The sequence below is a fragment of the Zeus faber genome (genome assembly GCF_960531495.2).
Source record: "Zeus faber genome assembly, chromosome: 10".
NCBI classification, from domain to species: domain Eukaryota; kingdom Metazoa; phylum Chordata; class Actinopteri; order Zeiformes; family Zeidae; genus Zeus; species Zeus faber.
This window is the reverse complement of record NC_137199.1, coordinates 25,343,711-25,415,799: the sequence shown is the minus strand read 5'-3', so window position 1 is coordinate 25,415,799 and position 72,089 is coordinate 25,343,711. Positions and strand designations below refer to the sequence as shown.

General features: G+C 46.6%; 3 protein-coding genes across 3 annotated transcripts in view; 2 read left to right on the top strand and 1 right to left on the bottom strand.

The window, feature by feature from the left end:
- ocrl (OCRL inositol polyphosphate-5-phosphatase) overlaps window positions 1-13,685 on the top strand; it is a 17,833-nt gene extending 4,148 nt beyond the window's left edge. The window contains exons 8-19 of the mRNA XM_080007980.1: window positions 65-246; window positions 1,063-1,174; window positions 2,066-2,175; window positions 3,093-3,228; window positions 3,311-3,421; window positions 3,544-3,709; window positions 3,986-4,221; window positions 8,408-8,527; window positions 9,004-9,088; window positions 9,374-9,501; window positions 10,868-10,979; window positions 11,498-13,685. Of these exons, the coding sequence (XP_079864106.1) occupies window positions 65-246; window positions 1,063-1,174; window positions 2,066-2,175; window positions 3,093-3,228; window positions 3,311-3,421; window positions 3,544-3,709; window positions 3,986-4,221; window positions 8,408-8,527; window positions 9,004-9,088; window positions 9,374-9,501; window positions 10,868-10,979; window positions 11,498-11,622 (1,623 nt within the window). The 3' untranslated portion in view covers window positions 11,623-13,685. The remainder of the gene's footprint in view (window positions 1-64; window positions 247-1,062; window positions 1,175-2,065; window positions 2,176-3,092; window positions 3,229-3,310; window positions 3,422-3,543; window positions 3,710-3,985; window positions 4,222-8,407; window positions 8,528-9,003; window positions 9,089-9,373; window positions 9,502-10,867; window positions 10,980-11,497) is intronic.
- Window positions 13,686-14,522: 837 nt separating this feature from the next.
- Window positions 14,523-17,021, top strand: vimr2 (vimentin-related 2; the record flags this gene model as incomplete). The annotated part of the gene is given in 4 exon segments (XM_080008228.1): window positions 14,523-14,533; window positions 14,618-14,670; window positions 14,673-14,755; window positions 16,929-17,021. Coding segments are annotated over 4 exon segments (240 nt in total).
- Window positions 17,022-44,940: 27,919 nt separating this feature from the next.
- On the bottom strand, window positions 44,941-66,909 carry apln (apelin). The gene is made up of 3 exons (XM_080007765.1): window positions 66,216-66,909; window positions 53,191-53,363; window positions 44,941-49,568 (listed from the first exon to the last, which is right to left on the bottom strand). The coding sequence occupies exons 1-2, from the start codon at window positions 66,280-66,282 to the stop codon at window positions 53,197-53,199; spliced, it is 234 nt and encodes a 77-aa protein (XP_079863891.1). The 5' UTR covers window positions 66,283-66,909; the 3' UTR covers window positions 44,941-49,568; window positions 53,191-53,196.
- Between the last annotated feature and the right edge of the window lie 5,180 nt (window positions 66,910-72,089).

Sequence of the window (72,089 nt, the reverse complement as noted above, 5' to 3'; positions counted from 1 at the left end):
GCCCTGATCATCATATGGGTGCTTGATTTAAGAAAAAAAAAAATGTTTGTTTTTTTTCTCCCAGGGCAACAAAGGAGGTGTAGCAGTGAGGTTTGTTTTCCACAACACTAGTTTCTGCTTCGTCAACTCTCACCTTGCGGCGCACGTGGAGGACTTTGAGCGCCGCAACCAGGACTACAAAGACATATGTGCCCGCATGACCTTCCACCTGCTGGACTACCCCCCACTCAACATCGTCAAACATGAGTGAGTCCATGATCTCAACAACAGGAAATTGTCTGCAACAATGACGAAAACTACTTCAAGGGAGGTTGCTTGACTCTGTCGCCATCACTAAACCAGTGACGAGGCAAAACAGAGGGAGTAGATATCGGAAGTTCTCCTTCGCAAATTGGCATTTTAGTTTTGTATTGCATAGATGCATCGTGCGTCATACAGAGCAATACAGAGGATTTCAAGCGGCACACTCTGAACCATAATGTTTAGTGAAGGCGCGGGTGGCGGTTTTGGAGCACCGGAGGGTGGATATTTCAATCGGCAGCTCGGGTGTGGCACCAAAATGAGGCACCGAAGTGTGGAAATCAATGTTGATATTTTGATTAAAAAAACAAAAAAACAAAAAAAAAAAACGACCGTAAATTATTATTTATTTTTTTTAAAGAACGAAGATGCTTAGGCCTGGCGAAGGGGTGAACTCAAACCCGGTAGGCCACCGGGCTTGCAATAAACTTGGGGAAACCCTGTCTATTATGTCTCCTCAATAATAATAATAATAATAACAACAATAATAATAAAATATGGTGAATACTGTTTTTTCCAAAGTCTGTTTGATACAAATGACAACTCAACCTAATTAAAAGCTATAGTTTATTTGTTAAACATACTTTTTTTAGAACATTCTGTATTCTTGTAAAGTTGTTAATATCCCTTTAAAAATTATTTTGAATAATCAATTTGTTTCTGGCTTACGGTTTCTCCTAATTACAGGCATGTCAAGTCAATTTAGCTTTTTATTGCTTATAAAGCTATTGAACAGCAAGGTATTACTATTCTGTCTTCCAGTGTTGTCATCTGGCTGGGGGATTTGAACTACAGACTCTTTGTGTACGATGCTGCTGAGGTCAAACAGCTCATAGCTCAGAATGAGCTGAAAAAGCTTCAGGAGTACGACCAGGTGAGGGAGTTCAGTGTGGGGCTTGAAGCCGCATGTGGTAGAATATTAACTTTCACTTGCTACTAGCATTGGAAGTGGCCATACCCAGCCCAGTGGAAATTATTAACACCAAATGACTTAGCAGATGCCAAGTAAAGTTGTCTGCTGAACGTCAAAGTTGACTGAACCAAGATATAAGTTACAAAATCGTGATGATTATCGGTGCTGTTTGACTGATGGAAAGGGTTGTTCCAGACATCAACAGTGTGAGTAACGGTCTGTTGAGGAACAGATGCATTTTGTAACCATAGCGACTTCCAACGGGCCAATTTATTTGTTAAACTTTAACATTCTCTGTTACGGAGAGTGTATTTTATAACAATATAGCACTGCAACCTGTCTGAGAATTAGCTGAAATTATAGAGTAACAACTTGAGCCATATTAATGCCCCAAATCACATCTTCTTAACTCTGTCCTCAGCAGCTTTCCACATTACTGACTCATTTAAAACATGACTTTTTAACAGGCAAAATTGCCCTTCTACCAGTACAAAAACACAACAGAGAAACCAATCTGTATTATTCCCTTTATGTCTACATGCATATGATTGGATGTGCCCTTGAGCATGGCATTAATGCTCCAACTCATTCGAGTCTGCTCAGTAACGCACAAGTTAGAGTCTGGTTGTGCTGAGGAACTCCCAGATATAACTTCTGTAAATCCATATTGAAAAAAGCAGAGTAGCGCTATTCTTGGCAGAGCCGTGTCACGCAGAGACCAAAAATAATGGGAAGCTGCTTTATAAACATGTATTATATAGATACTGTCTGACATCTGCTCTCCATATCCTTCACTTTTTATTTATTTTTAATCGTGACCACAAAATAAAGACAAAGAGGGTTTATTTGCAGCTCAACATCCAGAGGCAGACTAAGAGGGCCTTCACAGACTTCATGGAGGGAGATATCGACTTCATCCCAACCTATAAATACGATGCCAAAACAGATCGATGGGATTCCAGGTAAAGTAACGACTATTCACACAAATATTCACACAAATTATCTTCAGCCATGAATTGATATTTACTTGCTGTGCTTGATGCTGAGGTGATTCTCTCTTGGTGTCCATATTGAAGTTCTAGACGGAAGTGCTGAACGGAAGCATTTCCAAAAATAACCATGACCCAACTTAGGTCCTTAATGTCTTTTCAAATTACTTCAATTTAGTCTGACTAATGTTATGCCTTAAAGTCCCTTAACTCAGTTTGGACCGTGTGTGTGTGTGTGTGTGTGTGTGTGTGTGTGTGTGTGTGTGTGTGTGTGTGTGTGTGTGTGTGTGTGTGTGTGTGTGTGTGTGTGTGTGTGTGTGTGTGTGTGTGTGTGTGTGTGGTCTGCTGTAATAGGGCCTAATAAGTTTAACCAATGTAATGTTTAACCCGTGTAATTAACAGGCGGCTCGCTTGGTTCGCGCAGAGCTCGTAAAATAATTTATATTTTGAAGGCTGGTTATTAGTTTTTGTATGTTTTTTGTAACGTAGTACATTATAAACAATGTTAGTTGTAACATTCTTTCTCAGTCCTGGAACTCTAACCAATTTCTGATGCCCCAAAAACATATATTTAAGTAATTAAACTAATTACGTAAAGGTGTGGCGATAAGTCGAGTAATGGCTTGAACTGACGACTAATAGTCGACTCAGGAAATCTTTAGTCGGGGGCAGCCCTAATCCTTATATTTCCTTCTGTTAAAAGTTGTCAGGCTCTTATGCATCAGACTTAACATTTCTGATGTTATAAAACGCTAAGACTACTGCTGAACCTAAACTTGTCTTCCTGTTGGGGCCAAGGCCTATTCTAGATGAACCCACCTCACTTTATACTTACCTGTAGATGTAAATGTGTGATTGAGGATGCAGCATGTGTGTTTGCTGTCTTGCAGTGGGAAGTGCCGTGTGCCTGCGTGGTGTGACCGCATCCTGTGGAGGGGAAGCAACGTCAAGCAGCTCCACTATCGAAGTCACATGAAGCTGCAGACCAGTGACCACAAACCTGTCAGCTCCCTCTTCACCGTCGGGGTGAGCAGTGGCACAATCGCCCTATTGTAAATAAGGGTTAAAGGCACGGACATTGTTGTGTTTATGGGTTTGTCTGTGGCAGGTTAAGGTGGTGAACGATCAGCGGCATAAGAAGGTCTTCGAGGAGATTGTGCGCAAGATGGACAGGATGGAGAACGACTTCCTCCCGTCTCTCTCTCTCACCAGGACAGAGGTCAGAAGAAGACAGTGGTCTCTTTGGTCTCCTTAACCCTGTTCATAAACCTGGGGAAGTCTTATTGTTTTCCCGGTGACTGAACAGTGTTCATTTCTCTACTGCTCTCTTTTCTCTTGCAGTTTAAATTTGAGAATGTGAAGTTCCGCCAGCTTCAGAGGGAGCGTTTTGTGATAACAAATGATGGGCAGGTCCCCTGTCACTTTGCCTTCATCCCTAAACTCAACGACACGCAGTATTGCAAGAGTTGGCTCCGTGCTGAACCTAGCGATGGCTTCTTGGAGCCTAGTGAGTGTTTTGTTGCAACAGCCTGTTCCACTTATATACATTTTGAGTTGTGCAATGGTTAAATATCTTGTACCATCCGCCTTTCCTATTCGTGTACTGTATTTTGTGTGTGTATATTATTATTGAAGTCAATCAGTAAGCTTTTGCAAAGTCATCGTCAAAAAACGATGGGAAGTTTCTAGAAACATACACATTCAAGAACATAGACACATTCAAGAAACTGCTGATGGGGGCTCAACGTTGCTAAAAAGGCATTTTTTTAATCTCCTCTGGTAGGTGAGAATCTTGAGATCTACCTGGAGGTTTACGTCAGCAAAGACTCGGTCACGCTGTTGAACTCCGGGGAGGACTCCATGGAAGACATCCTGGTCCTCCACCTGGACCGGGGCAAGGACTTCTTCATCACCATCTCTGGCAACTACCTGCCCAGCTGCTTCGGCACCTCACTGGAGACGCTGTGCCGCATGAAGAAGCCCATCAGAGAGATCCCCATCACCAAGCTCATCGACCTGGTGAGAGAGGCTCACACACGTGATGGGAGTGCTGTGCTGTGAATAAAAATTATATAGATAGATAGATAGATAGATAGATAGATAGATAAAATACTGACTTGGTAATGGTGGAGACTTTTTGCTTGGCCTAGATTTTCTTAAAGGTGCCGTCTTATTCTATAGAGGGGTTTCCAAATGCTTTGTTGATTGTGTCCTCTAGTTCTGGGAAGAATGTGAAATTTGTTCCTCTCTGAGAAAAACAACAATATGTTGAATAGACTGCTGATGATATCAAATTATTAAAAAAAAAAAAATTGTGGAATTGGAAATGTATAGGACATTTTTTAAGGATGGGACTTTAAACTAGCACTCTTAATCATGGGAAGTAAAACCTGGAGCAGTAGTTCGGATTGGGATCTAACTGATCCTGAAACCTGAGGAGTTGACGTGATGAGACTTGCTCACCCTCTGGGTCAACTATATTTAGGAAGCGCATAAAATGCTTCAACCTATGTATGCCTTCCTGAAGAACGAACAGAGGAATGAGTAAGTGGCAGCAAATCTGTAGGAGCCACTCTCTGAAGGGTTGGGAAAACTGACTAAGGTCAGGCCAAACGCGCTCTGGCTTGTTTGGTATAAATAGATCCAGTCTCCATACTTCTCTGTCTGCTTCCATAGCTTCACTTGTGGCTTTCTATCTGTAACTCTGCTCTGAAATTGGGTGCTTTTCTTAAAGTGACAAACAATCTCATTCCTACCTTTACCATTCAATCACCCTGCTTGAATACTTAGTATTTTGCTTTTGTTTAACTTTTATTGTATTGCAAGCATGCCCTAATGTTATTACTCTTCAGATCTCCGTTTTCCTGCAGCCCTATCTTTTCTTATCTTCCATTCCTTGTTTTCCTCCATTGCCTCTCTCTTCCTCCATCATTACTTTCCAACGCTTCACTCTGGTTGCGGGCTGATTGGTGCTCAGGGAGAGGACAGCTATGCGGAGAAGGTAAAATGTCTACACTCAAGCCTGGTTTATGCTTCTGTGAAGATACACGTGAAGGTCTCTGCGGAACCTTCGCAGCGAAGGGTGTTTTGCGTTACCGTAGTTCGAAGAGGCTCGCAAAGGAGCACAACTCCCAAATCACAACAAAGAGTTGCACACTCCCGCACGCCAAACACGCTGATTGGTTTGAAATTGTTCAACTTCCTGTCGTGTGGCGGGTTCGAAAACGGAAAAGGAAATGGAGCAGATAGAAGCACGCCTTGTGGATGAGGTTTAAAAGCGAATTTATATTTGCATATCCATCAATTTGGTTTCCATTGATAATTGTTTTACGACATACTCATTAGATTAATTGTGCAAGGAATTTGTTACAAGTGTAAGGCTTTATTCATATTTGTTCTTCGTAAAAAGATAGAGAGAGACTATAAAGAGACTTTATATATAATCTTCACCTTTAAAGGTGACAACCCTAACCCACATACTGTGATATGTGCAACAACGCAACTGAGAGATTTTTACAAATGTGTGTTTGTATCACCCCTCGAATTATACCTGGTCCATTTATGACCAGATTGGACACCATTTCTGTTAACATTACAAACACAAATCTCATTTGACAGTAAGTCACCCTTACTGTGGGGCCATCTTCACACACATCACAAACAATCGTGAGGAAAAAATGGCTGCTGAATCCTCTGCTGCCTTTCCCAACTCGTCCACTTCTCGGCCAGTGAACCTAAGATGGCTGCATCGGTGCACATCTTCGGTGCCCAATGGAAACCTTTGAAATGGACCTTGGTTTGTCTTAATGTAGCGCTTTAATACATACACTACTCACAAAAGGTTAGGGATATTTGGCTTTCGGGTGAAATTTATGGAAAATGTAAAAAGTTCACGCTACAGTGATATTATATCATGAAAGTATGGCATTTAAGTAGAAGCATGCAATGGTGATTTCCTCATCTTAAACTATTTATTGAAACAAAAGCCAACAACAGTGGTGGGTATACCACAACAAAAAATGTCAATGTCTCAATAACTTGTCATGTGCCCTTGAGCATCAATTACAGCTTGACAACCACGTCTCATGCTGTTCACAAGTCGACTCATTGTCTGCTGAGGCCTGGCCCCCCACTCTTCTTGAAGGGCGGCCCTCAGGTCATTGAGGTTCTGGGGTACAGAGTTATGAGCCTCTACACGGCGACTCAGCTGATCCCATAGGTTTTCTATGGGATTCAGGTCTGGAGAAAGTGCAGGCCACTCCATTTGAGGTGCCCCAGTCTCCAGCAGCCGTTCCCTAATGATGCCACCTCCATGAGCTGGAGCATTGTCGTCCATGAAGATGAACTTAGGCCTGTTTTGTTCATGCAGGGGCACAATGACTGGATTAATGATGTTATTCAGGTAGAATGGGCTTGTCACTGTACCATTCACAAAGTGAAGGGCTGTTCTGTATTGACTAGACACACCTGCCCAAACTGTAACACCACCATCACCACCAAAGGCTCGTCTGGTGACAACAGTGGCTGATGCATAGCGCTCTCCTTGACGTCTCCAACATCGTTGGCGGCGTAAATGCTCCCTGGCCCGTGCAAGACGATGATGCCTGTGCCTGGTGGTGTGGTCAGGTACCCTTGCAGGTCGTCTAGCACGCAGACCACGCTGATGGAAGCGGTTTCAAATGGTCTGACGTGACACTTGGGTGCCTCTCACCTCCCCTAAATGTGCCTGGAGTTGAGTGGCATTCATCATCCGGTTCCGCAGGGCACTGTTCACAATGAAGGGCTCATCAGTGTGGGATGTGGCCAACGGATGTCCACTTCTATGCCTTTCTGTGACTCTTCCAGTCTCTCTATATCTCTGTTGCAACCTGCTGATGACACTCTGTGACACTCTAAGCTCAGTGGCCACTTCCCTCTGAGAACATCCTGTTTGAAGCCTCGTAATGGCGAGTTACTGTTGATCAGTTGTTAGGTGTCGTCTTGGTCTCATGATGTCAAAATGTGAACAGCATGATGAAGAGGACTGTTTAAATACCAATTCTAATTGAACCAGGAAATGTATTGGTCGATTCATGGATCAAACACCTGTTGTGAATTTTGCCGTTCAGCTCGTTGTTAGAGAACAGCAAGTTGTGCAAAAAGTACTGAAACATTGAACAGTTGGACATGTGCATTCAAAAGTTTAGAGAAGGTCAAATTAAGTTCACCTGTAAAGGTTATAGTGCATTTCAGGTTCATCCTGAAATATCACCCGAAAGCCGAATATCCCTAAGTTTTTGTGAGTAGTGTATGTAATGCACCAAATCCAATGTGTCTTTCCGAGAGGCTTCATTCCATCATAGTACAGAATGTATTTATCTTTTCTTCTTTTTTTGTTGTTATGCCCTTTTTGAAGAGTGACTTTGAATAGCCGCCCAAGCGCAGAATATCACCCTGGTCTTTTTCTTGTCCACTGGGCTGTGCAGGCTGTCAAGTCTTGCATTCAAGCCCACTTCGCTTTTGTCCCGCTTAGATATTTGGCTTCCATCCAGGGGTTATTTTCACACTGTTAAGGAAATTCTTCCGCAATGATCGGTGAGGTTAATCTGCCCGCTACATGAAGACAAAACTCATTTTTCCCTCAACACTCTTCTCTAGAGTTCCCAGGGAGACATAAAGAATGTCACGTGCAGCTCTGCTAAGTCTCACAATCCCAGAGTTAATCTAGGACCCGCTGCTCCAACTTTGCCACAAACTGATTCTGACACATACATTTATTGCTGGGAGTATATGGAAACTAATTATTATTGTGGTAATCAGAGACAATATTGAAATATATCCTAATATGCACTTATATATTCAAATGTGCATGCCAGAATGCAACCGAGGTTCATCCTATTCAATTGCATGATGGTATCAAATGGTCCACTCATATTTCTTGCAATCATTAATTTCAACCAAAACATTCTATATGCGCTACCAGTGAAAGGCTATGAATGATCATACATAATTTTCCCCATCTCTGTGTTTTAAAAAAATATATATAATAAAATGTAAATCCTGCGTTGATAAGATCTCACAATAATAGATAGCGCCCATGCATAAGCATTATGAATGTATACATTTTGCACCTGCACTTAATGAACAGGAATGGCGTTTGGTGTGTTGTTTATACTGAGGAATATTCCATCTTCCGTTCTAAAACAAGCTTGTTGTCTCCCATTAGGAGACATCCAAGATGAACTTCCTGATGGTGGACGGTGCTGGTACTGAAGAGAAGCCTCTGAAAATCCCCAAGGAGGTCTGGCTTCTGGTCAACCACCTCTTCACGCAGTCCTGTCAGCAGGTTAGACGGGTGTGGGTGGTTAAGGAAAGGATGCTCCGGTCCTGCATGTTAACTGTGTTAGCTCAATGTAAGGCTGCTGAGGGGATCAACTAGCCTAGCTCCTTGAAATAAGTTACTTTGTCATACATCTTAAGCCTTTATGACGAGTTAAAATGACAAAAAATACACATTCCACTGTTATAAAGTACACCTACTATAAATCTCAAATAGAGCATCGCTTTTGTAATTAAGAGGTGTGGGCCTAATTAAGAGTGAATTAAGCTTTTCTTTTGGGAGGTGTTGGGGTTCACTACAATATCTCACAGTTTTATGGTTATGGCAAAAATATCCAGAAAGGCGTTTTTGTTTTTTATTATTATTTATTTTATTTTATTTTATTAAAGTGAAGTGAAGTGATCTTGTGAAGTGAGCAGTGATGAACAATCAAGATATTCTGTACAGATGCTCCCTCTGATACAAAGATGCACTTCATTTAGGAGGACTTGTTCCAGACTCCGGGACTACAAGAGGAGCTGCAAAGTATTTTCGACTGCCTGGACACAAGCATTCCAGACTCCATACGTATCCTTGTTCACACAGGGCATCGTCATCGTCATCATCATCACCACCTGGGCACCACCTTTAGCACACATAGAAGGGCATTTAGCACACATAAATGAATACATACGGTGCTGGTGTGGTATCCACCCCATGAAACACAGAAGAGACCTGATATATGATTGATGTCGAAGTGAACCATGAAACAAACTCGCAGGTATATACGTATATACGACACACGCACGGCCTCGTAGCCAAAACGTAGGACCCCGCATTTTGCCCGGTCGTCGTCCTTGACTGCGCGCGCAGCTGGTTGTAACCACTCTGTGGCCGAGGCTCTGCTGATCTTCCTGGAGGCCTTGCCGGAGCCCGTGGTGTGCTACGAGCTCTACCAGCGCTGCTTGGAAAGCACCCATGACACCCGCCTCTGCAAACAGGTGCAGTGCTCCCGCTCATGCAACGCAAAGCCGTACGGAGAGTCCTAGGGTGCGCCGCGTGGTTCAGTTGCTCACTTATTTTTCCTTCGCAAAATTCCGTAGAAGCTCAAGAATTAACAGTTAAATGTTGGTTTAAAGGGGACCTATCATGGAAAACTGACTTTTTCAGTTCACACCAACTGTGAAATAAGACAACCCAGTCAAACCCTTTGTCAGAAAACGTGTTCAACAACCCGTTCAGATTTACGTCCCCTTCCTACGTCACTTGGGGCCTCGTTAGAATGAGACCGTATGGTAGCGCCAGGCCACTAGCGTTAAGTCCAAGCTAAGCTAAGCGTGGGACCTGCTCTGTTTTTGGCTGCACAGACCAGCACAAATCTTTTAAAAGAAAGAGGAATTCATGCCAACTGTTTGACAAAACTGCAGACGGGGGAAATGTAAGTATTTCAAAAAAATAATTGTGCTGTGTGTGTCTTGTGCTCTTTAGCACTAGCTAACCCTAATAGCTGAGGCATACCTGTCAATCCTCCTGTTTTACTCTGGATTCTCCTGTATTTTACCCTTCTCTGCCACTGTCCTCCCATTCAAATATTTTCCTGTAGAATGCCCGTATTTTTGACTTTTCTAAAAAATAAAAAGGGGGGGGTTGGTTGTACTATTAACGGTAGGCTGCTCTGTGCTGTTTCTTCGACCAAACCCAATAAAAACTGTGGTTTTCACTACATTTAAAGCGAAAGACACACTGAAACAGACTGAACAAGAGGGTTATAGAGGCATGTTAGAATGGCTAGAATGCATAATCTGTGGTTTTTCCAGCAAAAAAACTTCAAAGACATGCTTTGGGGACCCCGGAGACTTATATCAACTTGTTGAAAAGGAGCATAATATGGATCCTTTAAAGTCCCTGTGAAGTCAATTCCGAGATTTGTTTCTAAGCACATTCTAAGTTCATATGCTTTTTAGTCATACAAATATGGCAGGGTGGCCAACAACACATTTTTCTGTGGTGTGACAATCTCAGAACATCTTTATTGTTGCTTTACAGGGAGTGTACTGTACATTAAAACGGTTTTCTGAACTTCAGACTGTTATAATATAATGGAAGCATTATAATAAATGCTTCCACCTCCTTGTAGTAATATCCACATGACTGAGGATTGTTTCTGAATAAATGTCATGAAAAGCACCGATACTCATCCTCAAAACATCACAAATCCTCGATGTTGGGGTATTTACCAAATCTAGACGCTGTGCTTAGAAACCCAAGAGTAAGAAGTGCAACGTTTTAAAATGAATATTTTAGCCGCCTCAAAGCATTGCACCGTAGAGCCTCCTCAGCTTTGTCTCCGCTCTCTGTGATTGCCAGCTCATCTCCCAGTTGCCTCGCGCTCACCGCAATGTGTTCCGCTACCTGATGGCCTTCCTGCGGGAGCTGCTCAAGCATTGCCATCACAACAACTTGACCGTCAGCCTCATAGGTACACCTCAGCTCGTCTCATATCTAACGGAGATCACCGTCTCGTAACGACTGGGCCGGCCGCTGCATTTTGGCCCGTGGATATTTTTTGTCGGGCAGATAAAATCAAAAATCAAATAAATGAATTAACGTCTTAAATGATTTTGCTGCTCTTGCAGAGCCGACAGTAAAAAATATACAACTATTTCACCTCGGTGGTATTTCCTCATTTGTGAGGTGGTAATCATAGTAACTTCCTTATGATGTGAATGCAGCGTATGGGCACGGTCATCTCAGCGTCGGCCCTTGTCCGTAAGTTTTTGCGCTGCAGGAAGCTCTAACTTACAGCTTGGATCATATACGTGGCTTGAAAAGGTATGCTGACTTAACGAGAGACGGACAGAATGTGCAGGTTTATTTTGATCTGGATTTCACAAGTAGCTTTGAGAAATGTCCCGGTCGATGAGTGTTAAGAGTCCCATGTTTTTCCTTTAAATAAAAAAAAACAAAACTGTTCTGCTTTTCCCTTTTCATTTTCAGCGAACCTCTTTGCCAGCCTTCTCGTACGGCCCCCGCCCAACCTGGTTGCCAGGCAGACGCCCCAGGACCGGCAGAGGGCCATCGACTTCATCCTGGGCTTCCTCATGGGAAGCGACGAAGAGTAACCGAGGTCGCGGTTCACCGAGGAAAGTCAAATGGCATCGCCGGCTCCTTAAACTACACATTTACACACTTAGCTTTTGTCATTTTGTTGGGAACAAGTGGAGGTGTTTGGACCTCCAGTCGTCACTTCACAGCCTCATCTTTACCGGGAGTGTGGCGGCAGCAGAGAACGGCTTGAGCTGATGCCTTTGCACTTCCCGCTGACCAAACGGACCCTGTGCTTCGAGGTTGTAATGTCCCTCCTTTCAGCAAAACTTTTTTTTTTTTTTTTTTTTTTTTCCCCCCCTTTTCTTTTCGTGGATGCTCATGCCAAATGAACCCCCCCCCCCCCTAATGGTGAAGGACATGAATGTAAGAACGGATGAGCAAATGACTCCTTTACACGAGGGAAACCAAACGCGGAGGTAGTCACCTGGATCTCCCTTCCCAGGAAACAGAGGTTTGAAGTCAGCCTGGAGTTTTAACTGCATCATGGGAATAACAAAAAAACGGGATGTTTGACCGCGGCTGTCTCACAGAGTAGGATGAAGCGTCGGTAAAGATGACAATCGGAGCAGTCGCGCATTCGGGGCAATATAAACAGATGTGCAACAAGTGTGCATATCCACTGTGATTTAACTTATTTATTCTTTTCTCTTCAACAAGCTTTGCGTCACGTTTCCCCATCCCTCCCCCCGTCTTTTATTTGAAGAGGTTGTTTGAAATCCTATGGGTGTCATGTGTGTCTCAATGTTTTTTTTTTTTTTTTTTTTTTTTTTTGTTTTTTTTTATAGGTTGTATAAATATCAGAGTTGTGGACGTTTTCTATTACTCTGCGTAGCTACATCAAGTATTGCCCATAACTTGCTTAGAAGTTAAAAACCAAGTTTTCAACACACTAAACTTTTGAACTAACAGAGTAAAGAGTCCCCCCCGCCCTCGGTGTTTTTTTTATGTCTTAACTGGTTTATGTACAGTAGTGATCTCGTCCCTGATGTTAATGTTATTATTTTATTTTTTATTTTTTTAACGGTCTGCTGTTTGCTCTTACTGTGGTGGTGCACATTTACGTTTCAGTGTCGCTGTGTTTACGCATTATTTCCTTTCATTTGTTCTGCCCGTGTCTGAAGCCTGAATTTTGTATCAGTCGATTCCTTAAGTATTTTTGGGATGTGCTCTTAGACCTGCATATTTGTCAGGTTAAATTCACTAAATTAAATTATCAATAGACCCCTGTTGCGTCTGTTGTTTTAATTGACTGTTTTTTCCCCCCCAAATAGAATATAAGAGATTTGTATGCTCATTGTTTGACAAATTATCACCCAAATCTTTTTTTTTTTTTTTTTCTTCTCTCTACGATGCACCTATCAGTTCTTCAGCATATCAGTTAATCTTGGATCAAGGGGTTATTACTAATACTGGCACCCCAACAGTTTTACCTAAGACTATTCAGAATTGTTTCCCTACCCACAATAATTTCCTGCCATCCACCTATTTTTATTGTTTTAAAAGTGATTTTCTTCTCATACACTACTGAATTTCTGGCTCAGAAAATGGCTTCGCAGACAATCATGGATCAGTTAGGATGCGCCTGTAGGTTCTGAGTCGATCCATTCTTGTTGTGTTTCTTGTTTCATTACCAGCCACACACTGTTCAGCAGATGGACTATGCATGAATCTGTGTTTACTTTTAAGAGCTTGCTTTAATCGCTATGTTGGCCAGAGGGAATGGTTCCTTGTGACGTACGATTGTGCTACGTTCACACCAAGTATGCAAGACTGTTTCGTGACCTTCAGACATGTTAGGATAACTAGCCTCTTCTGATCAAGCATAATAACTTCTATCAGAATTGATGCTGATTCTAAATGTTGTGCAATGCCTCAGTACCAAATGTCGTGTTCATGTGGTGTTGTGTTTATACAGTATTTGGCTATTCGCTGCGCTTTCTGCCTTTAGCTTTCGTTTGAATAATTATGGTACGTTGGCAATGGAAAGAAATCGTACATCTTTTTCAACTTGTTTTCAGATTTTTGTTTTTGTTACTTCTAATTTATTTAACAGGAATAAAATCTATGTACAAATTCATTTTTGTGTCATGTCGTGTCACACTGATTTTATTGAACGGCTGTCCAGCCAGTTTGTAAGACGCGATGCTGATTTTTATTTTTAGATTTTGTTTGTGTAAAGAACAAAAAACACGACTACATTGTCGTCATAACAAACTTTGCATTCATATGTGAAATATTGCACCACTGATGTTGGCCCTATAGTAAGTCCGGTCAGCGGCCCATGAGATATCCCTCACATCGATGCAAAATTCCTCCGCCGACACCCCCCCATAAATATAAAAACCCAGATGCGGTAACCCGGACTGTGTCCCCGCTTGCATAGCCTGTAACTTAACGTGTAAGAGTCTGGAATAAATGGCAATGCTGAGGGTTTCTTCTCACCGCAAGTTGTTTGAGGAGCAGCGTTGGAGGTGAAATGGAGCGTCTGGTGTGCAGCTTGCAGAACATTACTGTGCCCCTGCAGGTCAGTGAGACTCTCTAGGCACAGGGAGATTTTAATTAAGTTATTTCAATCACTATGTGAAGTTAAAGGATACCATTTGCGACTAACTATGAACAAGTGTTGTGTGTGGTGGATCCAAAGATTTGAGATTTCAGTATTAATTCTTCATGTCTTTTTCGTCTGAGAGGAAAGTTTGATTATGACAAATGCCTTTTGTACTCATGGTAAAATATGACGTCGTGATCAGTGTTGTTCGTTTTCCTGGACATGAGAAGGGTTTGGCAATAATGTCCAGATGATCTGCTGGTGGTTGGTGATAGTCAAGAGATTGTACTTGCTCTTGATCTGGCTTAAACATGCACGCAATAGTGGGACTTTAGTGGGAAAATATGACATTTTATGCTGGTACGCATGGCTTCAAGGCGAGCCTTGAAGGTGGGTTAAATATCTCCCGTGGGTTCGGTGCATATGGAAGGTGCCCTTTGTTCATTGTCCCCTTTACACAGGAGTGCAGCGGTTCACGAGTGCGACCCTGACAAGTTAGACTTCTTGGCTGCCAAGGCAAGGAGGGTCTGAGCAGATTTGACCAAGACCGAACTGCCATCGCTTCCCTCAGTGATCGCCTGGTCAGACTCATTGAACTGGTGAGGCTTGAAAATGTTATGACTCATTTACCGCCACTGTTTGGCCATAGTGAATGATAAAGTACCTGCATACTTCTGTTCCCCTATTGTACTATATATTGAGACGGTGCCTGTACTATGTAGGCTCGTTATTTTGGAGAAGGAGAATGAATCTCTTCCTCTTTTTGGGTCTTGCAAACGGGTGTCTTACAACACCTCCACCACTGTGGTGTTAGGGTTAGGGTTAGGGTCTGACTGCGGCCTGGATGCTGTGGTGAAGAGACTGCGAGAGGAGTGGGTAAAGCGCTTTATCATGTGGAAATTCATTTTGTTGTGTCTGTTGTTTTTGCATATGTGCGTATGTGAAAATGTGTTGGTTGTTTGAATGAATGTGTATCTACATGAGCCATGTCGCCCGATGGTGGTCTTATAATTCCTACCGCAATCATTTACTATTTTTTTTTTTTTCTTCACGTGCATGAGTGCGCTCTAAGTGCATTCGCACCTGTGAGACGGATAAAATGTTTCTCCTTCGTAATAGCCTTTGTGCCCAATTTAGGAAAGATAGCACATTATGTCAGTACAGAATAATTGGAAAGGAAATCCTATTGGAGGCAATGTCAAATATCCATGAACACAACATTTTAGTTTCATCAATTACCAACCGGGGCCTGGCAAATACCTGATGGTGGTTGCTGAACTCTGCAGGAATCACTGACTGGGATGGTGATTATGTACTCCTAGCACTAGATGGCAGTGTGGTCATGCCTCTTCTCGCCGCAGTCGGGCCCTTCTTCACCGAACGTCTTCACTCACGCCAGCAATGGCTCTGCCTGGCTCTCTCTCTCTCTTTTTCTCCTCTCCAAGGGTGATTATCACCACTGTTCTCACTGTCTGGGTGGCCGACCATGGTGCAATCTCAGCTCTTGGCCTATAGTCCCAGGAAGCGCACCCACACATGGGCCAAAAACCCTGTTGAGTCCCGGCCAAGCCAAACGCGACAGGCGCTGTTTCAATCACTCCTCATCGTTTAACCCGGGCCTTAATTTCTCTCATGCAGATGTAACAACGGCGGTAATGCGGCCCCGTAACGTGCTGAGTTATGCGGTTCTGAACACAAAGCAGCTGGAGGGTGATGGGGCTTGGTGGGGGGAACAGGCAGGGAGGTAGACGAAAAAAGGGGGGAAAAAAGGAGACTGGAGCAGACTTGACATTACCCCAAAACCTCTGATTGAGGAGGCCTGCACTAACTCTGAATTGGGGCCTGAGGAACGGTAGGCTGGCCTCCGAGATCTGGTAAAAAGGAAAGCATGGTTATTGATTGTATTCCGGATCCCTCCGTCCGTGCAGTATATCTCCAGGTTGAACAGAGAGGGCACGCACTGGGCTTCCGACTCTGCAGATTGTTGTCTATTAGAAACCCCGACACTGAAGTGACGCTCCAGGGTTTTACCACTGAAGCCCTTTTTGGAATCGTCTAAACGCTGGCAAGCCGCTGTAACCGTGGCTTGCCAGCACCTCACCAGTTACTCAGGCACATCAAAATCGGTAGATGAGTTAAAGACCCTTTTCGGTGAGTGGAACGGTGGACAAGGATTTTGTTTCCGATCAGCACAAGCTCTTTGTGTTCTTCTTCCTCTGCAGCGGGGTGTCCATTTGCTGTTCAGTGACAACTGGGGATGGTGCTGCGATGGATATTGAGGGCAAAATGGAGGATGACACGGTACTTTTCAAGCCACGGTGTGCTGGAGTATCTACCTGCCTAGTATCTGAATGGTAAATGGGCTGCATTTTATATTGCGCTTTGCTGATCTTGCGACTACCCAAAGTGCTTTGCAGTACATGCCTCACATTCACCCATTCACACCTCGGTGGCTGCGGCAACCGCGCAGACCTGCTTAACGAGAGCAGTGAGGGGGTTCAGTGTCTTGCTCAAAGGCACTTCGACGTGTTGCCCGGAGGAGCCGGAGATCGAACCTGGAACCCTCTGATTGCTGGACGACCCGCTCTACCTCCTGCGCCACCTGCCTACTGTACCTATAACCACCTACCCATGGACCTGCCTACCTATCTACCCACCTACTGTCCCTACCTACTAATAGTTACAAATAGTTTTGCATGAAGGTTCTGTGACATATTAAATTGTGAAAATGGTTCAGATGCCTCAACAGTGCTTTTCTTCTTTATCATGTAGGACGTGGACACGGTGGCAGCCGAGTGTTTAGCCCAGCAAGTGGACATCTATGAAGAGCAACTGGCCGGCATGGAGGCAGAGCACAAGCAATGAAGGAGATGTAGGTGACGGCGGTCAAACTCATAATATGAGTTTCCGGATTGGACTAAATTATACTTGGCGTGGTCTGAGTTACTTTTTATAGCCGTGGCTGGAGGTGCGCGTACGTGACTCAATTCAGAAGCTTTTTCAGGTTCATGCAGTTGGGATCAATCAATTGTAAACACCCTAATCAAAGTGGTCCTTACAGGTGCAATATGCAGCAAAGTGTTTTTTATTTGGCTTTGTGTTAGCATAGGTGAAGAGGTTTTTGTCAAAGCAAACTCTCAAACATATGGCCAATAATTTTAATCAAACAGGGATGAACTTATGGCCTTAAAAAGGCCACAGCATTCAGCACTTTGGCCAGGCAGGGGTGCTCTGAATGCAACAGACAACTGTGTTGATCTATTTCATTTGTGTGATGGATTTATATAGGCTGAACTAAGACTTTCTTGCATGAAGGTCATACAGTACACACACACACACACACACACACACACACACACACACACACGCACACACACACACACACACACACACACACACACAGTATATATATAATTGATCCCTGCAGGGAAATTCAGGAATTCAGTTCTTTCAGTTCAGTCTATATAAATCCAACACACACATACACACACAGAAACGCAATCTCCGACTTGCCATTTTGCACACATAGGCACACACTAGCACCCCTCCAACCCTTCCACATCCACACGCCCCATTATATCCCCTATACCTCACCAGGGGATGACAGACGCATTCCAGTATCAGATCTAGGAGCAGGAGGCAGGGAGAGGCAACAGAGGCAGCAGCGACTCCATCACACTGTGTTTTTCTCTCTGAAGCCGGGCCGCCCGGCGTTTAACACACTCCCTCTGGGACACACTCGATAACTCACATTCCGGGAAACGCAGCTGAATACCAAATGAAAACAGAAGTCTCCCCCCATCCCACCGACCCCTTTGTTTTTTTTTGTTCATTAGCTGCTGCTAATATCGGCACTTTCAAACACCCTCCACCGCCACCACCCCTCCAGCACCGCCGTGATGAATCGGTCGCGATATCGTTATTCAGGTGGAGTGACCGGGGGGGGGGGATGAATGTGCGGCGGGCTGCCGCCGTCTCAAAACACTTCATTTTAATCTATTCAGAGACTTTTTTTTTTTTTTTTTTTTTTTAAACCAAGGCACAGGTATTAGAAGCTGTGGACGTACATGTGAAGGCAATACCATGTAACCACAGGAGTTTTGTATGCCTGCGGAAGGACACACATACTGTATGTGTGTGTCTTTCATGCAGTGTGTGTGTGTGTGCGTGCGTATCTGCAGGCGGTGAGCCGTCTGCTGGAGACCCCTGAGCTGGCTGCAGGAACGGTGGCAGCCATGGAGTTCTGCAGCCCCGACATCACCCGGGGCCCGCGTATCAAGCGGTGCTACTGCCAGCTGTCCACCGCCTGCAGGTACGGCAGCGTGTGCGCTGCTACACACAAACACATCTGACAGAGGCTTTCAAGTTCTTTACAGAGCTGCATGCAGCACGTGCGTGTAGCACGGGTGGTCCCTGCCAGAATCAAAACCTGTGTTTCTGTCGGCGTCACTGTAATTCCACAGGCATCAAACGAGCAGATAAATGTGCTTATGTTTCCTCTTTCTCTTTCTCACACATGCCATGGATGTACACACACACACACACACACACACTCACACACACACACACACACACCCTCCACCATCCAGGACGCAGCTGTCATTCTCGCCCTCCCGTTAAATTAGTTAACCCTTGTTTTCTTTTTTTTGTGCGGTCAAGCTGAGCCGCAGTGTAAACCTGAGCTTTCACACATCACAAAGGGACCATCCCAGTTGTTTTGCTTGCCTCTGAACACAACACCCGCGAAGAACCCGAGAGTCTGGGCACCGTCGCGGCCCAGAACAGGATGCCTTTGTCCATCTTGGTATCCCTGCATATATGTGTGTGTGTGTGTGTGTGTGTGTGTGTGTGTGTGTGCTCCGCTGGGGTCAGATTGCTGCGCGGGTGGGTTTGACCGCTTATGGGTCACGGATGTCTGCCCCCTCCAGAGGTCAGGGTTGTAATCAAACTGCTGGCTGACTTCCCAGACTTCTTAGCCGTACTTGTGGTGTGTGTGTGTGTGTGTGTGTGTGTGTGTGTGTGTGTGTGTGTGTGTCTGTGTGTGTGTGTGTCTGTGTGTGTCTGTGTGTATGTGTGTGTGTGTGGCCATGCAGGCCAGCATCCACAGGCTCAAAGGTATCGTATGTGTGTCTGCAAGTGTGTGTGTGTGTGTGTGTTATTTTGGGACCCAAATTTACCTCCACACGTTTTGACCACCCCCTCCCGAGTCTCTCCTGCGCCAGCTGGACACGGGGCTGTCTGTGCATGGCCTCCATTACAGAGTGCAATTGTCTCAAAGCTAAAATGATTGCTGTGGGCGAGTTGCACAGCAATGGTAATTGTTGGCTCGCGCCCACACACCTGTGCATCCTCGTGCCGCGAATTTGCTGTCTCATTTGTTCCCTCTAATCAGGAATATGTTGCGCTTCCATTCAGGTTTTTAGCATCGGCCTTCGCTCACAGAGGCTCTGATTGTTCTTTATGGCCCCGTTGAGGCAAAACTCCGCCGTTTGAATTGGACTTTTTCCCGCTCCGGGGTCAGTGAGAGTTTGTTATTGGAGCGAGCCCTCGCAAACCCTGTGACGTCCGGTGCGGCACGTCCGCTTCTTCTTCTTCTTCTTCTTCTCCTCCTCTGATCCCAGTCCGGGGAGGGAGGGCAAGCGGAGCGGTCCGAAGCGCCGGGGTCAACGGGCGAAAGAGCTCGCCCGAGACAGCGGACGGCGCCGAGCCGGAGGAACCGCTGAGCGGTCCCTGCGTTCGGTTCCGCTCTCTCGCCCGCCCGTCATTTAAAGCCCGTAAGTCACTTCTCTCCTCAACGCTTTCTTTCCACGTGAGATTCTCATGCTCAGGATGAAAAAAAAAACCTAAAAAAAACCCGTGGCAGGCTGCGTCTCAGCCGTCAGCTACTAAATCAGACCTAATGGCGAAAAATGAATGGTTTCCCACAGCGGGGCGAGGGAGTGGAGAGCAGCTGAGTGACAGTAAAGCAACAGAGTGTGGGAGATCCTGCTGACCGGAGTGTTTATCCTGCCGACACTACGGCGGGGAGACGTGAAGGGCTCTGCTTCGGCTCAAGCGGGATTTATTACCGTCGACGTCCTTCCTTATTAAGGACGGTCTTTCGCAGTGCCTACAGTGCTGAGCCGCCCGACCCCACCCCCACCACCCCCCACCCGGTCCGTCCGTCATAAAGTTCTTAAAACTTCACACACTCGCCTGTCTGGAGACTTCCTCCCACAAATGGAAGGGTGGAAATAAACCTTCATCGGGCCGCTTTCAAAAAACATCCATTTTTTTATCCCCCCTTCTGGGGTGGGGGGCGATCCATTGAAGGGAATAATGGCAGCGTGTCCGGTACAGGGAGCCAGAGATCATTCAGTAGGCAAACCATAAAACTGTCACTCATTTAATCACCGGCGTCTCCGGGCTACGGCAGCAACCGCCGCGCAGCTCAACTTCGGAACGCCAAGTATCCATCAGCGGTCCGGCCGCGGCCGACGCCGCGCCGCGTCCCTGGCGAGCGCGATGGCGTTGCCTCTCATTGCTGGGGTTTGTGGCGCTCCAGCTCCTTAAATGAACAGCGCCCAGGGTAACCACAGCAGAGCGCCCGAGACTCCAGCCCTCGTTCCCTAATATGCAGAACATGAGCTGAGCTCTGCTCACCTTGCTCCGACCGTGGGACAGAGCGGTTTCAGTCAGCTCTGCTCTCTCTCTCTCTCTCTCTCTCTCTCTCTCTCTCTCTCTCTCTCTCTCTCTCTCTCTCTACTGTATTTTGGTTTCTCACTGAGACACAACATTGCCAAACAAACAGATTGTGGTGAAATCAGCCCTGACGCAGGCATTGAGAGGGTCGAATGCCTCTTGCGTCTCTCTCTCTCTCGCTCTCTCTCTCTCTCTCTCTCTCTCTCTCACACACGCACGCGCATGCGCGCACACACACACACACACACACACACACACACACACACACACACACACACACACACACACACACACACACACACACACCACCGTCACAACAAACACAACCGACTGGGCCTCACTTCTCCTGCTCAGCCTAAAATGGGACTTTGTGGTGAGTAAGTGAGATGTCCAGGTTGAAAAGTCATAATGGGCTGTGTGAGCGGTGATGGAGGGTCTCTCAGCGTCTCTGGCCGAGCTGAAAGACAAGACTGGTTCCCCATCTGCCTCTGACAGCTAATTGTTGATCTTCTCTGATTGCCGTAATTACTCACAGCAAGGCTACGTGCCCCGACATCGGGGCAGGGATAAACCAGCATTAGTTTGTTTTTAGAGGTGGAATAATCGATGGTTTATCTATCAGGTTGGTCTGATTGGGGGTGGGGGTGCCTCGGTTTACTCTACAGTTGTTATGTGCTGCAAGGTGATCATACGGCTCGGAACCATCTTTCACAAAGCCGATGCTGGCCAGTGTCCAAGCCGCGCACAGAGCGCCGCGCCCTGTGTGCAGAGTGAAAAATGATTTTCCCGATAGAGCTATAATCACGTTATTAGCGCTCGTACATTTTTTTTCTACATCTATTTATACATCATCGTTGCAGCAGAGCAAGCAGACAAACCCAGATGTGCTTCTTCTCAGCAAGTTATCCCGAGGCCCGACAAGGTGGGAACTGTAATCCCTCTGGCCTGGTTCCACTCTGGGATGTTCTCCCACTTGGCCGCGCTCGCTATCCCAAAAACCGCACCGGTGGCGAGCAGTAGAGCTGGCTTGAATGCAGAGCGTGGTTTTCCCCGCGGGGATCAATAAAGTTAAAGTTGTATTCTTTTTCTTCTGGCTATTGTATTCCAAACTGAACCACCCCATTACAGTTTGTAGAGGACATGGTACGGCAAGGGTTAGGGTGAAGACCGGGCAGCAAATGGAGAACGCTGTATAGTGACCTTGGCTCCTCTTTGGTACAACAGCGGGATAGAGAGCATTACAAAATAATACGCCATGAGAAGACGCCGCGGGATGTGTACTGCAAAATCGTACGTAATATCACGCCGAGGAATTACGATGATTATTTCAGAGTGCGGCCTATTTCCAAACAGGAGATGGAGCTTGCTGAGCTTCATCAGTGCAATGAGGAGTTGGAGGACGACATTGAAATAGATAAAGAAACTCACCACGGTGAGATTACACACATTACACACACACACACACACACACACACACACACACACACACACACACACACACACACACACACACACACACACACACACACACACACACACACACACACACACACACACACACACACACACATTGCGGTAGAAGACAAACAGAAGAGAGGGAAACAGGAGGAGGGGGGCAAGATTAAAACCATACATCCTCTGAATCACTGGTCCATTGCTGCATACTATTAGGTGCTACCACAACAATCCCCCCAATCTCTCACCTGCAGGTCTGTACACATGCGTGCGTGTGTGTGTGTGTGTGTGTGTGTGTGTGTGTGTGTGTGTGTGTGTGTGTGTGTGTGTGTGTGTGTGTGTGTGTGTGTGTGTGTGTGTGTGTGTGTGTGTGTGTGTGTGTGTGTGCGCACGTGATAATACAAGTGCATCAGCCTGCGTGCACGGTGGAGCAGATGAGGCTCCGGGAGGCCGATGCTCCGAGCCCCAGCCATGGATCCGTGTGAAGACTACAGAGGATCGCTGCGGGGGAAGATGGTTTTGTTGAGGTGGAGATCGCTGCCGGCGGGTCCGATCTTTTATCTCTCAGAGATCAGTGAGGGACTCACATCACTATTTTTTGATAAAAACAACAGTTTGTGTCCTGCTGCCAAATGCCCACTGCTCTACTAAAGATTCCCTGTTTCACTTTTACAATCAAGCAATGGTAACTTTACATTTTATTGTTCCAATTAAACAAATGGTTTAAATCGGAATAAAATGTTGATAGAATATGACAGTAGTGTTTTTTAATTATGGACTTTGAACAGTTGAATAGTTTTCATAAACGCGCAAGTGGCCTTAAATGTTATTGGGGTTCATATAATCCCCGCCCCAATAACATACCGCTGCTCTCTTATCTTCCTCAAACATATATTAACAACATAATAACACTCACAGAAAACTCCAATTTGTCATTTGCGATATGTGTGGATAAAGATATTTTTAAGTCATCGCTGCTGCTGGTTGGGAGGTTTTACCGTCCCCTCGCAGGTTTGTAAAGCGATGCCCTTTGTCCATCGTAGCCCCGCGGGTTGGACATCCCCCCTGTCTAAAGCCGTGTCCCAGTGTTCCCCGTCTGACTGCGCCCCGACCCCTCGCAGAGTCTGCTGCGGTCCTCCACTGCGGAAGAGCCCCCCCCCAAACTACGCCTGATTAGAATGGGCGAAGAGGACCCCACACCGCCAGAGCGGCGCGCTGGAGCGCTGCCCGGCTCTTTGCAGCGCCGGCCTGTTAATGTCACACGCACTTGCATTAACAGATTTGCCACAGTTTTAAAACTCGCTTTTCGTCTGACGCTGACAGCGTCTCTGCTTCCTTTACTCACCGGGTGTTCTGGGTGTCGCGGTTTAAAGCTAGAATAAGAAATGAAAATGGCGGTTGTTTGTGCTGCGGAGAGCTGTCGATGGAGCAGAGTTCCTTGCCATGTGGCGCCTCATCCGCGGAACGTTCTCACCGCAGTTTGGGCCGACCCTCGGCACCATTGTCCCGAAATGATGAGTCAGTTGATGAGATTCAGTCTGCTTAAAAAAAAAATAAAAAATAAAGGTTAGGCAAAAAAAACAAAAAAAAGTGGTTTGGCTTCATGAAGACAGGAATAACATACAGAGAGGGGGTAATGCTGACCGCTGCAATGATCCAATTTCCCTCTACTTGATCTTATCAATCGCGTCCGAAGATATTTAGAAAAAAAGAACAGCAACGACCGGTGTTTCGAAATCAGTTGCACAAGAGTGCAATGGGTGTAAACGTGTGTTTTGCATGTGAATGTGTCCCTTGGCCTTTTCAATAAACATGGACGAGAAGAAAGAGTGAGTGAGTGTTTGTCTGCGATTCATCCAGTCCTCCGTCTCTTTCAGGGGTCTGGTGGAGGAGGAGGAGGAGGAGGCGAGGCTGTGCAGCCTGTGACGGGAGACTGGCTGGCTGAACCATTGGTAGACCCTCCCCCCCGCCCCATTCCACCACCCCACCACCTTCCACGGATTCAGAGCGGTTAAATAGAAATGACAAAAAAAGCGAAGCTAAATCAACTGCGGCACGAAGCGTCAAGCGCCGTGCAGCAATTTGAGCAGAAGTTAAATGATCACGACCGATCAGAGCTGTCTGGGGCGTCGGCGCGGGGGTCATTGATAACCGGTCCTGGCAGATGACCTCGCGGGGCCGCAAGAGGGATGGGACCGTCTCATCTCGGGCGACGGCGGCGCGGCATGTGGCGGATAGACGATAGAAGCGTGTGTCTGCGCTGCCTGTCGCCCGTTGTTGATAACGCCCAGAAATATTTTAATCCCCGTCGGCCTGAAACCCCATTGTACACCGTCAAACAGCAACGCGCATAGACACTCGCGCTCGCTTCGGCGGGTGTGCGGCTGCATACCAATCACCTCCGGTCCGTCTCCGTACCCCCCTCACCCGCCGTGCAAACACAGTACGATTACTCGCTCTTAACCCTTGACCTCTCTGTTGACACACCTAGGAGCAGCTCTCACTCTTCAATAAGACGGTCTTTAACCAAGCCAAGGCGGGTCACCGTCTAATAGCTTTTACATACCCCGAGTCATTTCCAAATGATTTCCCCAAACGGTTCGTGCTTGTATTTTGTGACATGGTTCATCAATATTACTAACATTATTTGCGTTGTTCCCTATGAGTGCAAGCGCCAAATTGCACCCTTCGAACTGACAAAACGTGCGGCATGCGTCACCTTCGACAGTTCTCCCGAATGTGTCCAGCGTTTCTTTCTGTATAATGTTTTCCATTGTTTTGGGCTCCGCGCTTTGGCCCTTACCGCGGAGACAAGACGATGATTAATGTGTCGCAGCCTTACCATTCATTCATCTTCATGCATAACCTCAGGAGCCGGCGTTCCCGGCGATTAGCGGTATCAAAGGCTTGTTAGCTCCGCCGTAAAGATGAAAAATGCCGCTAATAACAGATCAGATGAGATTAGCCGCAGTCAGTGAACCCCGTGGTGACGGCACGTTGGGTTCTCTTAATAGGTGAACGGAGGGAGGGGGTGGGGGGGTGGGGGGGTGTGAGGGGAAGGTCCCGGGCCCAGGCCCGCGGTGACTTGTTTAATTGTCTGGACGTGAAACATGGCCGGCCCTGGAGGAAAGCCGCCGCGCCTGTTTTCTCAGGGTCAGAGTGCTCCATCATGCCCTCAGACGACAGGGTGCATGAGACGCGTATCCCCACCCCCCCCGCGCCGCTTCCAGAGCTCCGTCTCATGTGCCGCCCGAATAAAGAGGAACCACCCAACTTACCTCCCGGGAGTGCTCCATCCTTGGCACTTTGTGGTTAATACTAAAATCTCTCTTTCCTCTCTAGGTCCCCCCGGGGGGGAAGGTCCAAGCTGTTGAAGTTTTCCTCTTTTCTCACCTTTGTGATCCCGAGATTGAATTTATGGGAGGACATTTTGTCCTGAGTTGGTGCATGAAAACAAAAAAAAAAATAATTCCCCCCCATAAGGCCTCCCCGCGCACACACACACACACACACACACACACACACACACACACACACACACACACACACACACACACACACACACACACACACACACACACACACACACAGATCACCCATTAACACGGCTTTGACAACTGGGAGAAATGCCTGTTAACCCGTCTGTGACATGGAGTGGCCGGGGGCAGGACTTGGCACATCTCGTCCTCCAAGCCGTACGATTTGATTTGGGGTGGGGGAGAGAGAGTTTCAAAGCTGAGTCATGGGTCAGTGGTCAGCGAGCGGCTTGGCCTTTTCATCCCTTTGGCCTCGCGAAGACGGGGGGAGCGGGGGGAAAAGCCAAAACACCAACAAAGAAAGGGAAATAAGTGATTCCTGTCGGTGGAAAACAAGTGAATAAGAGTATGGTTCCTTCGCCCGAAGGACTCCGTCTCGCCCGCGACGTCACCCTCTGTGACCGTGGGCGCGAGTTGGGGGGATGTTCCTTTTTTAGTTTTTGTGAAAAAGTTATATTGATTATGTCAATCTGGCAAGTTCATGCAACTCGTATTTAAGAGCAAGACAAAGTATAAAAAAAAAAAACATCTGACATCTACGTGTACCATGTTTCAATGAGACCGTTTTTGGGGGTAGTCGTCTTCCCTAAAATTCCTCCCTGCCTAAGTGTCCTATCCAGTGAGAGGGATCCAAACCGGGCGGCTGCTTTGCTTCGCCGCAAATTTGCTCTTGAGTCGCCCGCGCTGACATGAGCAATTTCACACGACCATAATGCCGTGTCCATAACATCCCGTTTCGCGCGGCGCAGGAATGCCTTCAACGTCCAGAGTGACGGGAACTCGGGTCGGGATTATGACATCCGATCCCGCCGCGTCGCTCAAACATATCCCCGATCTGCAGCGGAGGAATTTGATTAAGGCTTTGAGGTAATGGCAACCAGATCAGCTTGTATGACTCAACACGGCTCTCACCTACGCATAGGTATCCCCGAAATACCCTTATCCCTCCTGGATCACCCAGTCAAATAAACACTGTCGTCTGGGTGGAGAAAAGCAATTTTTTTTTCAAGGTTTCTTCAAGGCACGGTGCGAGTCCGAGGACCAAGCTGGTGTTTATAAAGCAAATAAATAAGAGAAAAGGGCGGGGTTGAATCAAGGAGGAAAATAAGAATTGTAAAAATATACAAAGCGGAGAGAGCTATTGAGAAAGTATTTCCTTAGCAAGAGGGGAACAAATAATAAATTACCGGGCCCCCTCTCCCCCGAGGCCGGGCTGGTAGGCCTGAGGGTAGAGGGAAGCGGGCATCCCTCTTTTTATAGGGGTCATGGACTTCCACTGTGGGAGGGACGGGGGCACGGCGGTGCGTGGGGGCTGCGAGTCCTGAGAAAAACCTCAACGTGCCGCCTTGTTTTCTTAAGAGGAATGCTTAAATACACACGCGCACACTTGTGCGCACACACACAAACAAACAGGCCCTTCACGCTCCGTTCCTATACCCGGCTATGGATGGTGGCGGTGTGACCACGTAACCCCGGGCTCCCCTATCGTGTCATCGCTGGAGGGTTTAACCCCCCTCATATCTGCAGTCCCATGCCGCGTTTATAACTAAGAGACTGCTGACAGCTGTGGCCCGCAGTTTACCTCACACTCACCGCACGTCCGTCATGTGGCAGGTGGCAAACACACCCCACATGCAAACTTCAAATATTTTGTCCATCAACTATTTTTTATTTTTTTTGGGTTCTACTTCTAATGCTGACTTTGCTCACGGTGAAGGGATGAAGCAAAAGCAGCCCGTTTGTTCCCCGTTAATTCCCTAAACTCCACACAGTCGGATAGTTTCGGGCTAAGTTGATAAAAGTCTGCCTTTTGTCCCTAAGTGTTCAATTAATCAACTTCAGGGAGCTCAATTGATGGAAGCGGATAAAAGTCTTGGCTACGGGCAACAGTGGGGGGAAAAACCAAAAAAAGAAAAGAGGCCAGGACTTGTATTGTGCAGCAGTGGCTTTCATCCCCATTAAAGGATGTCCGCGTCTTTTTAAGCATAGTGACTTTATCGTCGGCCTAGGGCTTACACAGATCCAGCCATTTGCGGTATTGGATTCTTGGCAGATGGCCTGCATGGATCAAGGCCACCCTTGCATTTAGGTGATCTTCACGTTTTTACTAAATGGCTTGCTCCCTTGCACTTACCCTCAGTGGCTAAGCTCCGTCTTTGTTGTACTGTAACGAAGGCCTATTTACATCACACTACACCATTTACATTTATGTTTCAGAACAGACTGCGTATTATTCATGCGCTGCCAAAGCCCTTTAACCTGACAGTGAAAATAATATATTTTGTACAGAGCTGAAATAGATAACAATAATAATGTATGTGACACAGACTTTATTTGATGATGTATATTATAGATACTGTATATTCATTCTATATGAACATTTACATTACATTTCGTCATTTAGCAGACGCTTTTATCCAAAGCGACTTACAATTATTCAAACACCGACGGACGCAGCCATCAGGAGCAATGAGGGGTTAAGTGTCTTGCTCAAGGACACTACAGCATGCTAGCAGGAGGAGCCTGGGATCGAACCAGCAACCAGCAACCTTTAGATTACTAGACGACCAGCTCTACCTCCTGAGCTACCGTCCCCAGACGGTATATGTATATGAACACACTGTATCCAGATACAGGGCACCATCAGAGCATAGCCTTTAGTGTAGCCTATAGACTTTACAACCATATAAATGGCAAAAATCAATTTCCAAAACCTCAACTACATTAGGTTTTGGGATTGCCTGTAAAATCTCACTGAGGTAAAGCAGATTTTTCTAATTCTTTATTTGTGTATCACTTCCTGACTTTTTTTTTTTTTTGCTCATAACAAATTTCACCTCTTGTGGCTCTGCAGACCCAGAGCCAGAGCACCAGTAGTCCAAACTATCATAATTTGGGCTCAGGGTAAGAAATCACACATGTCACAGTTTATGTCGGCAGCCGTAGCCTGGGGCGATGGCTGGTTTAGGGTTTGGAAACACACTACGAAATCATTTTCTTAGTGCGCCAGTCATTCATCTTGCCTGAAACATCCAGACACCTAGGCCTGCTTCCTGTCAACAGTGACATGGCAACCAGGTTACTTCGATTTTTTCAATTTTTTCCAGTTTTTGTTTTTACACGCAGCATCTCAATCTACATTCAACTGTTGTGTTAAACTGCTTGTTATTCAAATTAAGGACTCCTAGGTCTGGATTTGTAGACAAAGCCTGGGTCTTTGATTACTAGGATAACACCTTCCAGGGCTACAAAAAGGGACCTCAACATATGGGGCAAATTAAGATTACGTGGTGGCGATAAGAAGGTTATCCACCAATTCATCTCGGAATTCCCCTCATCCATTAATTAGGTTTGGGGGTCCGGCTCAAGTGCTGAAACTCCCCGTCGTACTCATCTGTGCTCCAGGTAGCTTCTTTGTTCGGCTTGTCTCCTGGAAGCCTCGGTAAGTGACCATAAAATGGGTGGTTGAGTGTTTAGCCACCAGTGGCCCCTGCAGAGCTGCTACAGGGCCGCACTGCCCTTGCGTCGTTTCACCTCGGAGGCCTACCAGAAGACCTGTCAGGCCCGGGATGTTTTACAGCTCAGCTTGCAGACAAAACACATCACCGCTGAGTTCCCCCAACAACATCTGCTGCCAATTTGGCTGAGGCATTCCTGCAAGTCGGTGCTGTTTAATATTCACAGGGGTAGGGATCTGCTGGGACAGGGGTGGATGGGGAGGGTGGGGGTGTAGGGGGGGGGGCTACCTTCTTTTACAATCCCTTGGTCCAGAGTCCAGACAAGGTGAAAAATGAGGGGTTAAGAAAGAGCGAGCCGGAGCCGCGGAGGGTTAACCAGGCTAATTTACAGGGATAATAATGGCGCTCATGCAAGGCCTTTGGGGAACGGCCGTGTGGACGGCGCTCCCGACGCTGCAAACCGCACAGGAAGTTTAGAACAAGGTGAATCAAAATGCATTTAATCATCAAACACGCAGTGAGGGGCGGGCGGCTGGGCCGGAGCCAGCAGCTCCCCTAAAGACGGTGGGTGAGGAGGTGAGGAGGTGGTGGGGGTGGGTGGGGGTGGTGGGGCTTGCTCCCCTCAAATGAAGAGCACATTTTGGGGCACACATTTCATCACGCCCGCTTCAACACGACATGTCAAAGGTGCGTGTTTACTCCCATGCTTCCCAAATGGTTTCAGCTCCGAAGTAACGGTATAATAATAAGTGTGAAAAACATTTAATTGTTTTCATGTGAGGGCCTCAAAATATGTTCTACCGTGCGACGGGTGGTAAAGCTGCATCGCAACTTTTATAGGAAAGGACCTATGCGGAGTGGGCGTACGATCCCCCTTTTATTAGCGTCCATCAAAGTGCTCTGTATGCTTCATACGCGAACATTTGCCATATGTGCTGCGTTATTAATCTGAGCACAAAATAATAAACCTGGTAATTGATTTACAAAAAAAAAAAAAAAAAGACCAACTCCCTAAACCATTTAACATGACCACACAACGTCCCTGGGAATTGTATTAGATATATCCCAGGACCAGCTAACAAAAAAAAAAAAAAGAATTGGGGGAAATTGGGTCATTACCTCCTTCGTGGTTCAAGTCCATTTATTTATGCTTACTCCTATGAGAAAGTGTATTTTTGTTGTGTATATTTTTCTTTTCTAACCTCAGCCTTGAATTTCAAACACAAGCAAATAATGCGGAGCAGCTGAATATCGAATTCATATCGTATTATCTTACGGAGGGTCCTTGTCTACTTTTATGGGAATATTTATCTTTCACTGTTGGCTGTAGTTACTCATATCTCTCAATTTTGCTTCTCAGTGCAGCGGGCGTTCATTTAAAAATACATTTCGACGTGGATTTATTGGAATGGCTGTTCTCATTCCTGAATGTACAGCTGCCCCGCGGAGAGCAAAGTCGGGGAGGTTTGACAAAATCGGGGCACTAGGATTCTCAGGGAAAGAAAGGGGACGACGATCGTGCGACACCTCCATCACTCCCTCACCGAAGGACCCACTTCGCCATGGCAACTGCAGAAACATTTATCTCCCTCGAACTCGCGGGGGGGGACTGCACGGTTCACGGTGCATCACAGGTAAAGAGAAGCGAGCGGCTGCACAGCTCACCTGGGCGGGCCGAGGGAGCCACACGTAACGGAGGGAGTATGAGATTGCGTCATTTACAGTGTGGGCGCCTCGTCTTGGACGGCACGCGTCGAAAGGCGGAGGTGCGACGGCGGGGGGGCGCTTTCCGAAAGCAGGGGAAATAGTGCTTTGTTCCAATGCTTTCGTACCTTTCAATCGGATTGACGGTACTTGAGATATTTTCAGCTTTTCACACATTGACATTAGACGGTTTAAGGATGAGTTTGACATGTCCTCGAAAAGGGAAACTGCGTTTAAGCGCGGTGAGAAGCTACAGTACAGCAGAGTGCTGAGTTTCTTAATGGTAAAGCGAAGAGGGTGGAATTTTTATTACGGAAAAATGCTCTGACATGGACGATCACAGAGAATGATCAGGGAGCTGCTGTATGAACAGCTGATTTCTATCTCAAATGAAGGTTTTGTTGTTTTTTTTTTATTCAAGGTCTAACCTTTGGTTGGTTATGTTTATTTATTTATTTATTTTTTGGTGACGTTAAATGTGGGGCAAGAGGGCTAAGGAATGCTTTACTCGTCTTGTTTTTCAAATCTCAAATGAAGGTTTGTTTATTTTGGGGTTCTTTTGTGTTCCGGGTACAGGTTTTTATGACTGAACAAATGAGTCGGGAGATAAGCTCAATTGAGAATCCAAACTTTGGCCCCCGAGAAAGAGGCGAGAAGAAAGAGGAAAGGGCTCGGGGAAAGGTCACGGGGTCGCCAGATTTTTACGCTGTGTATAGAAGGCACGTCCACGCTTTTCAACAAAAAGCGAATCAATCGGTTTCATGGGTTTTTCGATGAGATTGATGAATAAAGAAAACAATTAGAATAGGCGCTTCTCGCCCCTTAATAATGATTCGTTGCGGCACCCGGTGGAATGAGAGGGGGGAATACGGCAAAACGAAGGTCTGTGAAGACAAAGGTAAGAAGCCGAATTTGAACCTGCGATGACACGAGCATGTGACGCGAGCCCACGGCCGCCCGAGCCACGCAGGCACCTCCCCACATGATTCATCTCCTATACTCGCGGAAGAATGTGCCACTGAATTTCCCCGTCTCCACCGCCTAAGCCCTGTGTTTTCAGGCACACGTGCTTCGGGGATTTTCGTCGTGTCTGGCCTGGTTTTTACGGCGCGTCCCCCTGGAATGGGTTTACATTAACAATTTTCCCGGCTGTTGATAGCTCAGCAGAGGTCATGTTTATATGATTGGAGTAGTTGTTAGAGCAAAAGGCCCCACGAGGGCCACCTTTCCTGTGCTACGAGAACAGTCCTTCAGGCTCCTATTTATGGTGACATTTATCGATTCTGAATACTTTTTTGAAAAGGTATAATGAGGTTTTTATGAAAATAACACACATTTACAACCGGTTACGTTACGGTAATTTACGACAAGAAATTAATTGCACATGAAATTAATGTAAAATTAAAGTTTTGTTTTTTTTAATCTCCACGTTTCATGGACACGAGTTCATCCAAACCGTTCCAGTGTGATCGATGTCAGTGTGTGTACACTGAATACCCCACACTTTGTTTGTCTGAGCTGTGACTGGTGAGCAGAGGGCAGTTTGAGCCGGTGCCGTGTCCTTGGCTGTTTACTGTTGTATTTATTGTGTCAATACAATGATAGCTTCCATGCTGTTTTTGAAATGGTTCATTTCTTTTAAATCCCAACTTCATCCTACAGGGTAAGTTGATAAAATGGGCATACAATGAGGTCCTTGTGTGCATGAAAAGATGAAACAACACATTGAAAATGAAGTATTGCACGGTTAACAGTCTAGTTCATAATTTCCCTGCCTTTTAAGTAATTGATTCATACCCGATCATCAGAAATAGGACGATAGAACGATTGCTAAAGAACTAGCATGATCCCCTCCATGACAAGCGATCTCCTTCCCAAGTTATATCCTGGATGAGCTGCGGCGGGGAATGTGCCTCGGGGCCGAGACAGAGTCGTCGGACTTGGGAGGAACAGGAACTCCTGTCCGTGGCTCAGGCTCCCCCGAGGCTGCTGGAGGCCAAAGCTCCTGAAGGTCTCCCAGCGCGCGGCCTCCCCAGCACGTGGCCTCCCCACTGCAGCAGTCCAGCACACGGCTGTGTCCGCGTTGGCCGGAGAGTTTTAACACCAGGGCCCCCCGCAAGGAGACTCAGACCATCCCGCTCTTCCACGTACACGCCGCGCGCATCGGTGAGGGGATTTGAGGCCTACTGCCGCGTGGACCTGGCCTGGGAGCTAGGCTACCTGACCTTCCCCTCGACGGAAGGACCTGCCGCCGGCTGCCTCGCCCCGGGACAGGGCTTTGGCCTGGGGAAGAAACCCAACGCTCCCCACAAGCCGGCAGAAGCGCTGGCGGCGGTGGCCTAAAAGGCCTACTTGGCGTCGGGGCAGGCAGCTTACTCGGGGCAGGCGGCCTGCGCCATTAACGCACAGGCCCTGATCCAGCACTCAGGACAAACTGCTGGCAGAGTGTGCGACACCTACTCATGCAGGTATGCGGAACGATTTGGCACCCGCGCCCAGGCCTATGTACCTGAGTATGATAGAGCTGAGTGTGCAGGTGTTACAGAAAGTATCCAATAAGCATTTTTCCACACACGTCCACTGACATGTCTGGGACAGACACGCCGGTGGGGGGTACGTTATTACGTGAACCTCCCTCGGGTGATGGCCTTACTGTCGTGTGACGGTATACGGTCCCACGAGTAATAGATCACAGTCCCTGCAATAGGGAACATCTAGGTTGCGTAGGCAACCACGGTTCCCCGAGGAGGGAGATCTATTACTGCGCTGCGGTACGGTGCCCTTCCCGAGGCGCTCGGCAGCGAAAAGAGGAGGAAGCGGAAGTCGCGTTGCAACACTGCAACATATACACCACGGGGATGGGATGGAAGCCCGGCGTCGTCACTTCCTCTGTCTTTCAGGCGTGAATGCGGAGCATCTCGATTGGATTACGTGATCTATTACGAGTAATAGATCTGGTCCCTCCTCAGGGAGCCGTGGTTGCCTACGCAACCGAGGCGTTTCCCTCCTTCTAGCAATCTCAGTTAAAGTTTATTGTATCTACATACAATATTCCCTCTGTTTACCATCCCTGCATGTTAACCAGAGATGTCATCGGCACATACACACACACACACACACACACACACACACACACACACACACACACACACACACACACACACACAATGCATACACATACACTCTGCTTCTTTTCTTTTTGGGTATCCATCCAAACACAAAAGGACGGGGCAGACTGAGGCAACGTGTTTGATAAACAATTCAGAGAAAATAATTAGCCGATAAGACACCACTTTGATTTACCGCAGGGACTTAATTCCATCTATCGCCTGCAAACCCAGTCGCACATTTGCGAGCCTCCCATTACCATACGTTGAATTTTTAATCAATTATCGCGCCGAAGGAGAAAAGCGAAAATGCAGATTCGCTCCGGTGGGAATGTCGGGGCAAGGACATTTCACTTGTATTTGCATATGTCTCGCGCTGGCATCCCGGCGTACAGTTCTGGCACGTGCTCGCGTACAGTTCCCGAGCAACTGTTGACAAACCCCATCCAGAGCCGCCGGATGTTTCCGGCAGCCGCGCGATTCTGAGAGGGCTCTGGGTGTCGCTGATGCTGCCTGGTGGTGTGCCGGGCTTCACAGGGAAGTGCAGATGGGAGTACACACTCATCTCTCTGTGGGGGTTTTTTTGTGTGAGTGCGCGGTGGTGGGGATGCTGTGTCTCTGTGCTGCTCAACTGGCTGTGGGAACAGATAAGAAAGGAGAAAGAAAGAGGGAGAGCTCCTGGTCGCAACACACACACACACACACACACACACACACACACACACACACACACACACACACACACACATACACACACACACACACAAACGGTGCCCACGTTGGTGTGGCTTTCACATCTTTCAAAGTTAACCACAGTTAGTTTGTAGCAAAAATAACATTAAAACTTTCCCTAGCAACATATTCTGAATGAATGGTGTAGGAAAGAAATCCTTTAAAAAAAATAATTATTTAATTAAGAGCCCCATTTTTTGTTGTTATCTACCACTGAATTGACGTTTTGAGGGGCATCAAATGCATCTGCCAAAGCAGAGGAGCTTATTACCACGTCAAGATTAAATGGACAAATTGTACGAGGCAGACATCATCATCTATGTCATCCTGGTCAAGCATGCTATTTGATGCTTTTGCATGCTATTTGATACATACTATACATGCATACATACAATGCTCACACACTAACTTGGCGTACTAAATAGTATGCTAGTATGCCATTTCAGGTGGAGCGTGCTTCTCACAGCATTCAGACCTGCCACCTTGTATCTGGATCCAGATTGTGTCCGAGACATAGTGCAGTCACACCGGGCTCGGACATACCTCTAAATGCAGCTTCTTTCCCACTTGCACTGAAAGCCGTAAATCCACCGGCAATGTTCTGTGTTTCCGAGTCGGTCTCGAAGTAAATTCTGTAAATCTCCCCACTCTCAACCTAGTATAATTTACGGGAAAACGGGAGAATGGCTGTGAATGGAAGTGTGTGTGAAGGGAAGCAGTAACATTGCCTACGGGTGGAGCCCAATCCAAATAAAGTGCAAATAGTGGGTTTTTAAGAATATTTATTTTGTGCAAATATTTCAAAAGTTATTTGTTTTTGTGAAGAAAGAAAAAACATTCGGAAAAATGGAACTGAAAAAAACATTCAGAACTGTGGAGCTCGGCTGCAAAGACAAGAAACTGAAACACGCCCTAGACGTGTCTTTTAGAGTTAGGGGGGCAGTGCGGGGACATCGGGCACAAGTTTTTCACTTGCCCAACGGCTGGGCCAGAGAGGGAGTGAGCGGACAGGGAGAGGTAGAACAGGTGGAGAATGTTCCTTCTCCGGAGACAGAGAGTGTAGGACAGGCTGACAATGATCACAACTGATTTAATAACATTGGGTTAGGGCTATTGCATCCGGGCACATGGGCTCTGTCAGCGGAGGGAACCGAGACAGCCCGGGGGGGGGGAGCGAAGCGCGGGGTCTCAAAACGAAACCGATACTGTTGCCTAGTCACGCGTGATATTAGACACCCCTTCGTTACGTGATGTATCCGTAAATGTCATCTATGTGGGAACAGACTCCATACGGAACTTTTCCGTAAAGGAGCCATTGGTGTGGGGATGGTGTGGTTTGAGCAGCCACACCTGTCCTGGGTCTCGGTAATTGGGACCCAGGATCAGAGTGGCTGCGTACCTGTTGGTCGTTGGTTTGTGCGACGAGCAACAGGTGAAACCCCCATCCCCACACACACTCAGGAGAGGAGCCCTTGTCATCACACGTGCCCGTCTGCTCCTGGGCTTGTTCCACCTAGCCCACTCCCTACAATAAACTGGTGTGTCTCCACTTGGGTGGAGTGTGGTAGGGGAAACTGCCACCGAGGCCTACATGGGAATGACTACACCCCCCCCGTCAAACTCCATCATCGAGCCCAGAGTTCAGCTTACCTAAAGGTTTGCTCAGTGCGTTGTTTACCGCTCAGTTATGTTGTGTTACAATTTATCGATTTTGCTGTAAACCAACAATTAACACAGCCCTGTTGATGGGCTCATATCCAGACATTCCTGCTTCCTGGAACTCTCTCTCTCATCCATTAAATGTAATTTTGTCCATCAAATATGAGTCATTTCCCGGTGAGGATAAATGAGAAAGAAACAAACGATCTGCCTATTTCCAGTCTGGCTCATTTTGGGGACACCGATGGTCAGTCAGTTTAAACGGAGTTGTGTTTTCAGGCCACGTTTCCCGGTGTACATGCATATCACTCTGCCTCCCTCCAAATGTCATGTTCTTTCTTCTTGTTCTTTCTGTATGTTCAAATCACATCGTTTAGACGTTCGTCAGCCCAGCCCAGTCTCATGAGGTCAACGTCGAAATGTGAGGCTTCGATTATGGATTATTTCCATAATCCATAATGAGGAGGAAATGAGGAAATCACTGATGCCGCCACAGATGACCATCAAATCCTCGTCCTGGGAAATAACAGTTCTCCTCCAAATGAAAGCAATATGTTTTGCTTCTCCAGAAGAGCCAGGGACCTTCACTCCGAATCCACAATATTAGTCAGTATCTTGAGAGGAATATACTGTATGTTATTATTTGAATCTTTTATTTGCCAATCAAAATACTTTTTAAAGACCCCAAAAGACCCAAAATGCAGTAATAAATGTGATGTTGTTGATGTCAATCTAGTCATCAATATGTGACATAAATTAAAGAACACCAGGTTAAAAAAAACAAAGAAAGCCTTATTTTAGACTGTTTTAAGTCATCAATAGATGGGATTTGAGATTTGAAACTTCTGATGACTCTACCTTCTAGATGGTGAATGGAAAAAGCAATTATCCAGGAAGAACAGAATTGTTCTGTTGTATGTCAGTCTGTCCCTGGCAGCAATTTTGATTCGGGTGATTTGGGTCTATAGAACAAATGAACAGAAATAAACAAGTAAAGAGGATGGCAAATAAATGTCGCTGCCAGAAGTTTTTTGCAAAGCCAAAACTATTTAGCCTAAGTTGGTCTTTTCCAATATGAGGTAATATGAGAATATGAGTAGAAATTTCTCTTAAATAACTTAAATAATTCTCTTAACTTTACTATGTGTTCACTAAAAGTTACAATATGCATTTTTGTACATCTAAATTGAAGTATTTCTACTAAACATGAGAAGAGGAAATCAAAGTCAACTTCAGTCAATTCTCTTTATTTTGTAATACTCATCTAACTTTAGAACCCCTTACACAGCCTGTTCAAGGCGGAAAAGTTGCGTCTTTATTCGGCCTCGTCAGTCTGTGTAAAAGGTTCGAACACGGAATGGAGGGGGGCAATTGTTGATCCGCCCAGGCGCCGGCAGCGGAAGTAGTCACCGAGGCGAAACCGGGCCGAAACGACGTCTGTGTGAAACAGGGGTGTGATGTTTTGCTGACCAAGTTTTTTATTGGTCAGTTGGTCTCAGGAGAAAAAAACAAAAAACCTCCATTCGGGGCCTGTGCCTCGTCAAAGTGAACCTTCAAACCTATAAGAGCCGCAGACATTCCTCTGTGATCCCATCTGAATTTGTATGCTTTATCATTTTTAATATTTGAATATATTAGGCTGGCGGGGGAGGCGGCGTTACGAACTGCAGCGACGCGGCAGCTTCACACAATCGCCTCCTTTACAGAGAGCTTCCCACTTCCCACACAAACTTCTAAAGTCCCGTCAGAGCCTGGAGCATGGAGTCTGTTCCCACATTCGGTGACTGTTACGGATTCGGTACAGTGCGCTCCGGTGCACCACCGGCTGCTCACAGCTCCGCTGTCAGCAACTCAGCACTCTCCTCACCCGGGGCTACAGCGTTCATTAAATTGAATATATATATATATATATATATATATATTTTTTTTTTTTTTTTTTAATATTCAATTTATTAAGTCAGTGTGATCCTCCTCAACCGTATGTTATACATCAAACTAGAGGCCGACGCTGTTGTGTTACACGTCACACCGCCGTGGTCACGGCATTATGCCAGGAAGCCGGCATCTATCTTAAACCACACACGGGGGCGGCATCATTCCTCCTTTGTTGAGTTCAGTCCAAAAGAGCAAAGCCGTGTCAGAGGCGAATCTTCTTTCCGGCAGTATTGCGGGATCTCTGTATAAAAGCGGCTGTTGATTCCAGTTCAGTCCCTTTCCGCGTCTTTCATTGTCTTCCCTGTCAGACGGGGCTTCTTTGTTCTTTGTTCCAGACACTTCAGTGCTCTTGCGTTCTGCATTGAAGTACCAGAGAAGTTTCACAGAAAATAGGCGCTGTCTACGCAGATAGACAGACCCCGCACAGACGACCCAGCTTTACCAACTCAGAGAAAAAAGAGGCTGCAAGTTACAACAGCCTGGTACACTTTATCTATATACTCAGTCCAGGCAACTAAGGCCAGAGTCAACACATGGTATCTCAATTTCTGATTGGATTAAATTAGCAGTCAACAAACTGATGGGGGCCAAGGGCAAAACCAAAAACCTACTGGCGTCCGCACCAGTAGGAAGTGTCCTGAGCTCAATGTGTGGCCCAGCATTTTGGACTTAATACAAACAATTCAGCGTTAAAGTGAATAACGTCACTATTAACGTATTTACTTTGTTTTCAGGTAGGTTGCAAGTTTTTTCCAGTTGCCTAGCAACAGTCACTTCCGATCGCATTGTCGGACCCAAATATGTCAAACAAGTTGAGAAATATGAACGCGGTCGGACACAAAAATCCCCTCACCACAGAGGGTTGGAGCGTTTCACATGCAGTCTCTGACTCTCCGTGAGAAATGGATTCGACTTCTGGTCCGTTGTTCTCATTTGTCAGGTTCATTCTAAAGGCGGCTTGAGTGGGCTCCCTGTCTTCGGACCCCACGATGATAGAAAAACACACACACACACACACACACACACACACACACACACACACACACACACACACACATACACACATACACCGCCACCATCCACCAACCACCACCCACCAACCAACAACCAGTCTCCGGCTTTCTCTGTAAGTGCAGCTGCAGGTCTGGAAGCTGACCTGCATTAAGTCATCAGAAACTGCCTGACGGACTAATCGGTGTGGTATTTCATTGCTACATCATCTTCAAGAGCTTGGTAAAGTGTAGAGTTTTGCCATTTAAAATGCTATTAGAGTTTAAGTGGGGTTCATCTAATCCACGCTGACTGATTACAGATCCCCGGACGTCTCCCAAATGTCTCTGTTCTTCCTGATATCTCCGTGTTCGCACTGGTGTATTTATGAGGTGCAGTCACAACTTAGACAACCTCTCCCCCATGTGATCCAATCAATGAACCTCGCGGGTCGCGTTCTCTCCTTGACGATTGCTTTTGAAGCAAACCCAATCACTACCAACGCTAATGGAAGATGATAGGAGAGAGCAACATCTTTGGATAAAAGTCCTCCCTCTATTTCATCCCGCTTCTCTTCTCTTATTTGGATGCGATTGTACGGCTCAGTGGGTGTTGTGAACTCTCGGATGCTAATCGGGGAAAATAACTTGAAGTTTGAGTGGCTATAGCCAGTGGGCATCTGACAGTGATTTGCTGATCCTGTGCAATTGCATGATGGTTCTCATCCTCTAAGGCCACAGGTCTCCAAGAGCACAGCCAATCACTGGCTCTCAGCCCTCCGGTGTTGGCAATTATAGGTCAGTGTGTGGCAACGTTTTTGTCTTCTCCCTGAATGGATTTCGCCCACTTCAATCCTCTTCAATCCTGGTATGTGTTGTTCATTGGTATTTAAAGTTGGCTCAGAGCTTGGTTGGCCAGAAAACCCGCTATAGTTTGATATCCTTGTTTGTATGATTGCTGGTATGAGAAGCCAGCTCCTTTCCAAAACCAAATCAGCGACCCGTACTGGCCGTCAGATAGATAGATCTAGCTGTTCACGTAGTAATTTGTTGGAAAATAAAAGACTATAAAAGAAACACACAAAATGAACAGCGTTCACTGTCTGCTAATCTTGGACACGAGCGGAATGCAGCCGCTTCCATAGTGATACGTCAGAGAGCTGAAACAAAGACATGCCGAACCACAAACAAACCCCTTTTGCAGGAAAAGAGGACGATTTTGCCACCGGAAAGAGGACAATAGTGCGGTGACTTGATGTGTGCGTGTGTGTGTGTGTGTGTGTGTGTGTATGTGTGTGTGTGTGTGTGTGTGTGTGTGTGTGTTGAATTTATATAGACTGAACTGAAAGAACTAAATTCCTGAATTTCCCTGCAGGGATCAATGAAGTTATCTATATATAAATCGTGTGTGTGTGTGTGTGTGTGTGTGTGTGTGTGTGTGTGTGTGTGTGTGTGTGTACTGTATGTACTGTATGACCTTCATGCAAGAAAGTCTTAGTTCAGCCTATATAAATCCACCACACAAATGAAATAGATCATCACAGTTGTCTGTTGCATTCTCTTAACACTCCTGTCCGGCCAAAGTGCTGAGGACCAGGACAATACCTCGAGGGCAGTGAGGTGACTTGATGTGTTGCTGTCTTTCTTTGTGCGTGTGTGTGTGTGTGTGTGTGCGTGCGTGTGTGTGGGTGTGTCTAGCGTGGTGTGTGTCTATCTTGTGGGCAGATTCGGGTAGTTAACTCCTCCTTGGTTACATGGAAGACCGCAGACCACAGGGAGGCTTTCTAAGGTCAGCCCAGCCCTTAGAGACATGGCCTCTTAACTGGCCCTAACAAGATAATAACTCTGCAAGGTTCCACTGATCAGCGGCAAATTGTTTCAAAAAAAAAAATGCTTTGGGGTTTTTGGAGAGAGCGAGAGAGAGAGAGAGAGAGGGAGAGAGAGAGAGAGGGAGAGAGTGTGGGTATTGCTGTTGTGACCTTGGGTGGTGGAAGTGTCAAACAGACTTTCTGAAGCCCGGTACCCGCTGTTGTCAACCCATCAGATAGTGTCTGCCGTGCACACCGATGATAGCGGCGTGGTTTCTCGGTAACACCCTGGGGATCTGCTCTCTCATTTCCTTTTCTTGGTGGAAGTGGCGTATCTGTTTGAGTCCTGCATTCTGCGGCGTGGCAAAAGATAGGCCTAGGCCTCGAGGAAAAACATGCGGACAAAACGACGCACTTGAGAATGCAGTCCAATGTTGAGCCCGTTTGTGTGTCATCTTGTAAAAAATGACGCCTTGGAAACTTTGAGGAAGAGTAAGTACAACACGGCTTCAAACAGTTTAAAACTCTCCCGTTAAAAAGAAAAGAAAAAAGGGGGGGGGGGGGGGGGGGGATTCTTGGTCACGCTGCAGCACAACACAGGGGGCCGAGCGCACAGTTTTGCAGTGTCACACAATCCTCCTGGGGGAGTTCTTGTTTACTGGCTGAAATGCAACCAATAAAGATTTTAGGCATGCGTTATCGCCACGACAACCGCCCAGGCCTCTCCACGGACCGCGCTCCTCCCCGCTCGTGTGACCACAATCAGGGAGGAGCACCGGGGGGACCGGCACCGTGTCAAGAAAATGGGAAGTGTTCTCTCTGCCCGTAAAACGAAATCTCTTTACAAACAAGCCCGGAGGAGGGCCCTGCGTGTGTTCCAGCCACAACTCCATCCATCATTAATGTGTAACGTGCTAATGATGGGAAATTTATGACCCTGATTGTGTTAGCCTAAGGGCCAGTGCACTTGCTTTGTTCCCGGGCTGCAAGGTAAGGCTAATATGGTTAAGCTGTACAGTGAATAGTGTAATCCTTCGGGACAGTCTTGGCCCGTTGACAAGTGAAATGAGTTCAGAGAAAGGTGCAAGATCAGCCAGAGCCAGCGAGTCTCTCATGGATAAAATAATAAGGGAAAATAACGCAGGGCTTAACATAACCGACGATGTGATAAAGTGTCATTTCCAAAGCTCCAGCCTGGCGAGATTGCATTGAAAACTGCTCCTTCACAATTGATTGATGAAAAAATTCTTTCTATAGGGATAATCTTTTCTCGGTACAAAAGCCAAAAAGACCCGATACCGGACTAAAGGACTTTTATTTGCATTGCAGGAGCTCATCTCCTCCTCTCGGCCGCTCTCCTTAATTTCCCTGTCCTTGTCAGATGCCACCTTCCACCCCACCCCGCCCCAAACCACCCCACCCGGCTCCAGACCCCACACTCCTCAGCCCTGTGTTTGTGCTAGATTTGTTTTTATGGCCACTCCAGTGATCCGTTGCCACCAGCTGCTGCTGTTAACACAGCTGAGGTGCATTACATACACTGTTGTTACTGCCTCTTACCTGGCTCCGGGCTCCGCTCGCAGCCGCCTTCTGAGGCGGACGCAGACGTGAATGCGAGACTGTGCACGTGTACACGCACACACACACATATACACACACACATACACATACACACACAGGTGCATATTTATTTATGCCCACTTATACAACAATACATGTATAAAAGTAATAAAGCTCTGGTTAAAGCGTATACATGTATGGCGACACCTGGTTTTACACGTGTGCTCAATTTGCAGTCACAGCAGGCGAAGCAAAAAAAGTCCACCTTGACAAATAATTGAATCATGTGTTCAGTCTAGAAATTATATCCCTCTTAAAACAAGAAAAAAAAAATAAATACATATATTCTAATGAGTTGAGATCACTTTCACTTGCGATGCTAGGGCCAAACGATGGGTTAAGAGAGACAGTTTTTGAAATAAAGCAGTCTATTAGCGACTGATGGAGAGGGCAATATCCATCACTGCGGGTTTGTCACTGGATCTGAGGGCTTTGTTGGTGGTATTGTGGGACAGCCAACTGCAGTAAAGCATTTTATGATGTGACAGAAGTTGATGCTATAGGACTGTGTGCCAAAAGCACACCAGATGTTAGCGCCACAATCTGTTTCTGAGGTATCTGGAGCTACAGCATGAACAGAACACCACTTAGTTGTTTCTGCAGACCTCACTGTGTTTTTATCTCCCCGCCTCAAGCTGCAAGGATATCGTCAATAATTGAAAACAATAAAAATAAATAACACCAGAGAGTTAGTGACGGTGTCCGACACTCATTACACACAGTGCCTTGCTCATCTCCTTTTTTTCTTTTTTCTTTTTCCCCTCACGAGCTGCGACACACATTCCGGCGGTGAGAGCGAGCCAGGGCTGGGGAAACTCTCAGTGATGGCCCTTGAACCCTAATAAGGGACGTCTGGCCTTGTAGCCGGGCCCCCACCGGCGGTCGTGACTCCCCCGCTCCACACTGTAACTCTATAGCCACATTGTCACGCTCCATATCGCCGCGGTGACCCCTGGCCCAATTATGCAGGCAGAGCCGGGCTCGATGGTCTAACCTTGGGCGTGTTTGGGGGTGCTCCGGCGCTGGGGCACGGCTCCTGTCCATCATGCCATGTGAGCTCTGGGTGCTAACCAGGCCCTTCCCTGAGTGGTCCCTTTGGGGGACCGGGAAACAGTAACACGCCACACGCCGGGCCCCGGACATTACCCCATGGCTTCAAAAATCCTTTATGTGGTTAATGTGAAAGAAAGTCTTTTTTATATTGATTCGGAAAGCTGTTTCACGAAAATAAATAAACCCACTGAGTGGTCGCCCACGAAACACGCCGAGGAGTGTAAGATATGACGTCTTATCACATGAATTCTCGTCACTTTTAATGAATTATTTTCTCATTATCAAAAAGGCGAGACTGGGAGAGCGTAATATCGTTCAGTGTGATATTGACTTGACTTGTGTGACTGCGGAATATTATTACGGTTAGACCCATCCATGATGTCCGTGCTCGCTCAGCAGTTGTGGTGAATTAATGTGGAGCGTGCTTAGTATGCACTGTAAGCTTTGGGCAGACTACCCATCACCGGCACGGTGTTATTTGATGTGCAAGCAGCAGATTTATGCAGATGCTGTGGTGGCTGATTTTTTATGCCGGCGATATTTAACTGAGGATTTTCAAAAAGTCTCTTCCAAAAGCAGATTTCCCGGAAAAAAAAACCCTCTGTGCTGCAGATTTTTTTTTTTTTTTTTTTTTTTTCGGGTATAGGCTTAGTTTTTGAAAAGCTTTTGACTTGGCTGACTCCAATTTGCCAAACTGTGGCCAAAACCGTCGGACAGAAAAAAAAAAAAAAAAAAAGGATAATTGTCTGGAAAGTGTCTTTGATGTAGCTGTAGTCCGCAAAGAGGAGGCTGATTAAGGTCTGATTGGAGCACCCCATCCAACAATGGCAGGCTGGCTTGATGAAATAACTGGGCTGTGTCACTTTCAAGAAAAAACCCAGTAGATGACAAAAACCAACACTGAATGTAAAATGTATTCATTTAATTCTATGATAAAAACAACTGGCATAATATACTGTATTTATCCAGCACGATACGTCTACTGCCATAATGTCAATTTGCCACGGCATTCGTTTCCAAAAAAAAAAAAAATGAGACAACACAGCATTTTCTTAAAATAAGATTTTAATATTACTTATTATCATAAAGATATATTTACACACTTTACAGAAATAGAAAATAAAAACACAAAGCTACGCATGAAAGGAAAAAAAATAAAATAAGTACTCCAAGAGCTAAAGCTTATCTTTTATAAATTAGAAACCAAAAGTTCAAATATGTACACAGTATTTCAACCATTTCTGATACACTTGTTTTATTTATTTATTCATTTATTTTTGCCCAGTTCAACATCAAAACAGAGACAGGGACTGTACATTTGGCCTGGTGAGTAATATCAACACACACCATAAACAGAACCAGAAGATCGGGAGTAATACATAGTCTTTTTAAAACGGTGTCTGCTTGAGACCTAGTAACACTGTTGCGATGGCGTGTAAAAGCCGACAGACTCTGGAATTCCTCCCCAAAACCGTTCAAAATGGCAGAGATGTTTGGACACCGCGGTCACGGAGGTGGCGAACGCCGTCACCGGCTGATGGAGGAGGGTTCTCTGCTCTAATCTGGGTGCGAAACGTCTCATTTCGAAGCTGCGGGACGGACGACGGAACAAATCCATTTCCCTGTTTTGAGAATCAAATCTAGTTGCAGTTCGGACTGCCCCGGGCCGGCAGAAACGTGTGAAAGCGGTGGATTGAATATCGGCCACTCGGTCCTGCAGACACCCACTCCGAAAAGGCCAAAATGAAACAGTATGACGGACGTTGAGATGCACGAGGTAAATCATGGAATGTGCCGAAACGCTAACTCTTGCCCCCTCTACCTGGACGAGTGAAATGTTTGGATCTTGTTGCATCTTTCGAACGACGGCTTTTAACCGATCGAGAAACTGTGAGAATCGGCGTGGCAGCAATATCAAGAGTTTAAAAGCATTGTGGTTTTTGGTGATTCTCCTGCGGGGACCTTGCCTACACATGGGTGGGAAAACGGCAACCAAATGGGCCCGATAATAACTGGCGACCTCCTGGATCCGAGTTCATCTGTAAGTTCTCATTCACGCCGGTGGAACAAATGCATCGTCCTTCTCGTTCCCCTCCTGGCGCTCTCTGAGCCAAATGCTTTAGGACAAATAAAAAGACATGAACACAAAGTGGTACGGTCTTTGAAAAAACAAAAAAACAAAACAAACAAAAAAAAAAACCACAAGAGGAAGAAAGCGGGCCTAACAGGAAAACATGCAAACAAGTGCATAGGAACATTACTCAGGCCTTGCGATGGTCACAACAGAGAAGAGCTAGAGAGGAAACAATGGGAGTATAGGAATCGTTTCTCTTGTGTAAGCCTTGCTGGAAAAGACCATTAAGGAAAATGGTTTCGCTCCCCGAGCATAATGTATTGGTTTACCATTTCGGTTTGAGCCTGGACGTGCTCGTCCCTCCGCACCACAAGGCCCATTAACCTGATGTGCAGGGGCAGGGCTCGTGGGCTCGGCTCTACAGAGAAAGAGAGAAAAAAAAAAAAAAAAAAAAAAAAAGCTTTCACGTGTCCACGACATGTTGTGCTGCAGACTACTTTTCTATTTTTGTTACATCCACGAAAGAAACAGCTCTCCGCACTGTATTTAAAAAAGTTAAGCTTTGGACAACCAGCTAGACGAGAATAGGACAAAAAATAAATTGTCACAATACACTGCAAAACCATTCCATACCAAGAGACTCTTGTTTTCAGGGTTTATTTTTCCAGCAGCATAATGGAATTGCAAAAGTGCAGCCTCGCAAACCATTACAGAGAAGTCTCGGAGCAAAGCCACATCTACCGACGGGGGTTACTTGGTAAGTCGGGGGAGGTGGATCATTAATCTACAAATATTTGGCTTTGTTTTTAGATACAGATAACCAGACCATTTTGAAACGGCGCTCTACATAAACATTGGTTTGCTCTGGCCTCTGAAAGGGCAGCACGGCTGGTGCGGATGGTGGGGGATACATTCATGAAGAACAGTGCAGATACAGACGTTGCTCAGCTCCCCGACAATAACCTCTGCGATGGGGTGGGGTGGGGCGGGAGGTGGGGAAATTGATTTGAACCCCTCGTTATGACCCAGTCTACTCCGGCGTCCCAACTCCTGCAGCTTAGAACTTGCACTTCCCAGCTCATATATCCTCCTACTCTCTTCCCCCAATAATACATGACAACCTCCGCCTCTTTCCCAAGAGCATTAATGAAATCTGCATCTCTCTCTGAGAGGGTATGAAATAATAATGGTGGAACTGAAATTATTACTCCTTCACAGTGCCCTAGGATTTTAATACATTTTTAATCAAGGTAAGCTTGGCTGGGTTACCGCTGTGATTTTAACATGCTCTCTTAATAAAAAAAGTCCCCTCGTGCTCGGACCGAGGAGAGTAGCCGTTTCATTACAATATTTGCATGAGATGTGGGAACGGATGGGAGGGATCCATTGGAAATATCGCTCACCAAGCCTATTTCCTCACCTGGCCGGCGTGAGGGGCGGCGTCCTGGGTTGATTTGGTAATTAAGCAGAAGTAACATCCACTACAAATGACTTCACACACCAAACGGACTGATTGAACGCGGGCTACTCTAGCATGAAACATTTCTAATTGTGTTCCGTGGGTTTTTTTCCCGCGGCACAGAAATCAACAGGGCTTCGGGGCGGGGGGGAGGGGAGGGAAGGGAAGGGGGGGGTGTAGGGTGTGGGAATGGGGGCGGTTTCAGTCAAAGCCAATTTGACAATGAGCTCAGACTATAAGTGGCCCCAACCGGCCTAAGGGAGATCCATCTGAGAAAGATTAACCATTGGATTTAATGAGCGCGGTGATCAAAGCCTGACCACCTGTGCTGCGGACGGGCGAGCGAGAAAGGCAACAGTACCCGACGTAGGGGGTAGAGTCATGAATCGGAAAAAGGAGTATGGATGGATACATGGCTATATTGGTTTTATACATAGAGGGAGAGTAAAGATACGATATACGAAAATATGCTCATATAAGCTATAAATGTACTGTATGCGCATGATTATCGTGAAACAAATGCACAAAATAGACTCCTCTGGTACAGGCTTCTATCACAGCACCCTGAGAAAAAAAACAAAGGAAAAAGAAAAGAAATAAAAACTAGTAAAACTTAGAAAAAATAAAATGAACTCAACAGTAATATATTCCAGTATGATGGAAAGGCATAGCGTTCCGTCAATCGAAGATCTCCATCAAAGGGTCCGACTAGTCTTATCCCAAACAGTAAGACAACTAGAGCACTAGTGGTAGGCTGAACACGGTGGCATATTTACCGAGCTGACTGGTGTCTGCTGCGAAATGTTGTTTTTTTGTTTGTTTGTTTTTTTTGGTCAAATTGACTTTCCTCCCCTCTACCACTGGGAAATGGGCTCGGTTACTCATTATCACAATTTATAATGCATAATGTGTCAGTGTATAAAGACTTCAAACAAGAGGTAATGTGTTTTCTCCTTTTTCTCCCTTTCGTTCGGACATTTCTGGCAGCATTGTGGAATAAGTTATTATTTGGCACTTTTATTAAAAGGCGAGGCGGTCCGTCGTTGGAGCGGATCGCCCGTGCCAGTTAACAGTCGTGTGAGCCGCCGCGCATAGCAGCAGTGTGGTTAGGACGCTGAGGATTTGGTACAGGATTAGGGCTAGGATTGTGATTTGGAGTGGGAGAAGGACTAGCGCTGGGAATTCGGGGTCAAAGGACTCATCTCCCCGGTGGGGACACTGTGACTGTAACCTGGGGAGCGTTGAGGTGTTCAATTCACGACCACCCAACCTTTGGATTTGAGCTTCCTCGAAAGAAAGGAATTACTATGCCAAATATAGTAGACGTTGCACAAAATATCGCCTTGGTCTCGGTAGTTCAATTTCGCTGTTGAAAGTTAGTGCAAAGCATCAATAACAAAGTGTAGTTGGCGATCCCGTCACAAGACAATAATGCTTCCGTAGTTTGGTTTGGAAAGGATATTTTCAATAGTTGACATTTTCACAGCTTGGGATTGGGAAAGAGTATCTTTGAGAAAAACATGGTTGATGTGGTCGATTTCGTTTTTGAACCGCCACTGTCCTTTCCTCACAATGAGCACCCTCTCCCACTGGTATAAAGCCAGAAATAGCTGCACAGCAATGGGAACAGCAGCTGCGATCACCTTGGATCTGAACGATGGGAAATACCACACCACGGAGAAATGACAGACGCTTTAAGACTAAGTATGTTTGGACCGGCTTCCCCTCTCCACCACATGTCATGCAAAGTCCGTGAGACACCCAGGGAGATGGTTATGAAAGGGCTCTAGAAAGCAAATAATAATAATAATAATAATAATAATAATAATAATAATAATAATAAAAAAAAGAAGATAAATAGAAAAAGTGGGGGAGTGAGAGAGAGAGAGAGAGAGAGAGAAATAGAATCTGGTAACTCGGGCTCAAAACCCCCCACCCCTTTCCCTGCCCCCCAAATTCTCCTCAGAGCTGAGGGTGAGTGGCTTGTCCAGGTTTTAGTGGACAGAGTTGCTTGAAGAACCAGCAGGTGCTATGGACATCACTCTTCAGGCTGGGCAAGCGGTGGCCCTCCGTTGCAAGGCCCCCCGAGGCAAAGGAAGAGCATAGAAATCAGAACCTGGGGGAGGGCGCTCAAAGCAGTGCCTGCAAATACAAAGCAAAACAAAACAGAATCATCGCAAAAATATCCCAAGGTGCATGTTTTTTTTTTTTTTACCCGAACACATCTTCAAAGTTATGCAATTTCAATTTCCACGGTGGTAAAAAAAACAAAAAACAAAAAAACACCCCCGGGAGGCTCAGACTGGGTTTCCAAGAGTGTCGATTCATCTCCACCTTAAACAATACAAGATTTGACTCGAAAGCCTGAAAGAAAAGGTAATCCCTCACATAAAACTGGAAGATTATACAGCCTTTTGATGGATATCGACGGCAGTGCGTAAGGAAAACAATGGCCGCAGCTCACTCTGGCACCAGACGGCCAACGTTAGACGTTCCTCGGGGCACTCTCAATGGGGCAATCTTTCATCTCCCCCGCGCCCTTCTCGGCCTCCCCTGTTGCGTGATAATTTTCCGATCGCAGATTGCCGTCGGTGCGCTTTTGTAACGCGGCAACAATGCGCATTCATTGATGAAAGACTGGCCTTGTTTTAAAGTGGAATATTTCTGTGCCTACGTAATGCCTGAGAACTGATGTGTATCTAATCTCCAATGAGCTTGAGGTTGTTGTCCTGTGTCTGTATTATTGTGTGACTTTTCACTGTATGATATCAGCGGGGCAACTAACCCAGCCCCCCCCTCCCGCCCGAGAAAGGTCCACGACGGCATCCCAGAATTCTGCGGATACGGCGGATCGGCCACGCTTCTCTCCAATGTAACGGTGGGAAAACGACTTCTACTTTTAAGGCAGAATTTTTATTTTAACACACACACACACACACACACACACACACACACACACACACACACACACACACACACACACACACACACACACACACACACACACACACACACACACACACACACACACACACAAATCACTCGGTAGTCCCTTTTTGTGTAACACATTCTTGAGGCTTTAAAAGTGTCTTTAATATCCTGCTGTCTTTTTTAAAGTGTCCTTGGCATGCGTTACATCCAAGAGTTGTAATAACACATTTCGCTCGAAGTTCATTCATGGGCTCATAAGGATGACCGGGGTTACCGTCTCTCTTTAAGGATTCCCTCACATCTGGAACGTGTAATGACTAAAATTCAGACTCCTTCCCTGGTTTGCCTGAGGTGACAGGGAATAACAGATGAGCTGCCTTTGATATTGAAATGGGAGGGAGGCGGAGGGGGATACTGCCGAATGCAACAGGGAGGACCGGAGCTGGCGGATGGGCCTGTCAAGTGTATTAGTGTTTTGAGACTATTTATACAAAGACAGCAATTAAATCTGGGCCAATTGTGACATTTTCCACATACAGTCCGTCTCATCGAAATCTCACTCTTCTTCAGCTGATGTCGCTGACGTGCCGCGGGCTTTGATCTTTGTTCGTTGCCCTTCGAGGGAGACGATGTGCTACTCCGGCTGTTCGGAAAGCGTTTTTTTTTTTTTTTTTCCCCCCGCTCATCGGTGGAAGGTTATTAAGGGAGAGCTCATGGAAAGGACGGAGCATTTCCTGGGAGGTGCGCATTGGCTGATTGCCTCTATTTGTTGTGTTGTTGGGTTGATAATTCCTCCTTAAGAATGCATTCTAACTGTTGCACGACATTGTTCTCACAATCTGGAGATGACATGGGAACCGGCAAAATATTTTTGGGATAGAAGATGGCATTTTATTTGATGGCGTCTTGTGGCTTCATGTTCCCAATCGAGTTCCTTACCATCTTGACTCGTGCAAAAAGAGTGAATTGGCACGCCAGTCGGACAGAAAAAAACGGCCTGGCTGTGTGATTGGAGGGAAAAAAAAAAAAAAAAAGGAGAAGAAAAAGATGAACTATGACCTCATCAACGGGGGATGAGAGTCTGGCAGAGCGAGCAGGAAGTCTTCATCTCGTTGTCATTGAAGTGGTGTTTGTGAGAACTGTGAGTCACGGAGGATTTTTTATTTTATTTTTTTAATGGCTCTTCTGCAACTTCCCGAGGCTTCCCTCATTGTGTGGTCAACCTTCTGGCACGGCGAGCGAGAAGTGACGAATTAGCGGCGGCGAATGTGCTCACCTTTTATTTGTGGAGCACAGAGCTCCCATGCCGCCCCAAAAGAGTAGAACGTCCTTGCTTTTTATTTTTGCCATTGTGCGCATTGCCTCTGATGTCCACAATGGGAATTTAGTTTTGAGTTCAAGAATTCTCACCCTTTCTAGAACTAACAAAACAGCTGCGGCCATGATTATACGTTGGAAATATCACCGACGTGCTTTTGAGGATCCGGCTTCTTAACTTCTCAGACCTCCGTTGCGTTTCCCTTCAAAACCGATTAACCATGGGTTATGGGAATGACACGTCTTTTTCTGCCGCACACAGCCGCCTCTCACAATGTGACTAATTTATGTCAGCCCTCTGCAAGCAGGCCTTGTCTGGCGGGCACCCCCTGCTGGGCCATTGTGCCCTGTCCAGTTCCCCTGTCTCTCACAGGCTCTGGGAGAGAGACATATGAATGGCTCCGGGGATTCACCACTCACAGACAAAACGGTGCTGCAACTGCTCTCCAGCCAAGAAGCACCATCAAACCAAACATACTAACACCAACCGGCCCAACTAGACAATAGAAACGAGCTTTCGCTTGCCTGTAGATATTCACCCACAAATTGTGATTATTACCAGTGCTTCATAGCCGTTTGGAACTAAGCTTGTTTTAAATGTAATTTATACTGGATTCCTTTTGCAGCAATAAAGGAAACCTTGGAAACAAAGCCACCTCAAGGTGATAGGTAAAATATTTTGATGATTTAGAGATTAAAGAGTTTCAGATGAGGTTGTCTTTACAGTGAGCTATTATTTTCTATAATCTGAAAGACACACATTCATAATACAGCTGAGAAACCCAACCCTGCTCAGTGTTATCTTGAGCAAAGATTTTTAATTGGCTTTATCAGATTGAAAGAAAAGATTTACCCTGGCTGAGTTGACTCAGAGGTAGGGTTTCCTTGCATCTTTGCCTCCAGTTTTAAGCAAAATATATAAAATTACACGGCAGCTACTGGAGAACTATGGGGACATGGAAAAGTCCAATAATCTGTCAAGACGTCAGGTTTTCTCCTCTGCTAACAATACCATCCCTGTGTTTATGTTGAGTTCAAAGTGTGGCTATGATGGTTATAAACTGATTTCCCACTCTTCCTGTAACTGTTTGAGTTTTCACTCTAAACAATACGAAATGACTCTGGCAAGAGATAATGTGAAAAAAAAAAGTTTTCAAATACTAACCCATTCAAGACCTGTTGGCATTATTGTGTTATTGTGTAAACATTCTCAGGGTACTACAGCAGCAGCTTGTTTGGTGTGTAAAAAAATAATATGAATAATTTAAGTATTTAAAAAATTATCATACACACAAAAGCTTGCTTGTACCCATGACCATTTGGCAACTTAAAAATTCCAGATTTTTAGGTTTAACCGCCAATGAATCCATAAACTTGGGCAGCTCCATTAGCTGGTATCAGATATGAAGGTACACTGTAAGATATTTCATTGATAAAAATCAATTGGAATGAAATGGCACTCGACGTGAGCCAAACAAGCTTGTACAGTAGGAACCCTTACTGTGTGAAAACTCACCTTGTTCTAAAACGGCATGGGCCCCTTGTGGGAAAGACGGGGCCGTGGGCGTCTCCTCTTCCAGCCGGAGGGTCTGTGGGTCTGGCCACCCCTTCCCGGATTCTGCTGGACCATCTTCCTCATGGCGGCAGCCTGTTCTAGCTCTCTGCCATGCTCTGTGGAGGCCATGGGACCTGGAGGGGGGGACAAGCAGGGAGAACATGTTTCACAGCTCCTCTACGACATTGGCCTGTCCAGCGAAAGGCTGATCGCAGACCATCGAGAGCAGGGATGGCATGAGTGATGATGCGGAAATAAGAGACACCATCAGCCCACCCAACGTTGCTGTGATTCATCAAGCCAACGCGATGGAACCATAGCACAGCAGATCCAGACGCAGCTGAGCAAGAAACCCTGAGCCCTGTGTCTCATGTCTTCATCACTCCGCCTAGAGATTACAAATGCCTCAGATACCACCAGACCTGGCGGAGGTGCATCCTTTAGCGCTGCCTGTTTGACCCCAGATTGGAGACGAGTCCAAAAAGCAACGCGTCGCCCACAGGATGTGTGGCGTGCACGGGGCGCGAACGTGTATTCTGTGTGTGCGTGCGTATGTGTCCATGTGTGAAAGAGTGATCCCAGATGTTTTCAGTCATCTCTCAATAAGTGTGGCCTGATCCGTTTAAGCCCCTCTCTTCCAAATGGTTTGATCCACTTCGCTTTCTCCGTAACCTTTCAACCTTGTGCAAACCAAGAGACCTCCTCTGGGATATCTTTTCTAGGAGTGCATTTTGACTCGCAATCAGATATTTATCATGGAGGATCTCTCACACCTCTTTCACTTTCTTTTGTTGTATTTGCACAGCACTTTTTTTTTTTTTAACAGGCCACTTTAAGGGGCTATATCTATAAAACAGTTGCCGTCACCAAGCATGACATCAGTTTGGTTTGGCAGGGTAGTTGTAGCTATAGCCTGCAGGTGAATTAAAATGATCCGATTCATTTCACAAGATGAATTGGGTTAGGTTTTTCAAAACTTGCTTAGGCATCAATCAAGCGTTGAAGCTGTGTTTTCACTTAGTCAAATGCAACTGAATATTCCTGTAGGTTTGTGACATTGTGCCTTGGTCGGATATCTATTAAACCAACATTATGTTTAGAGCCCTTTATTTAAACACTCAAGTGGATACACAACTTGAGAACTACAGGAAATATCCCTGTATAATAAACCATGAATTTATTCTCAATCGGCTTAGTGACACCTGTCACGTGGGGTTATGAAATTTTCAGAGTCCTCCCGTGAGAGACACGAGCGCCATTTTTAGAATTCCCCGGAGAAAGACCTTCCTTACATCTACAAGACACTGCACAAGCGATCTCCTTAAGATCTAAATGAATTTCTCCCTTTCTTTCCCCGCCGCACAGGAAACTACCACGGAGGTGAGAAAAGGGAGCAGGGATACTTAAGAATGCCATTGAGCAGCTGTCAAAGCTGTCGTTTTGCTCGGCCTCAGTACTTCCGTTAATGGACCAGAAGAAGCACTTCTGGAGACATTATCGAATCATTTGTCCTTTAGGGCTAATTCCAGCATTCAAAACTGTATGATAACTGCTCTTCTCAGAGTGTTTGGCGTTCGTTTGCGACGCTATCAACAAACGATAAAAAAACGGGGAGTAGTGTGTGCCTACCCAGCCTACCCTACAGCCACCCTCAGCAGAATCGATGATCCTTAATTTTTGTTTCCGACCAGAAAACGGGTTGTTTTTCTGGTCTGAAAGCGTTGAATGCATCGCACGGCTGGGCTCAAAAGCGCAATGTTTTCACTGAGACGCCAGACAGCTCAAGTTCCATTTTCACTCTAATCTTCTTTTGCAAGCACATTACGTGCTATATTTATGGGCCAACAGTGGGCTAACTCATTTGCAGCAAGGAGAGTCTCTGTTGCATATTTCTGCATCCAAAGCTCATCGTTTCCCCTAAGCGTGCTAATCTGCATATTATCCCCTTGTTATTGTACCAGAGACTCAATGAATGGGAGGCGTTCACACATTCGGAACGCCTTCAGCTCATTTCTTTATAATCGTACGGGTTCAACGTGAGAACAAGTTCAATGGGTGAGCCACTCTTGAGGCTGAGTTGAAGCAGGGTTTCATTCGGGCCCTTCCCTAACTGGCCCCTGGAACCCTTACAGTACAGCAGCAGCAACAAGCAACAAGCTGCTTATTCCTACAATGTCACCTTTTAGAATAAACCCACCTCCCACCTCTCTCTCACACACGCACGCATGCAAGCACGCACGCTCACACACACATATGCAAGCCCGCAACACACATTTCCAATGAAAATTACTGAGTGAGAGGAATTTTAGGAGATATGTCACATAAATGCACATGCCCAAACACACGCGCGCGCGCACACACACACACACACACACACACACACACACACACACACACACACACACACACACACACACACACACACACACACACACACACACACACACACACACACACACACACACACACACACAAGATAACCCAAGATACTGTTTGTAGCATAATTGCACCTGGGCCAGCTGTGCTTATCCCAACTTATATGCTCGTCCTCTCTGGGTGGCTCAGCCTATCACAACCCCGTAGTCAATAATGAGACAATTTAGATGTCTCCTGCCATGGCAAGCTGTCAACTACTGCTCAGCTCTGGGGTTTGAGGGGAAAGCGTCTCTCGATTCACTTGACAACTCTCAACACATCCATCTCGCCATAGGACTGAAATGTGTAATGGAGGCTGCTAAAAATAAGCTATCTCCCTGTGACCTGCGGCTAAAGATTAACTCTTACTCGCAGTCGGGAAGGGGTCATGATGCAACCGATATCATATAGCAACATCAGGCTTTGCATCCATAGCCATCTGGAGTCAAGTCTATAGCAACCGAATGTGGAAGCAATTACAATTAGATAACACTGTGTGGTTCTTACAATGATAAGGTTACCACTGAATAATGCACACTCATCTCCGTAAACATAGATATCAAGACCATCTTATTGCTCTGTAATTGGACACAGTTTCACATTCAGTGTTCACATGTGTATGTTCAGCTGCAAAACAGTAAAACAGGAATCAGATAAGTCTCAACATATCATCCATCTAATCTGCCAGTTGGAAGACCCGATTGACCTGGCTTTGCCCTTGTTCCACTAAATCCCAATATTTAGCCTTTCAAATTGTACTCTCCTAATTAAACTGCAGGAATGCCACTACTTATTGCCACCGCTGCTCCATGTCTGCTTACTGTGCCCCTAGGATGGAGGAAAAGGGTTGACAGGAGGACGGAGGGATACAAAGGCATCAGCATTGTCACAACCTGCCAAGCCTGCAGACTAATGATGAGTAGTTGGTCAGCCGCTGACTAATTTCCTGCTCCCGCTTCGGCACCCAGCAAAGGTGCTATCTATCATTTCGGGTTTTACAGTGGCCAGGCTCACTGTCTTATCCAGCTGAGCATGAAAGAGCATTACTAACAACTTTTCCCCATCAAGTCCCCAGCAGCCCATCATCCATGCCTAGAGTTATATATGTAGTACATCTCACACTTGCCGGTCTAGTCAAACAAGAAAAATGATCGTCTCTGTTCTCTGGTCTAACGCCAACTCTATCAACTGCCCTCATGGTCGGCCTGGCAGGCAAAATGTACATCGCTTCGTCGCCAAAGGTGGAGAATGCCAATACAGAAACACAGAGAGCGTGGCAAATGGGCTAGAGTTGCCTATTAAGAATTCTGCAGCAGATTAATGATCCCAAATGGATCCCATAGCAAATGGATGCACGTGTAAATGTAGAACACAACTGATGTATTCCCACCTATACCCTTATATTACCTGGACATAAAAGACTAAACAATACCAGTTTGTAATTCTAGCGACAGAATATATGATGAGTTCTGCTTATTAATTATGACTTTATACATGCAGTAATTTGCATGCATAGGCAATCAAGGCAACCATAACTGAGTTCTCGCTGTGTTTAATTTTCTGTTCGTCACAGCGAATTGACTCGTCATCTGATTGAATCTTATCTGTTTATTGTACTTGCTCATCACTTCAAGCCACGCTGATTATGAATCAATCGTACGCTGTATCTCATTGATTCAATCTCACGGATGGCTGATCATTTTCAAAACATTTGTTTCTCTGCTGAATGTTCTTTCTCTTTGCATCTAACCTCCTGCGGCACATCCACTCTGGGAGTCTTGCTGAACACAGTTTGAACAGAGGTGTCTTGATGTGTAAACAAGCTACTGTCACATAATGGAAATGGGGACACTGACCTGGAACATGAGGAGAGATTAATAGGATGGAGCAGAGGAGCAGATTTGAGTAAATAGGAGTTTCATGACCCCTAAATGTATTGGCATTTATTATGGGCATCACGCAATTTGCTGTTCTCAATTCTAAAAGCTCAATTCCTCTTGAAGGTGGTGGTAAGATCTGTTAAAAAGTGCCATGTACTGAGAAAATGGAAGAAAAAAAAATTCACTTGAATCAAATGGAACAATGCATTGAACCAGACTCCATTGAACCAGGACAATGTGCCCTCATTTCACCATTAGATGTATTATCAAAATGCCCTGAGCACTTTCATCATCACATTAGCATTTTGTAACACTAATACCCCTTTTTCCACTGTACGAAAAACCCGGTAACACCCATTTACATCTGGCATGATGGCATTTGTCATTAGTGGGAAAGGTTACACCTGGGTTTCAGTCCCGGGACAAATAATCCTGCAATAGTCACAGGTATTTATCAGCTCCGGCTCTGATCGGCTGTGATGGAATCACGACCCCCGGGTCGACATGCAAATGTTCGCCCCTTTTCCGGCGCGATGCACATTGCACATGCGGGACGATGAAATGTTTTGAGTGTGGGGACTGCTCCGCGGGGACCGCAACAGAGAACCCCCTACGGCCCCCGCCGGGCTCTGAGCCACTCCAGCACCGCCCCAAGCCCGTCTCCGCTCTCCGCCGCCGAAAGGACCGGTGGGTTTGGGCATGGATAGTTCATGCTGCCTCTAATTTTTTCCCCCCAATCACACTAGAACCATGACACGCCCCTTTTCCGGGATGTTCGTGGAACGTTACACGCCAGAAGAAAAAAAAGAAAGGCATACTCGTTCACTGGCAATGGGAACGGCGTCAATCGCCTATTTTTAGCGGGTTTACCCGGGTTGAAAAAACCTGGGTATACCTGCTAATTTTGGTGTAAAAACTGTATGATCAACTTGATGAACATTATAGATCTAGATATAAATAAAGGATCCCCATCATAGTATTTGTTATGAATTGACAATACACTAATGTAAAGAACATGATTATCTTTTTTTGTTATTATTAGTAGGGTATTTTACATTTTGCATACAGCTTGCTGTGGCTCATGTGGATGTCCCTGTTCAATCCTTAGGGGTTACACAAAACAATATTTGTGTTTGTGGGAGAGGGGTGGAAGATTTAATCCCCTGGTGTGTGTAGCCATGGTTATTACCGTGACGTCGGAGGAGCCAGTCGCTGTCTCAGTCGTGTGCTCCCTCCTCCATTCACTAAAATGAGCTGTGCAGATTTAGCCAGTGAATTCATCTATAGCATGCAATTGCTGCAGACACGCTAACCCACACAGCCAGACAAGCACATGCCGTGGCACAGAGATGCTTCCTCCTCAATAAGCACTTAAGGAGATCAGGATTATTTAGGCAGTGATGAGATGTGTTAATCATGCCAGCTCAAGCCAGCCTTGAGTAAGCCTCTGTAGCCCTACAGCACTCTACTACAGATTTGCTGGATGTTTGTTGGCACCCCCCACCCCAAAATTCATTGCGACTCCACTTTACATATGGAATTGCACCTTCAGGACAAAGGAAGCGCACCTAACATGACAAATAATGCACCTTTGTGAGGCTGGAGTGGAAATGATGCTTACTGAATGTCTACCAATAACTCTGGGCCTTGGCAGAAACTGGTACCAATTGCTTGCCGACTTTCAAACCACGTTACCATGGCAGCCAGCGTGAAATCCGCTCCGTTTGAAGCAAAAAGAATGACATTTTTTCAGCTGGAATGAACCAGGTTCCAGGTTTATAGATTTCATTGCATTAGCACTAAATCTACACTAGCGCTCTTCATGTGCGTATTTTTAACCCTTTTCTTCGTCCGTTACACTCGCCTTGTGTCTGTTCTCCTCAGGGTGTGGTGTGGTTGTACTTTTGTCATTGCTGTTCGGTCCTATTTGATATGCAGCATTGTTGTTCCGCGATAATACTAGGCTTGTTGCTGATCTGAAGGACGGCTTTGTCTACGTAAACTCCACAGAGGAAACAAAAGTGCATGAAAACCTGCCCGTGCTTGGGTAAGCATTTTACACTCAGCCCCCTTTGCAACCCCGCTCAGGAACCATGACTGAACCCGGCTGAAACACCAGAGCAAATAAAAAAAAAAACATTTGCGCTGGCCACAACTTTCTAGGTTTCTGCAGATGTCCCTTTGAGCCACACGGCTGCCTGTGAAGGCTGTGAAGTATGCACACTCCTGAATTAGGCAGTGTATGTAATGATGAGGTGTGAGGCGGCCTGCTTTGCTATGATCACAGCATTGTGAGTTCAAAGGGGCCGGCAGCAGCGTTGAGCCAGCTAATGAAACCACCGACTCCCCTTACTACTTGACTACTTGACTACTGGACTGCCTGTTGGTTTATTCAAAAGCTCGCTCCAGTGGAAGGGGTGAACCAGTGGCTAGGAGGTAACTGTAGGTTGAAGCCCATTAAACATAGGCATAATAGAGGTCCAATCGCAGTCTTTGAACAGACTTTCCTTCCCAATTGGCCTCAAGGCTTTACTGTAGGAAGATTGGGGCCAGCCGCAGGATGTGTGTTGGTGTCGCGGGGCTGGCCATTTCATCGAACGGCAGTGGGCTGCATCCGTAGGCAGGTAAGTAGGAAAGTCTCCCAACCATTGCCCTAATCTCCGGAGATAGCATGTCAAGGGCAAAGGGATCCTCCAACCATCCGTTTCCATGGGCACGCTAATCAGATGTGAAATACAGCCCCTCCCTCTCCTGTGTCATAACTCACCCCATGCTGTGAAACCCGCATGCCTTCCCCCCGTTTGAGATGCGACGGAGAGAAAGTGAGGGAGAGAGGGGGCAGAGAGAAAGGAGGGAATAAACAAGAGACTTCACTGCATCTTTCCAGCCTTGGGGGACCACAGCCTGTCCCCATAGCCCCTACGCGCTCGGAGGAAAATAGCATCAACATTACATCAGATGAGAATTCTTCTCAACCAACCTGAAGGATGAAAACAATTGTTTTGATTCACTCAAAGTATAAGCTTAAAGATCCACTCAAACCAGGTGAAATCAATGCCAATGAGACACAAGACAATGGGTGGCACCCGAGTTAGTTCATAAAAGAGCTAGATATAACATTTTAATTATTGATAGGATGGTAGTGGTTGATCGTAAGTATTGCAGTAAAAAGTGTTTTTATGTAAACATTGTAACGCCGTAAAGCCGTGGGTCATTTAAAATCCCCACTTTAAGTTTAAACTGAAGCCATAAAATTCCTGCTGCCTTTTACTGACAGCTATAGCTGTCCGAACTGGCTGTGCAGGTTATTTAACACTCTGCAGGTCCTCCGGGGTCCATGAGGTTTTCATTAGCTGTTTGGATAAACTGTTTACCTGATGTGGATATGTGTTTACGAATTCCATATATTGTTTTCCCCTTCCACTCTCGTATACATCTGTTCGTATTCTGGGGTCCTGAGGTCCACGGGGGCCCCTCTGCTCAGAAGTGACATGATAGAAGGACCCCGCGAGGAGCCCTGTCTCGAACCCAAAATAACCACCAGGAAACAGGCCGTGGGCAGATCTCCACTATCAGTCAGCAGCAGAACATCAGACTGACCTGTGATCGAGCGTCCACTAAAAATGCGTGAACTAGTCTTCAAGACAAGAAATGAGATTCCTTGTGGCCAATAATGTATTGTTTCATAAATGAATGATTTCTGTGTGGTCACGGAAGGGAATCGCAGTGGTGTCACACGGAAGGGACGGTTTAATCATTTCAATTTCCATCTCCTGTAGGACGTTGGGCGGGAACGTGAGCCACACACCGGTTGGAACGGTGCACCACAGCTTGAGACTCTTATCGTATAAATAAGAGGTGTCGGACGGATGCGGATATACCGTGGCCGAGGCCTCAAAAAATTTCAACAGATCCCAATGGAGGCATTATGAAGTGTTCACCATGCTTAGTCCTTCTGAACAATCCATCGTCGCAACCCATGAACCCATCTCCCCAGCACACAACCCAAATCCCTAGTCCTGCCCAGACAGTCTAACAAGGGCCATCTGTTCAGGTCTCTAGCAGGTATGAGATCTAACCGGTCCATGACGTGTTAACCTCAAAGTAACAAGGCAACTGAAACTTAACAATGAAAGTTAATTCATTTAAAACTGCTCTGCGCCCAGTCTCTGCGCCCAGTCTATCTGCCGGACTATCAAACACATCTTTCTAAGATTCATACAAATCCACATCAAAAAAATTCATATAAATAGTTTTTTTTTTAACAGTGTTTGTATTGACTCTAATATATTTAAATGTAATTTGTTTCCCTCTCCGAGTTCCCTCAAATTGAGCATGAAGGCACTCAAAGCGCATTTATTCTGAGAGTCCGGAATATTTATTTGCGGTCCGGTGTGCTGTTAATAAAAATGTCCACTCCGATCTCGATCAGGAATCTGATCTGATGGGCCACCACTTTAAATGTAACGCTTAATGTTCAAAAAGAGAGTCATAAATCACTTTGTTATTGGACCCTGCTGGAAGACTGCGCTGCTTTTGAAAATATCTGGCTCTAATTAACTCGTGGGGAGTGAGATTGGAGTACCCTCGTCCTGAGGACATGGTCTGGCGTTCCAAATAGGCCCGGCTAACAAGCAGAAGGGCTGACTACCAATCATTGCACCCCAAAACATGGGTTGTCTCCTCACAGTTCCAAGGGGGACTCCTGCCCAGGTCCACAGAATGGAGCGGTCACCGAATCGACGAGAACAGCCTTCTCCTTTACAATCCAAACTGAGGCTTTTCCCCATGTGTAAAAACTGGAATGAAAGGTTGGACTGTGATGTTTTATAGCTAAGTCGCCGCAGAGGGCTCAGAGAACAATCCGTGCTCCCCGATAGCCTCTCTTCCTGCGCTTCCTGTCCTATTTTTTCTCTCCTGTGGCCTGTCTTTTACTCCCTCTGCTTTTTCCCCTTCACCGCTCGTACTCTCAAGGGGATGTCCAAAGTGAGTAGATTTATTCATTCAAAGGGTTTCTGAATTACATTACAACTGTCCGGCAGTTACATATGCCAGAGTATTCAACAGTCGAACTCCCCAAGGAGCGTTAGTCTAAAGGTTAACCTTATATCCCTACCAAATGAGTTATGATTTTTCCTTAAACCGCTTTTCCGAGCCCACTCTCCACAGCAATCACGGGCTATATCGTTGAAGCACTTTGAGGCATGGCATGCAGATGGGAAGGAAGCTATCCCAATAAATCGAAACTACTGTTGATATAGTGGAAGCTGGGGATCGCGGTACCTTATAGATGAAAATGCGAAATACAAGGCAGAGCAACAAGTCGCGAACAAGTCAGCCTTCACTGTCTTGCGGAGCAGTCTCCTCTCGGTGCATCGGAGAACCGGTTTTGTACGTGTCAACAACTACTAATATGTTCGATGGGTTCCTGTGTGTGTGTGAGCAAGTGTGTGTGTGGGTGTGTGTATTTGCATGCAATGCTGCTCGAAAGGGGAATCCTACGCTGCTCCTAAACTATATCTCAACTATTGACCTTGTCCGTGTTTCTGTCCGTCTGGAACGACGGAAGCCCAGCTGTCACCTACATGCTCCTGTGCCTCCGAGAAAGGCTCATTGATTCTCCATAATCCCGTAATAACCTTCCCGCTGAACCCCCGGTGAAGCCACTGTTTGCCCACCGTTATTATGTTATGTTCCTGTCCCTGGACATCTGGAAAAGTTTGTCTGTTTTTTTGTTCTCTCTCGCAGTCACCGTAATCACGTCCGCGAGACAAAACACCTTTTTTTATATCAGGAGCGCCCACGACGAGGAGCCAGGATTGTGATTTAAAGCTTCCTGCCCACTGTTAGTTTAGGGTTTGATCGATGTTGTTTATCAAAATATCCAAATGTTTTTTTGGGGGGGGGGTTTTCTTTTTATTTTTATTTTTTTCACAGCAGTACCGTGAGACGGTAGCTGCCTTAGCCAGTGGCTGCTGTGACAGCACCGCCTCTCTCCCTGACCCATAACACTTGGTTGAGCATCATGTGCGATTGCTGGGGTGTGTATGCTGGTGCAGCCAGCACAGCCCCAACACTACATCAAAGTTTAATACGGAATAATAGCGCTGCCGACATCCCCCTTAAAATCTGCTTCTTCTCGGCAGATGATTTCTCTCAAAGACAACCGGAATCTGTGAGATACATCCCCCTGCTGTACCTGGCCAAACCCGGCAGCAGCAATAACATCTACACCTCCTGCAGATGCACGTGCGACTATGAAAGCCGGACCGTTGTTTTTTGTCCTGCAGGTCCCGATCGTTGGAAAATGGCTGCATCTCTTGGTGGCGAGGTGCTTTGATATTCCTTGAGAGGTTGTGACAGACCTGTGCAGACCTGAGGCGGTTTCCTGAATCAGGATTGTTTACATACCAGTCTTGAGAGTTATGGAAGGAGGGAGAGTGATCAGCCTCAGGATGAATTATGGATACCGCATGCCTATGGCTTGTTGTCCGCTCTCAAGGCAGAGTGCTTTCTAAGGATGGATAATTGGAGTGCGCCGCTCAAGGACGCTAGTATTTCGCAGACGAGGCCATAGCTCGTGTGTTGTGTTGACATTAAATGAATGTCGAAAGCAAGCGGTTTGTTCAGGAGCCGTATTGCCTGTTGCACAATGTGTTTTAACAGATTCAAAAACGCAGCCACGCACGCTACAATCCCCGCCCTACGTCGGTCTCACAGATGCAGCATCGTATCCGAGCGCTTCTGAACGCCTTCCCTCAATTATACACATGCACACCTCTATTTCTCTCGCCCTCCCTATCCATCTGTGTCCCTCTCTCTTTTTTATCTCTCTTAAACGCACGCACGCACGCACGCACGCACACAGATGCTGGAGAGCCAAAGCCCACTGAACTGGAAAAGCGTTTGTCTCAAGATGAAAGGCTTCACACCCACTGCCTACATGCAGAGCCTCTTCCGACACCTTCCCGCGACAGCGCATACTGTAGCAGAGGCTTGTGCTGCGTAGACACACTCCGGCTAGGGCCGTACCGTCCCTCCCCACACCCATCAACGCTGCAACACACTTGCATCTCTCCCTCTCTTTCCCTACCTTCATCTCCTTCTCTGTCTCTGCCCCCTCTCCCTCCCTCTCTTTCTCCCTCTGCCTCTCTCTGGCTTTCGCATCTCTGTCAATGGAGCTCCGGTACTACAGTAGAAGCCGGGGGAACGGAGAAGCACGTAAGCAGCATGACTTGAACATTGTTGAGATGGATAAGCTCCCACGAGCCCGGAGGGCGAAGCTGCCTTGTGTTCTGCTTCGCTGGCGTAGTGCACTGGGCTTTCAGGCGCGGAACATGCTTATCCACATGCAGGGCGTGAAAAACGACACTGGCCATAATGCAAGATAATTGCTTCCCATTTACTCATGTGCTTTGAGCCGGAGACAAAAATAGCATGTCACTGTCGTAATGAATCTGCTGGGAAGCATTTGGAACTGTGAGTGCTCTGCTCTGTGGATCGATATGCAGAGCGGCCAGCACCAACCACCGTGTCGACACAGCAGATCACAGCCATAAAATCTACACATCTCCAACCACTCTCCACAGCGTTTTATAAACACAGAAGTGATCTATGAGGCATCCTGTTGTATACACATACTGCAAGTATACACATTTAAGTCAATCACATGTGACTAAACATAAACACAGTGTCTGTGTATGTCTGTCAAGCAGCTGTAGTTCATAGATAGGTGCCAATCCGAGGAGGGGTCTAGACATTTACACAAGGCTAACTGTTGTTTTTTCACACCACAATGCAACCGAGAGTATGTCACTGTAGACTACAGCCTTCTGGCCGGCCGCAGGAATCTACAAAACTGACCGGGCGGACGGGTTGTTTAAAGACTTATAATGAGACATCGATCTGAATACAGCTTGATCCTGTGCAATGGTTCCATTGGAGATATTAGATCCATATTGGAAATTATCTGTGGTCCAGTATAGATGCACAGACACGGCGCTTTGCGTAAAGATTTACTGTGACACGGCATCACGATTGACCCGCTTGAGCAAACATCCATACATCTGGGACCTGTGCAATGCTCAGCACAACACAATGCCGATCATCACAGTTGTCCTTTTGTACATTTACAGGGATATTGTAAGAACAAATGGAGAAGAGCACTTGGGTCTGATGGGTAGCATCATTCAATTTGCAACTCCACCTTGCTGACATGTGCCATGCATATCTACATTTTGTAACAGCCACAACAGTCACCCATGGATATAGCCTCAATATCTCTTAGGAACGGCACTCCACTACACCCATACACAGGGAGACACTCACACACAAACACACACAGAAATGCCCATCAATACCAGCCTCTAAATATTTAATCTTAAAATCACAGCCTCTGCTTACATTGAGCTGAAGCTGAGAGCAAAAAATATCCAAAGCACAGGCAGTATGTCCCTTTCAAGTTCAATATGAAATCCACAATAGAATAGCAGACAGTATCACCACTGCAGTGCAGTACTGTACACAACCAGGTGCTGATATTCCTGCCTTTTCTAGAGCCCACACAGGGCTATCCACGCCGCTTAACTGATCATCTACAGCTGCCTGCACGGCACAAGGCTAACACAGCAGAGAAATAGCAAAAGCACTGGGAGGCGACCGGCTACAAGGGCTGGCAGCTCCTCTACTCACCAGCACTGGCAGAATACAGCAGGGACACCAAGAGCACTATCACCAGCGTCAGGATCTTCACATTCATTTCTGCGCTCCCCTCCGTCTCTCCGCTAGTCACTCGCTGATATACTGTAGTGGTGTGTGTGTGTGTGTGTGTGTGTGTATGTGTGTGTGTGTGTGTGTGTGTGTGTGTGTGTGTGTGTGTGTGTATGTGTCTGTGTGTGTGTGTGTATGTGTGTGGATGGGAGGGAGAGGGAGAGAGAGAGAGAGAGAGAGAGAGGGAGAGCAGCTGAGCGAGCAAGAAAGAGATAGGAGAGAGAGAGAGAGAGAGAGAGAGAGAGAGAGTGTTTGCTCCCGTGTGCGTGCGTGCGTGTGTGTGTGTTAGTAAGCAGAGACAGAGTGCCTGTCTATACGTGTGTGTGCGCGTGCGTGTGCGTGTGTGTGTGTGTGTGTGTGTGTGTGTGTGTGTTCTGTGCCAGGAATTGGCACCCGGGGTTGTTGCCTGTGTTATTTGTCCGTGCGTCAAAAATGCGTATTTGTATCTGAGTGTGTGACAGCGCCACTCCAAGACTGAAGGCACGTCTTTATCTGAGCTCTCCCACGGAGGTGTGTTTTGTCCCCCTCTTCGCTCGCTCGCTCGCTCTCTCTCTCTCTCTCTCTCCCCCTCTCTCTCTGCCAGAGCCAAGTTCAGTGGAGCTGTGGATGTGAAGCCTGCAGGTCTGTCTGTCTGTCTGCCTGTCTGCGTGTGTGTGTGTGTGCACAAGTCCTGTTTGCCTTGGATAAGGAGCCCGCTTGGTCATGTGGCTTATGTATCATTGACTCTGTGGGTCACGGAAAAGACCCAAACCCGCCCCCTCCGCCATGCACGCACGCAGGCACGCACGCACACGCACGCAGACACACACACACGCAAAACCACTCCGTTACCCTGTTGCCCCCTCTCTTCCTTCAGCTGGAGAGTCCATGCCGTGTGTGTGTGTGTGTGTGTGTGCGTGTGTGTGTGTGTGTCTGTGTGTTGTGAGGAATTTAGTAAAAAGGGGGGGGGGTTGTGCAGTGACGGGGGGGGGTGCAGGGGTTGCGGGGGGTCGGGAGGGGGCGGGGGTCCAGGTTTACAGCGATACCCAAACAGATGCTCTTGTTGAAAGCTGTTCGAATCTTCCAACGCGGCCCCCTTTGCCAGGGATCCCGGAATCAAAATACCGGCTGGAAGGAAGGGGGGAGGGCGGCGGAGGGGAGGGAAGGTAAGAGATGACAGAAAGAAAAGGGGGGGAAAAAAATAAAAAAAAAATAATAAATACTAACCTTCATGTTTTCCTGCTTTTGTGCCGCGCGGACCTTCCCCCCCCCCGCTATTCTTATTCTCAACGAGAACGGCGTCAATCATTTGGCGGCGTTTGAAGTTGGCCCTCGGTGACACCGGGCCTCGCGGCCCGTCTGACCCCGTCGCTCGCCCCCCCCCCCCCCTAGCCACTTCGTCATTTGTTTTATTCTGTTGCAAAAGATTTGATTCCCGCGGCGGGCGAACAAAGATCCCGGAGGAACCAACACCCTTGGCTGCCACAAAATACACTGATTTATTTATTTTTTCATTTGTTTGTCGGACAATAAACAGGAAAGCTTGCGTTTCTCGCCTTGAATTGTGAGAGCTATGGGCGAGTACTGGAACTGCAACAAGTTTTGCTTATCGCCTTTGCCAACGCCTAACATCAAGGCGACAACTTTCTACGCCCCCTCCCCCGTCATTCCGGGATCACTAACGCAGTGATATTTCATAGATAAAAGTACATACAAATTAAGTCACTTTCCACACCCCACCTTGTTGTATTGAATTTGCTGATTTATTAATTTTTTTTGCCGGTCATCATCAACGCTACGGATGGTTTGGTAGAACGTGATGCGCAACAATATTCACTGCAATCAAATGCATTTTGGCCCTCACGAAAAATACAATTCTCAGTTGCTTTATATTTTACCCGGAGAAGCATTAAAACGGGGGTAAAATGGGGAGTAACGATCGCGTGTGGGTTTCATCAAGCCCCCGTTAGGTTCACAAAGTGAAGTTGCCGGTTCCCGCAGGTCCCACGGAGCCGAGTCCCGGTAGAGACACGGTGACACGTGATGGATGAGCGGCGCTGAAACACCAAAGCCCCCCCCTCCCTGGACGGCTTCACAAGCCCCTCTCTATGTGTTGTCACTAAACAGTCACTTTACTGGCGCGGATCTGAGTAGAGGGGGCCTCGTGACCCCGCAGGGCTCGAGATCTCCGCTTCACACAGCCCGGCCATTGTCCCCCCAAAGTCCCGTGTCCCCGGGGGGCACTGCGTCCGTGACACCCACTCGAGGTCCAACAACAGGAGCGCCTTCCATTTTTACTCGGAGCACTTGAAGCCCTCACTTTTCGTGGAGTAATCCTCTCGCTTCGGGGGTGGCCCCGCCTGGGGGGGCGGCCGGTGCTTATCCCAGCCTGGCTCTTTATTTAGCCTAAAGATAATTTGTACAAGTGCCTGTAAAGGAATCTGTTCACAGCGTTCCGTGAACAGTCACAAGAAAGACGGTAGCAGCCTTTCCTCATCTGTGCACGGATTAACACTGGAAAATAGAGCACGATCGGTAGTGAGAAAGACGTCGAGTGATTTGAAATTGCACACCCCTGACCTGCGCCGTTAATTTATATGAGCCGACCATCGGCGCCGCTTTCCGGATCTTACCGGAGACCGGGACGCTGTGTCTGTCTGCGCTAATTGACAGTATTGGTTTTATCACATCACATTTAACTGCATTTCTCTGCATTAAAACCTCCCCCGGTGTGGACGAGAGAGCGCTTGAGCTATCGTACAGTTGGCAATAAGGGCTCAAACATTTGCACTCTATTACGTTTAATTATCTTAGCTTGAAGCAAAGCCCATAATGAGAGCGTAACAGATGGCGCTTCCTCGGAGTGCATCGGAGGGCTGTGCACTGTGACGTGGGCTCCAGCCGGCGGAGGTCCCTGTTTTAGCCTCCGTCGGGGATGTGCCATGAGTCATGGTGGACGAGCGAGACAACCACATCTGCCCTGACACAGGAAACACTCGGCTGTTTACAGGAAGCCCCCCCCCCCCCCCCCCCCGCCCCGATAAAATAATTCTGTGTGTGTGTGTGTGTGTGTGTGCGTGTGCGTGTGCGTGTCTGAGATCGGCAACCGACCACGACCTTGAAGAATGAGGCTTCTTCCTGATTCCGGAGGTTTTTTTTTTTTTTTTTTACTATTACCACTTTGTGTTGGAATGCCGTGTTTTCGAAGGCTAATCATAGAAGGGAATAGTTTTCTGTCACCGGAATGAAGGAAAAGGGCCCTTCGCAAATCCCCGGTGAAACCCTTTTGTCAACAGGTGGTCTGTCACCACCGCAAAATTATCCCACCAATCTGATGGAAGATTTGTGCTTGCTTACAACTCACCATTAATGTTTTTCCTGTTTATCGTCCGCTTCTATATAAAGAGCCTGATTCCTTAAATGTTTATGAAGCGTGCGGATGTTTACTGTATTGTGTGTTTATTTTTTTTTTTCCATGATTGAATCAACAGAAGCGGATAGATTGTGTTGTGCGTTGTTGTTGTTGTTGTTGTTGTTGTTGTTGTTGTGCAAAAAAATGTTTCCGCCCTCCACACTTCAGCATCCGCTCCCATTTTCGAAAACCCGTTTGAGTCACACGCCTCCGTGGAAAAACAAGTCGGAGCGGGACAGGCCCGGTCGACCGCTGGAGACCAAAAATGTCGGATGTCTGGACGTGAGGCTCCCGGCCTCGGCTGCGCACGGCCCGGGCTTATCCGGCGGCGAGATGGAAGAGGCGCGACGTCCTCATTAGCGCTCATTAAACGCCCGCCTCTCCCCGAAGAGACGTGAGGGATCTGGGCGCCGCGCCCCGTCCCCGACATCTCACCACATCCTTTATGCGAACGCGGGCATCCCTCCCCTCTCCCCGGCGCGTCTGTGTTTCATATCGCACAACGTCAATAATCAGAGGACCGGCGGATTAGCTAATCTGCCTTTAATCGTGTCGTTATCAGGAGGGCGTCGGTTGAACTGAAAAAATGTTTGGGCCCCCTAAAGCCCGCCCCAAAAAAAAGATATAGGAGCAGTTCTCTGCGCCGTTTGACCGTGGTCCTCTCATAATGCCCCCCCTCCCGCTTATCACACTTACATTATTTTTCCAGATTGTCGCCCTTTACACCCAGAGCCTTTGTTCCGCCGAAGATCCCAGAACCCGGAAACAAAAGAAGGTTTGAGGCGTTCCAAAATTCCAGCAAGGTTTATTTTTTGTTTTTTTTAATACACTAATACTTCACGAACATTGCCAAAGCGGGGCCATTCTGATGTGATATTTTGTAGAAAACCCAGCTAAACCGAAACCGAAAAGATCGCGGCGCCGCGTGAGAGCCTCCGGCATGGGTCTCAATTTGAATTTTGCATCTACAATCAACCTCAGAAGGTCCTCCATCCCGGGACACAAAGTGGCCCTCGTGTACCAGTGAGATGCAAAGACGGCAATTTAAGGTTTTACAAGGTCCAGATAAAAGTTAAACTCTTCGCAAAGACACTTTTATAAATGATAATAATCCTGTCAGGTAACATCCACTTTCGGTGATTTGCAGCGGTGGGACCACAGTTCTTCCCTGTGATGTGGCACCTGCGGGACTTCCATCCAATAAATCCACATCACAGAAGTTTTTTGAGCCGGCGAGGCTCAGATTGCCGTCCCGTCCATGTGCTGCTCTGCGGCGGCGGCGCGATTCAACTCACAGAGAATGTATAAAACACACTCCGCCGCCCTCATGAGCCTGTCAAACCCCAGATTCTCCACAGATATTGCGAGACAACAAATGAAGGACGGCTTTTGAATTCTTCTATTCTCCCGGGCCGTCTAATCAGATATAAAAATCTTTTTTCTTTTTTTTTTTCCCCGTGGGGTTTGGGATTTTTCTTTTTTTTTCCTTTTCGTTGTTGTTTTTTTTTTTTTTTTTTTCATCCCTCCAGGTGGCAGGTGATACAAGCCACGAACCTGGAGGTTTCAATGGCGGTGTTGAATGTCTGCTCAGCGTCAGGTGCCCCGGCGCACCGTCTGAAGCTTCACTCCTCACCCTCAACTCTGCAGGACTTCCAGGGTGTGTGAGGCTTGGCGGCCGGAGGATCGGTGGCGGCGCGCCAGCTTCTCCCATGCCCCCGCGCACTTAAAAAAAAAAAACACCTATCATCTGCTCCACGAGCACGCCACTTTGCAGGAGGCTTTTCCCCCCGTTCCGGGGTCCCGGTGGGCGGGGGGGGGGGGGACGACAGCGTTGGTCATCCACGGTTCCTTCATTGTAGCTGAAGATCAAACGGAGTCAAAACAAATTAAGCGGTCGGAGGGAAGTAGCCAAAACGGATAGCTGCCGCTCTTCCTCCTCAATATTGTTTGCAGCTTATCGGAGTTAGGATCAGCTCGCGCCGCGGCACGTTTAGTTTAGTAACGGACTGCTTGTTTCTTATGGCTGCTGGGGGTTTCAGGCGGAATGCATGCTCCAGCTTGGTCCTCCCTGTCGCACGGTGCGGTAGGACGAGGAAACGGGACTCGTCAGATGAAAGATGAGAGATAAAAGACTGTTGTTTTTCTTTTCTTGGAGGGAAAAGACGGCGAAGACGCTCCGGAGCCCCGCTCAATGGGCCCTTTCACCATTCTTTGCCCGTGTTTTTTCTCTCTTTCGTACAAAATCCCGGGAAGTACAAAGGACAAAAACATGATTGTATAACTTATATTAACTTGTATTTCTTATATAACTTATAAAAAATATTTCTGGGATAAATAAAATGATTGACGATTAATGAAGAACCTACCTGGGAACCAACTGCGAACACTGTGATCCTGCAAGCCTT

Excerpts from the sequence above, each read along its gene's own strand:
- apln (XM_080007765.1), bottom strand. The coding sequence starts at position 66,282 with ATGAATGTGAAGATCCTGACGCTGGTGATAGTGCTCTTGGTGTCCCTG. Across the intron at positions 53,364-66,215 it reads GCTGTATTCTGCCAGTGCTG|GTCCCATGGCCTCCACAGAG; the intron begins GTGAGTAGAGGA and ends CCCCCCCTCCAG.